Source organism: Monodelphis domestica, chromosome 3, assembly GCF_027887165.1.
Source record: "Monodelphis domestica isolate mMonDom1 chromosome 3, mMonDom1.pri, whole genome shotgun sequence".
NCBI classification, from domain to species: Eukaryota; Metazoa; Chordata; class Mammalia; order Didelphimorphia; family Didelphidae; genus Monodelphis; species Monodelphis domestica.
Window position 1 is genome coordinate 343076197 of NC_077229.1, and position 67325 is coordinate 343143521.

At 48.6% G+C, this 67325-nt stretch overlaps 13 protein-coding genes across 13 annotated transcripts in view; all 13 read left to right on the top strand.

Annotated features, from left to right (window-relative positions):
• The first annotated feature begins 2397 nt into the window (after positions 1-2397).
• On the top strand, positions 2398-4660 carry LOC130458453 (mRNA export factor GLE1-like). The gene has a single exon (XM_056824214.1). The coding sequence runs from the start codon at positions 2573-2575 to the stop codon at positions 4658-4660; it is 2088 nt and encodes a 695-aa protein (XP_056680192.1). The 5' UTR covers positions 2398-2572.
• Positions 4661-7995: 3335 nt separating this feature from the next.
• LOC130458104 (mRNA export factor GLE1-like) lies at positions 7996-10083 on the top strand. The gene has a single exon (XM_056821082.1). It carries the CDS (start codon positions 7996-7998, stop codon positions 10081-10083), a length of 2088 nt encoding a protein of 695 aa, XP_056677060.1.
• Positions 10084-13418: 3335 nt separating this feature from the next.
• LOC130458105 (mRNA export factor GLE1-like) lies at positions 13419-15506 on the top strand. The gene has a single exon (XM_056821083.1). The coding sequence runs from the start codon at positions 13419-13421 to the stop codon at positions 15504-15506; it is 2088 nt and encodes a 695-aa protein (XP_056677061.1).
• Positions 15507-18841: 3335 nt separating this feature from the next.
• Positions 18842-20929, top strand: LOC130458106 (mRNA export factor GLE1-like). The gene has a single exon (XM_056821084.1). The coding sequence runs from the start codon at positions 18842-18844 to the stop codon at positions 20927-20929; it is 2088 nt and encodes a 695-aa protein (XP_056677062.1).
• Positions 20930-24264: 3335 nt separating this feature from the next.
• On the top strand, positions 24265-26352 carry LOC130458107 (mRNA export factor GLE1-like). The gene has a single exon (XM_056821085.1). It carries the CDS (start codon positions 24265-24267, stop codon positions 26350-26352), a length of 2088 nt encoding a protein of 695 aa, XP_056677063.1.
• Positions 26353-28856: 2504 nt separating this feature from the next.
• LOC130458436 (mRNA export factor GLE1-like) lies at positions 28857-31775 on the top strand. Its single transcript, XM_056824192.1, has one exon. It carries the CDS (start codon positions 29688-29690, stop codon positions 31773-31775), a length of 2088 nt encoding a protein of 695 aa, XP_056680170.1. The 5' UTR covers positions 28857-29687.
• Positions 31776-34932: 3157 nt separating this feature from the next.
• Positions 34933-37195, top strand: LOC130458452 (mRNA export factor GLE1-like). Its single transcript, XM_056824213.1, has one exon. It carries the CDS (start codon positions 35108-35110, stop codon positions 37193-37195), a length of 2088 nt encoding a protein of 695 aa, XP_056680191.1. The 5' UTR covers positions 34933-35107.
• A 3335-nt stretch (positions 37196-40530) lies between these two features.
• On the top strand, positions 40531-42618 carry LOC130458108 (mRNA export factor GLE1-like). The gene has a single exon (XM_056821086.1). It carries the CDS (start codon positions 40531-40533, stop codon positions 42616-42618), a length of 2088 nt encoding a protein of 695 aa, XP_056677064.1.
• A 2504-nt stretch (positions 42619-45122) lies between these two features.
• On the top strand, positions 45123-49413 carry LOC130458431 (mRNA export factor GLE1-like). The gene has a single exon (XM_056824187.1). The coding sequence runs from the start codon at positions 45954-45956 to the stop codon at positions 48039-48041; it is 2088 nt and encodes a 695-aa protein (XP_056680165.1). The 5' UTR covers positions 45123-45953; the 3' UTR covers positions 48042-49413.
• A 1133-nt stretch (positions 49414-50546) lies between these two features.
• On the top strand, positions 50547-53465 carry LOC130458439 (mRNA export factor GLE1-like). Its single transcript, XM_056824196.1, has one exon. It carries the CDS (start codon positions 51378-51380, stop codon positions 53463-53465), a length of 2088 nt encoding a protein of 695 aa, XP_056680174.1. The 5' UTR covers positions 50547-51377.
• A 2504-nt stretch (positions 53466-55969) lies between these two features.
• On the top strand, positions 55970-58888 carry LOC130458437 (mRNA export factor GLE1-like). The gene has a single exon (XM_056824193.1). It carries the CDS (start codon positions 56801-56803, stop codon positions 58886-58888), a length of 2088 nt encoding a protein of 695 aa, XP_056680171.1. The 5' UTR covers positions 55970-56800.
• Positions 58889-61392: 2504 nt separating this feature from the next.
• On the top strand, positions 61393-65683 carry LOC130458432 (mRNA export factor GLE1-like). Its single transcript, XM_056824188.1, has one exon. The coding sequence runs from the start codon at positions 62224-62226 to the stop codon at positions 64309-64311; it is 2088 nt and encodes a 695-aa protein (XP_056680166.1). The 5' UTR covers positions 61393-62223; the 3' UTR covers positions 64312-65683.
• A 1132-nt stretch (positions 65684-66815) lies between these two features.
• LOC130458438 (mRNA export factor GLE1-like) overlaps positions 66816-67325 on the top strand; it is a 2919-nt gene continuing 2409 nt past the window's right edge. Inside the window, exon 1 of the mRNA XM_056824195.1 lies at positions 66816-67325. This exon is cut by the window's right edge and continues 2409 nt beyond it. The gene's annotated coding sequence lies outside the window, so the exon portion shown is untranslated.

Sequence of the window (67325 nt, forward strand, 5' to 3'; positions counted from 1 at the left end):
GTCTGGCTTCTGGTTGATTTGCTTCTCACAACTTTGTATTATATGTGGTTCAGAGAGAGTTTGTTCAATTAAAAAAAAATGCATGCTCCCTTCAGCAATGCATATATATCCCATCTAAAGATGCAGTTGAGTTGGATGAGCCAAATGGATGTTTAATAGTGGCGGTATTGGGAGCTTTTGCAGAGTATTAATTTCCTTAGGGCTTGCTTTGCTTTAATTGTCCACATCGTGGCCAAATCCCATTTAATTTTTGCAGTTAATCTAAGATTCAGAGGTCAGTGCTCTCGGTATTCAATGTCGAGGGAGTTTTAAGGAGCCACAAGTTGAGCACACATAGATGTTATGAATCTGCAGAATAACCAGAAGACACTGGTCTCCTATGTCCTTCAGGGAAATCCAGATCTTGAATTGTTGGGAGATTTTAGATTTGTTGTGAAGAAAAGAACCCTTCTCCTTTAACCTCAGTAGGTACATCTATATGCCTTGATGATGTGTATAATGTATATGTGTAATAGTTTTTTTTTTTTAATACGAATGTGATATGAAGTGATTCGTTCTCTGAATGATTGAATACACTTCTAAAACCATTAATAAAAGTTTTATTTCTAACTCGTGGTAGAGTGGATTCTTGTTTGGGTCTTCCTGAGAGCAATCATTCCCTACGCCTTTGGCTGTGTCTTTAGGGTCATAGCGTGGTGCCTATATGTAAGTGTGGTTATTGCAGGTGGCCAGAGTTCTCCTTCTCTGACACTGGAGTCCATCCACTGTGGGGTACCTGAGTGCTTTTTCCCTGGCAGGGCAGCGATAAGACTAACTGATTGCTAATAAAGTATCTTAGTTGATAAGTACGAGGTCACTTAGTCATCTTTAGACATGTCCAGCGGACTTGGACATGACAGTTGATCTAGAATTAAAAGGTACTTCTCAAGGCTCCCTTATCAAACCTCCCCGAGTCTCACACTCGTTTTTTTTTGTTTTTTTTTTTCTGTGTGCTCTTTTTGGCACTATTCAGCTTACGAATTGCCTATGTATTTGCCTAATGTCCCTTTCTCTGGACAAATCAAGGTGCATATACGTATTTCCTACGTCAATAAGTCCGTCCATAACCTGGGAAAGGGTCTCCATCAAGTTCTTGTCGGGTTCTTTCAAAGTTTCACCATTTTTCAGGTCCTTCTGAGCACGCTCTCTTGGCCTATCAAAAATGCTTCTCTGGCCTGGTGAAGTTTTGTATAATCTGGTTCTTCAGTTGGCCAATAGTGTCCTTTCCTACCTCTCTTCTCTTCTGATTAGCCAGAGAGATGACGTGTTTATTTGGTTTTTTTTTCCTCCTCTTTTTGTCAAAAATGTTTCTAAATCAATGTTCAACATCCACCCAAGTGGGGTCAAAAGTTCTGAATACTCCCTCCAATCCTCTTATCATTCATATTGGTTCTTCCTCAAACGATGGCAGATCTTCCTTGAATTGATCTAAATCTTCAAGGTTAAAAAGGTGTGTGGCATCTTACAGACACCGAGTTTCCATTGTCATTAAAAGTGGGTACTTCCCTTAATGGGAATGACCGATCCGAATCACCGGCTACTCCTGTTCCTGTTTCTAGGCTTCTTAATCCATTGTCAATGGGGTCGGTGGCAGAAAGAAAGGGGAGGGTTGGGGCCACTGAGAGGGAGGGTTTGGTGTTGTCCCATAGGCCCAGAAGGATCAGAGGTGGGAAGGGTATGGGAATGGAATTGGGCGGGGTGGGAAGGAGGGGCAGAGGAAGAAGGGTCATTAGCTGGGGGAAAGAATGCAAAGGGGTGAGGTGTGGAGGAATGAGTAGGGTGTGAACTTAAGTGTGAACTTAGGGTGGAGGGGCTAGGGTAGGATGCATGGGCAGGCCGTGTGAACTTAGATGTGAACTCAGTGAAAGGCCTTGGCCAAAATGGCCCCAACTTGTGAATCCTCTGAGCAGAGTTCACACCTCCAGAATCCCAGACAGCCAGGCAGGTGTGAACCCTCTTGATGAGTAGCCACCCCTCCAGAAGGGGAGCACTGGTTCCCACTGAAGCCCTGCCCTCTAAAACTGTGATTGGCCCCTGTGAAGAGGGGAGGGGACAAGAAAGCACCATAAAAAGCCAAGGATCCTGGGACTTGAGTCACTCTTGTGGAGCTACTCTCCTGACTGGAGAGAGAGGGAGCTGAGCTAGAGACTGAGGCTGGGAGCTCTGTTCCGACTTGGACTTTGACTCCTGGGCTACTTTTTAGTGGGGTGAGGGAAAGGCTGACTCCTCTCCTAGTTTCTGGAGAGAGCTCGCTTCCATCTTGGAGGAGTCCTCCTGATTAAATCTCTCACCCAGGAAGGCCAGTAGTGAGTAATCTCGGCCTGGATTGAGAGAGGAGAAATCACTTTTCTATCCCCTGTACATCTTCCTACTTTATTGTCTCCTCTCTCTTTGGTAAAGAAACTTCTGAGTTGAGATAGAATAGGCCACGGCGGCCGACTCGAGTGTCGGACTTGTGACCAGCCTTTCTTCTTGTGAGCTGCCGCCCGGCGCGGGCGTGGAAGCCGTGGTCGGGTCTGTGCGGGAAGCGGTGATGGCGTCAGAGGGCCGCTGCTGGGAGGCCCTGCAGGCCCCGAGGAGCTCCGACAGAGGACCCTTGTCCTACCCCAGCGACTGGCCGTTGAGGGGCCAGGAGACTTTGGAAGAACGCATGTCCATTCCTGAGTGGTCGACTTCCTCTGGATGCGTGGCGGACCACATCTTGCCTCCCTCTCAGCAGAATCGACTTCCCTCTGAGGATTCATCGCTCTCTTCTGCTCCTGACCAAGTACTGTCTGTTCCTCAGACCCCTGCCAGACATGCAAAGGTCTCCTCGCCAGTTTCCCTTGCAGCTCCAAGTGGAACTCGGCGTCAGGAGGATGAAGTCCATCAGGCAAAATCTGTGGTACTTCGCCCCTCGCGGGGAACGGAGGTGGAAGGATGCATTCGATTGTATGAGGAGGTACACAGGCTGAAGGGAACTAGAGGACTGAGGCAGAGGCAGGAAGAGCATGAGAGGAAGGCAAGGCTCCTCTCTGACATGGCCTCAGAGCAGCTGAAGCGGTTTGATGAACGAACGTCACGGAAACAGCACAAGGAGTATCAGGACCTTCGGGAAGGGATGGAGAAAAGTTTCCGAGAAACACAGGGTCAGCAGGAGCAGCTCCAAGAGGAACGTCGTCACAGAGCCCACATGCTCCACCCGAAGCTGCGTGAGGCTGAGCAGCAGCCATCGAGGCACACGGGGCAAGGACGGCTCAGGAAAGAAGAAGGCCAGGATCGCTGGCGGCGTCTCTATGCCCTCCAAGAGGAGGCACTGCAGCTCAACCAGCAGCTGGGTGCCAGTTATCGGCACAACGGCCTACCGAGACGGGATCTGTCTGCATTTGGAGGCAGGGGAGACCAGTTGTGTGCGCTTATTTCAGACATCATTCGGAGCACCAGTGAGAGAGGTTTTCCTGCCCCAGAAGATGAAGCCACCGCAGAACGGGCCCTGCAGGAAATGCGGCACGTGCTTACTGGTTTACAGCAGGAGATGGCCAAGGCTACTGAGGAAAAGAGGAGGCCAGATGAAGAGGAGTGCGAGGACAAACAGGGGCAATTGGAGCAGCGGCCGAGAGCCGAGAAGGAGACCCCAGATCCTGGTCAGTGTCCCGGAGGGAAACAGAGAGAAGGCCTCCACGTCAAAGCAGGAGACGGTACCATGCAGTGGTACCAGCAGCTACAGGATGCTGCCAATCAATGTGTCTTGGCTTTTGATGCATTAACCAATAGCAAAGATCAGGAGGCCAAGAAGATCAAAATGGACCTGCAGAAAGCTGCCACTATTCCTGTGAGCCAGATCTCTACAATAGCAGGCTCACAGCTGAAGGAGATCTTTGACAAGATCAACAATCTGCTCTTGGGGAAAGCTGTCCCCTGCGGTGGTCGGTCTGTGTCAGTGACAAACCACCAACAAGGCCTGGACTTTGTCCACTACAAGCTGGCAGAGAAATTCGTGAAACAAGGAGAAGAAGAAGTGGCTTCTCATCACGAAGCAGCATTCCCCATTGCTGCTGTGGCATCCGGAATCTGGGAACTCCATCCCAGAGTGGGGGAACTCATCCTTGCTCATCTTCACAAAAAATGCCCTTACTCCGTGCCTTTCTACCCAGCCTTCCAGGAGGGCATGGCCTCGGAAGAATATCAGAAGCTCCTTGGCTACCAAGTCAAGGATTCCAAAGTAGAACAACAAGATAGCTTTCTGAAGAGGATGTCTGGCATGATTCGTCTCTACGCTGCTATCATTCAACTCCGCTGGCCTTATGCAGAGAGACAAGGGGCTCATCCTCATGGCTTAAACCATGGCTGGCGCTGGCTGGCACAGCTCCTGAACATGGAGCCTCTGGCAGATGTGACCGCCACTCTTCTCTTTGACTTCTTAGAGGTATGTGGGAATGCGCTCATGAAACAGTACCAGCTTCAGTTCTGGAAGATGATGCTACTCATAAAGGAAGAATATTTTCCCCGAATTGAAGCCATCACCAGTTCAGGACAGATGGGGTCTTTGATACGTCTCAAACGGTTCCTGGAGAACTGTCTGCAGCACGGGGAGATCCCCGTCCCAAAGGGCTCCCTGCCGCCTTCTTTCTGGCTTTCCTGATGGTGGCTTAGGTGCTGCTTCCTTTCTTGGAGGAAAAGGAATCCAAGAACAGAAGACCGCAGAATTCGAGGGGAAATGGGCTCAGGTTTTGAAATCTGAACATGGAGTTGGGTTTTTTGTTTTTTTTTTTTTTAAATCTCATGGCCAGGCCCAGGTGGTTTTCACAGTTTGGACGTCTTCTCAAACTTCATCATGAATTACGGAAAGAAGTCTTCACCTCGCAGAAACAGGAGTCACCAAGACAATTGGCTTTCATGACCATGACAGGGAAAGGAACTGCACTTTGATTCTTCATGAAAGACATAGAGAACGGCTATTGGTCTGTAATTATGATGGTAACACTTCACATTGGTCATCATTTTACGGTTACAAAGTGCTTTCCCGTTATCTTGCTCCTTACCACAAACTCGTTCAGAGAGGTAGTGTAATTGCTACTCTTGTCCCTGATTGCCAGATGAGGACGCGGGCTCAGAAAGCTCGTGGCTTGCTCAGAGTTACTTTGCTCTTCAGTGATGAAGTTACGATGTGAACGTAAGTCTTCTAACCCCAAGTTCGGTGCCCTTCCTGCCACAGCACCTGTCTCCCTTTTCCTCCCCTTTGTCTGTATTTGTCTAGCGGTTTGGACATTAGCTTCAGAGCACAGCGAGCTCTTCATATTTAGCCAAATCCCTTGAAAAGGAGCAAAGCTTTGGAGAATGCTTTTGGTAATGATCATTGGTAAAACCGTCATAAGTGTATTCCAGAGCCTATTATGTTTAGAATCATGTCTGGCTTCTGGTTGATTTGCTTCTCACAACTTTGTATTATATGTGGTTCAGAGAGAGTTTGTTCAATTAAAAAAAAATGCATGCTCCCTTCAGCAATGCATATATATCCCATCTAAAGATGCAGTTGAGTTGGATGAGCCAAATGGATGTTTAATAGTGGCGGTATTGGGAGCTTTTGCAGAGTATTAATTTCCTTAGGGCTTGCTTTGCTTTAATTGTCCACATCGTGGCCAAATCCCATTTAATTTTTGCAGTTAATCTAAGATTCAGAGGTCAGTGCTCTCGGTATTCAATGTCGAGGGAGTTTTAAGGAGCCACAAGTTGAGCACACATAGATGTTATGAATCTGCAGAATAACCAGAAGACACTGGTCTCCTATGTCCTTCAGGGAAATCCAGATCTTGAATTGTTGGGAGATTTTAGATTTGTTGTGAAGAAAAGAACCCTTCTCCTTTAACCTCAGTAGGTACATCTATATGCCTTGATGATGTGTATAATGTATATGTGTAATAGTTTTTTTTTTTAATACGAATGTGATATGAAGTGATTCGTTCTCTGAATGATTGAATACACTTCTAAAACCATTAATAAAAGTTTTATTTCTAACTCGTGGTAGAGTGGATTCTTGTTTGGGTCTTCCTGAGAGCAATCATTCCCTACGCCTTTGGCTGTGTCTTTAGGGTCATAGCGTGGTGCCTATATGTAAGTGTGGTTATTGCAGGTGGCCAGAGTTCTCCTTCTCTGACACTGGAGTCCATCCACTGTGGGGTACCTGAGTGCTTTTTCCCTGGCAGGGCAGCGATAAGACTAACTGATTGCTAATAAAGTATCTTAGTTGATAAGTACGAGGTCACTTAGTCATCTTTAGACATGTCCAGCGGACTTGGACATGACAGTTGATCTAGAATTAAAAGGTACTTCTCAAGGCTCCCTTATCAAACCTCCCCGAGTCTCACACTCGTTTTTTTTGTTTTTTTTTTTCTGTGTGCTCTTTTTGGCACTATTCAGCTTACGAATTGCCTATGTATTTGCCTAATGTCCCTTTCTCTGGACAAATCAAGGTGCATATACGTATTTCCTACGTCAATAAGTCCGTCCATAACCTGGGAAAGGGTCTCCATCAAGTTCTTGTCGGGTTCTTTCAAAGTTTCACCATTTTTCAGGTCCTTCTGAGCACGCTCTCTTGGCCTATCAAAAATGCTTCTCTGGCCTGGTGAAGTTTTGTATAATCTGGTTCTTCAGTTGGCCAATAGTGTCCTTTCCTACCTCTCTTCTCTTCTGATTAGCCAGAGAGATGACGTGTTTATTTGGTTTTTTTTTCCTCCTCTTTTTGTCAAAAATGTTTCTAAATCAATGTTCAACATCCACCCAAGTGGGGTCCAAAGTTCTGAATACGCCCTCCAATCCTCTTATCATTCATATTGGTTCTTCCTCAAACGATGGCAGATCTTCCTTGAATTGATCTAAATCTTCAAGGTTAAAAAGGTGTGTGGCATCTTACAGACACCGAGTTTCCATTGTCATTAAAAGTGGGTACTTCCCTTAATGGGAATGACCGATCCGAATCACCGGCTACTCCTGTTCCTGTTTCTAGGCTTCTTAATCCATTGTCAATGGGGTCGGTGGCAGAAAGAAAGGGGAGGGTTGGGGCCACTGAGAGGGAGGGTTTGGTGTTGTCCCATAGGCCCAGAAGGATCAGAGGTGGGAAGGGTATGGGAATGGAATTGGGCGGGGTGGGAAGGAGGGGCAGAGGAAGAAGGGTCATTAGCTGGGGGAAAGAATGCAAAGGGGTGAGGTGTGGAGGAATGAGTAGGGTGTGAACTTAAGTGTGAACTTAGGGTGGAGGGGCTAGGGTAGGATGCATGGGCAGGCCGTGTGAACTTAGATGTGAACTCAGTGAAAGGCCTTGGCCAAAATGGCCCCAACTTGTGAATCCTCTGAGCAGAGTTCACACCTCCAGAATCCCAGACAGCCAGGCAGGTGTGAACCCTCTTGATGAGTAGCCACCCCTCCAGAAGGGGAGCACTGGTTCCCACTGAAGCCCTGCCCTCTAAAACTGTGATTGGCCCCTGTGAAGAGGGGAGGGGACAAGAAAGCACCATAAAAAGCCAAGGATCCTGGGACTTGAGTCACTCTTGTGGAGCTACTCTCCTGACTGGAGAGAGAGGGAGCTGAGCTAGAGACTGAGGCTGGGAGCTCTGTTCCGACTTGGACTTTGACTCCTGGGCTACTTTTTAGTGGGGTGAGGGAAAGGCTGACTCCTCTCCTAGTTTCTGGAGAGAGCTCGCTTCCATCTTGGAGGAGTCCTCCTGATTAAATCTCTCACCCAGGAAGGCCAGTAGTGAGTAATCTCGGCCTGGATTGAGAGAGGAGAAATCACTTTTCTATCCCCTGTACATCTTCCTACTTTATTGTCTCCTCTCTCTTTGGTAAAGAAACTTCTGAGTTGAGATAGAATAGGCCACGGCGGCCGACTCGAGTGTCGGACTTGTGACCAGCCTTTCTTCTTGTGAGCTGCCGCCCGGCGCGGGCGTGGAAGCCGTGGTCGGGTCTGTGCGGGAAGCGGTGATGGCGTCAGAGGGCCGCTGCTGGGAGGCCCTGCAGGCCCCGAGGAGCTCCGACAGAGGACCCTTGTCCTACCCCAGCGACTGGCCGTTGAGGGGCCAGGAGACTTTGGAAGAACGCATGTCCATTCCTGAGTGGTCGACTTCCTCTGGATGCGTGGCGGACCACATCTTGCCTCCCTCTCAGCAGAATCGACTTCCCTCTGAGGATTCATCGCTCTCTTCTGCTCCTGACCAAGTACTGTCTGTTCCTCAGACCCCTGCCAGACATGCAAAGGTCTCCTCGCCAGTTTCCCTTGCAGCTCCAAGTGGAACTCGGCGTCAGGAGGATGAACTCCATCAGGCAAAATCTGTGGTACTTCGCCCCTCGCGGGGAACGGAGGTGGAAGGATGCATTCGATTGTATGAGGAGGTACACAGGCTGAAGGGAACTAGAGGACTGAGGCAGAGGCAGGAAGAGCATGAGAGGAAGGCAAGGCTCCTCTCTGACATGGCCTCAGAGCAGCTGAAGCGGTTTGATGAACGAACGTCACGGAAACAGCACAAGGAGTATCAGGACCTTCGGGAAGGGATGGAGAAAAGTTTCCGAGAAACACAGGGTCAGCAGGAGCAGCTCCAAGAGGAACGTCGTCACAGAGCCCACATGCTCCACCCGAAGCTGCGTGAGGCTGAGCAGCAGCCATCGAGGCACACGGGGCAAGGACGGCTCAGGAAAGAAGAAGGCCAGGATCGCTGGCGGCGTCTCTATGCCCTCCAAGAGGAGGCACTGCAGCTCAACCAGCAGCTGGGTGCCAGTTATCGGCACAACGGCCTACCGAGACGGGATCTGTCTGCATTTGGAGGCAGGGGAGACCAGTTGTGTGCGCTTATTTCAGACATCATTCGGAGCACCAGTGAGAGAGGTTTTCCTGCCCCAGAAGATGAAGCCACCGCAGAACGGGCCCTGCAGGAAATGCGGCACGTGCTTACTGGTTTACAGCAGGAGATGGCCAAGGCTACTGAGGAAAAGAGGAGGCCAGATGAAGAGGAGTGCGAGGACAAACAGGGGCAATTGGAGCAGCGGCCGAGAGCCGAGAAGGAGACCCCAGATCCTGGTCAGTGTCCCGGAGGGAAACAGAGAGAAGGCCTCCACGTCAAAGCAGGAGACGGTACCATGCAGTGGTACCAGCAGCTACAGGATGCTGCCAATCAATGTGTCTTGGCTTTTGATGCATTAACCAATAGCAAAGATCAGGAGGCCAAGAAGATCAAAATGGACCTGCAGAAAGCTGCCACTATTCCTGTGAGCCAGATCTCTACAATAGCAGGCTCACAGCTGAAGGAGATCTTTGACAAGATCAACAATCTGCTCTTGGGGAAAGCTGTCCCCTGCGGTGGTCGGTCTGTGTCAGTGACAAACCACCAACAAGGCCTGGACTTTGTCCACTACAAGCTGGCAGAGAAATTCGTGAAACAAGGAGAAGAAGAAGTGGCTTCTCATCACGAAGCAGCATTCCCCATTGCTGCTGTGGCATCCGGAATCTGGGAACTCCATCCCAGAGTGGGGGAACTCATCCTTGCTCATCTTCACAAAAAATGCCCTTACTCCGTGCCTTTCTACCCAGCCTTCCAGGAGGGCATGGCCTCGGAAGAATATCAGAAGCTCCTTGGCTACCAAGTCAAGGATTCCAAAGTAGAACAACAAGATAGCTTTCTGAAGAGGATGTCTGGCATGATTCGTCTCTACGCTGCTATCATTCAACTCCGCTGGCCTTATGCAGAGAGACAAGGGGCTCATCCTCATGGCTTAAACCATGGCTGGCGCTGGCTGGCACAGCTCCTGAACATGGAGCCTCTGGCAGATGTGACCGCCACTCTTCTCTTTGACTTCTTAGAGGTATGTGGGAATGCGCTCATGAAACAGTACCAGCTTCAGTTCTGGAAGATGATGCTACTCATAAAGGAAGAATATTTTCCCCGAATTGAAGCCATCACCAGTTCAGGACAGATGGGGTCTTTGATACGTCTCAAACGGTTCCTGGAGAACTGTCTGCAGCACGGGGAGATCCCCGTCCCAAAGGGCTCCCTGCCGCCTTCTTTCTGGCTTTCCTGATGGTGGCTTAGGTGCTGCTTCCTTTCTTGGAGGAAAAGGAATCCAAGAACAGAAGACCGCAGAATTCGAGGGGAAATGGGCTCAGGTTTTGAAATCTGAACATGGAGTTGGGTTTTTTGTTTTTTTTTTTTTTAAATCTCATGGCCAGGCCCAGGTGGTTTTCACAGTTTGGACGTCTTCTCAAACTTCATCATGAATTACGGAAAGAAGTCTTCACCTCGCAGAAACAGGAGTCACCAAGACAATTGGCTTTCATGACCATGACAGGGAAAGGAACTGCACTTTGATTCTTCATGAAAGACATAGAGAACGGCTATTGGTCTGTAATTATGATGGTAACACTTCACATTGGTCATCATTTTACGGTTACAAAGTGCTTTCCCGTTATCTTGCTCCTTACCACAAACTCGTTCAGAGAGGTAGTGTAATTCCTACTCTTGTCCCTGATTGCCAGATGAGGACGCGGGCTCAGAAAGCTCGTGGCTTGCTCAGAGTTACTTTGCTCTTCAGTGATGAAGTTACGATGTGAACGTAAGTCTTCTAACGCCAAGTTCGGTGCCCTTCCTGCCACAGCACCTGTCTCCCTTTTCCTCCCCTTTGTCTGTATTTGTCTAGCGGTTTGGACATTAGCTTCAGAGCACAGCGAGCTCTTCATATTTAGCCAAATCCCTTGAAAAGGAGCAAAGCTTTGGAGAATGCTTTTGGTAATGATCATTGGTAAAACCGTCATAAGTGTATTCCAGAGCCTATTATGTTTAGAATCATGTCTGGCTTCTGGTTGATTTGCTTCTCACAACTTTGTATTATATGTGGTTCAGAGAGAGTTTGTTCAATTAAAAAAAAATGCATGCTCCCTTCAGCAATGCATATATATCCCATCTAAAGATGCAGTTGAGTTGGATGAGCCAAATGGATGTTTAATAGTGGCGGTATTGGGAGCTTTTGCAGAGTATTAATTTCCTTAGGGCTTGCTTTGCTTTAATTGTCCACATCGTGGCCAAATCCCATTTAATTTTTGCAGTTAATCTAAGATTCAGAGGTCAGTGCTCTCGGTATTCAATGTCGAGGGAGTTTTAAGGAGCCACAAGTTGAGCACACATAGATGTTATGAATCTGCAGAATAACCAGAAGACACTGGTCTCCTATGTCCTTCAGGGAAATCCAGATCTTGAATTGTTGGGAGATTTTAGATTTGTTGTGAAGAAAAGAACCCTTCTCCTTTAACCTCAGTAGGTACATCTATATGCCTTGATGATGTGTATAATGTATATGTGTAATAGTTTTTTTTTTTAATACGAATGTGATATGAAGTGATTCGTTCTCTGAATGATTGAATACACTTCTAAAACCATTAATAAAAGTTTTATTTCTAACTCGTGGTAGAGTGGATTCTTGTTTGGGTCTTCCTGAGAGCAATCATTCCCTACGCCTTTGGCTATGTCTTTAGGGTCATAGCGTGGTGCCTATATGTAAGTGTGGTTGTTGCAGGTGGCCAGAGTTCTCCTTCTCTGACACTGGAGTCCATCCACTGTGGGGTACCTGAGTGTTTTTTCCCTGGCAGGGCAGCGATAAGACTAACTGATTGCTAATAAAGTATCTTAGTTGATAAGTACGAGGTCACTTAGTCATCTTTAGACATGTCCAGCGGACTTGGACATGACAGTTGATCTAGAATTAAAAGGTACTTCTCAAGGCTCCCTTATCAAACCTCCCCGAGTCTCACACTCGTTTTTTTTGTTTTTTTTTTTCTGTGTGCTCTTTTTGGCACTATTCAGCTTACGAATTGCCTATGTATTTGCCTAATGTCCCTTTCTCTGGACAAATCAAGGTGCATATACGTATTTCCTACGTCAATAAGTCCGTCCATAACCTGGGAAAGGGTCTCCATCAAGTTCTTGTCGGGTTCTTTCAAAGTTTCACCATTTTTCAGGTCCTTCTGAGCACGCTCTCTTGGCCTATCAAAAATGCTTCTCTGGCCTGGTGAAGTTTTGTATAATCTGGTTCTTCAGTTGGCCAATAGTGTCCTTTCCTACCTCTCTTCTCTTCTGATTAGCCAGAGAGATGACGTGTTTATTTGGTTTTTTTTCCCTCCTCTTTTTGTCAAAAATGTTTCTAAATCAATGTTCAACATCCACCCAAGTGGGGTCCAAAGTTCTGAATACGCCCTCCAATCCTCTTATCATTCATATTGGTTCTTCCTCAAACGATGGCAGATCTTCCTTGAATTGATCTAAATCTTCAAGGTTAAAAAGGTGTGTGGCATCTTACAGACACCGAGTTTCCATTGTCATTAAAAGTGGGTACTTCCCTTAATGGGAATGACCGATCCGAATCACCGGCTACTCCTGTTCCTGTTTCTAGGCTTCTTAATCCATTGTCAATGGGGTCGGTGGCAGAAAGAAAGGGGAGGGTTGGGGCCACTGAGAGGGAGGGTTTGGTGTTGTCCCATAGGCCCAGAAGGATCAGAGGTGGGAAGGGTATGGGAATGGAATTGGGCGGGGTGGGAAGGAGGGGCAGAGGAAGAAGGGTCATTAGCTGGGGGAAAGAATGCAAAGGGGTGAGGTGTGGAGGAATGAGTAGGGTGTGAACTTAAGTGTGAACTTAGGGTGGAGGGGCTAGGGTAGGATGCATGGGCAGGCCGTGTGAACTTAGATGTGAACTCAGTGAAAGGCCTTGGCCAAAATGGCCCCAACTTGTGAATCCTCTGAGCAGAGTTCACACCTCCAGAATCCCAGACAGCCAGGCAGGTGTGAACCCTCTTGATGAGTAGCCACCCCTCCAGAAGGGGAGCACTGGTTCCCACTGAAGCCCTGCCCTCTAAAACTGTGATTGGCCCCTGTGAAGAGGGGAGGGGACAAGAAAGCACCATAAAAAGCCAAGGATCCTGGGACTTGAGTCACTCTTGTGGAGCTACTCTCCTGACTGGAGAGAGAGGGAGCTGAGCTAGAGACTGAGGCTGGGAGCTCTGTTCCGACTTGGACTTTGACTCCTGGGCTACTTTTTAGTGGGGTGAGGGAAAGGCTGACTCCTCTCCTAGTTTCTGGAGAGAGCTCGCTTCCATCTTGGAGGAGTCCTCCTGATTAAATCTCTCACCCAGGAAGGCCAGTAGTGAGTAATCTCGGCCTGGATTGAGAGAGGAGAAATCACTTTTCTATCCCCTGTACATCTTCCTACTTTATTGTCTCCTCTCTCTTTGGTAAAGAAACTTCTGAGTTGAGATAGAATAGGCCACGGCGGCCGACTCGAGTGTCGGACTTGTGACCAGCCTTTCTTCTTGTGAGCTGCCGCCCGGCGCGGGCGTGGAAGCCGTGGTCGGGTCTGTGCGGGAAGCGGTGATGGCGTCAGAGGGCCGCTGCTGGGAGGCCCTGCAGGCCCCGAGGAGCTCCGACAGAGGACCCTTGTCCTACCCCAGCGACTGGCCGTTGAGGGGCCAGGAGACTTTGGAAGAACGCATGTCCATTCCTGAGTGGTCGACTTCCTCTGGATGCGTGGCGGACCACATCTTGCCTCCCTCTCAGCAGAATCGACTTCCCTCTGAGGATTCATCGCTCTCTTCTGCTCCTGACCAAGTACTGTCTGTTCCTCAGACCCCTGCCAGACATGCAAAGGTCTCCTCGCCAGTTTCCCTTGCAGCTCCAAGTGGAACTCGGCGTCAGGAGGATGAACTCCATCAGGCAAAATCTGTGGTACTTCGCCCCTCGCGGGGAACGGAGGTGGAAGGATGCATTCGATTGTATGAGGAGGTACACAGGCTGAAGGGAACTAGAGGACTGAGGCAGAGGCAGGAAGAGCATGAGAGGAAGGCAAGGCTCCTCTCTGACATGGCCTCAGAGCAGCTGAAGCGGTTTGATGAACGAACGTCACGGAAACAGCACAAGGAGTATCAGGACCTTCGGGAAGGGATGGAGAAAAGTTTCCGAGAAACACAGGGTCAGCAGGAGCAGCTCCAAGAGGAACGTCGTCACAGAGCCCACATGCTCCACCCGAAGCTGCGTGAGGCTGAGCAGCAGCCATCGAGGCACACGGGGCAAGGACGGCTCAGGAAAGAAGAAGGCCAGGATCGCTGGCGGCGTCTCTATGCCCTCCAAGAGGAGGCACTGCAGCTCAACCAGCAGCTGGGTGCCAGTTATCGGCACAACGGCCTACCGAGACGGGATCTGTCTGCATTTGGAGGCAGGGGAGACCAGTTGTGTGCGCTTATTTCAGACATCATTCGGAGCACCAGTGAGAGAGGTTTTCCTGCCCCAGAAGATGAAGCCACCGCAGAACGGGCCCTGCAGGAAATGCGGCACGTGCTTACTGGTTTACAGCAGGAGATGGCCAAGGCTACTGAGGAAAAGAGGAGGCCAGATGAAGAGGAGTGCGAGGACAAACAGGGGCAATTGGAGCAGCGGCCGAGAGCCGAGAAGGAGACCCCAGATCCTGGTCAGTGTCCCGGAGGGAAACAGAGAGAAGGCCTCCACGTCAAAGCAGGAGACGGTACCATGCAGTGGTACCAGCAGCTACAGGATGCTGCCAATCAATGTGTCTTGGCTTTTGATGCATTAACCAATAGCAAAGATCAGGAGGCCAAGAAGATCAAAATGGACCTGCAGAAAGCTGCCACTATTCCTGTGAGCCAGATCTCTACAATAGCAGGCTCACAGCTGAAGGAGATCTTTGACAAGATCAACAATCTGCTCTTGGGGAAAGCTGTCCCCTGCGGTGGTCGGTCTGTGTCAGTGACAAACCACCAACAAGGCCTGGACTTTGTCCACTACAAGCTGGCAGAGAAATTCGTGAAACAAGGAGAAGAAGAAGTGGCTTCTCATCACGAAGCAGCATTCCCCATTGCTGCTGTGGCATCCGGAATCTGGGAACTCCATCCCAGAGTGGGGGAACTCATCCTTGCTCATCTTCACAAAAAATGCCCTTACTCCGTGCCTTTCTACCCAGCCTTCCAGGAGGGCATGGCCTCGGAAGAATATCAGAAGCTCCTTGGCTACCAAGTCAAGGATTCCAAAGTAGAACAACAAGATAGCTTTCTGAAGAGGATGTCTGGCATGATTCGTCTCTACGCTGCTATCATTCAACTCCGCTGGCCTTATGCAGAGAGACAAGGGGCTCATCCTCATGGCTTAAACCATGGCTGGCGCTGGCTGGCACAGCTCCTGAACATGGAGCCTCTGGCAGATGTGACCGCCACTCTTCTCTTTGACTTCTTAGAGGTATGTGGGAATGCGCTCATGAAACAGTACCAGCTTCAGTTCTGGAAGATGATGCTACTCATAAAGGAAGAATATTTTCCCCGAATTGAAGCCATCACCAGTTCAGGACAGATGGGGTCTTTGATACGTCTCAAACGGTTCCTGGAGAACTGTCTGCAGCACGGGGAGATCCCCGTCCCAAAGGGCTCCCTGCCGCCTTCTTTCTGGCTTTCCTGATGGTGGCTTAGGTGCTGCTTCCTTTCTTGGAGGAAAAGGAATCCAAGAACAGAAGACCGCAGAATTCGAGGGGAAATGGGCTCAGGTTTTGAAATCTGAACATGGAGTTGGGTTTTTTGTTTTTTTTTTTTTTAAATCTCATGGCCAGGCCCAGGTGGTTTTCACAGTTTGGACGTCTTCTCAAACTTCATCATGAATTACGGAAAGAAGTCTTCACCTCGCAGAAACAGGAGTCACCAAGACAATTGGCTTTCATGACCATGACAGGGAAAGGAACTGCACTTTGATTCTTCATGAAAGACATAGAGAACGGCTATTGGTCTGTAATTATGATGGTAACACTTCACATTGGTCATCATTTTACGGTTACAAAGTGCTTTCCCGTTATCTTGCTCCTTACCACAAACTCGTTCAGAGAGGTAGTGTAATTCCTACTCTTGTCCCTGATTGCCAGATGAGGACGCGGGCTCAGAAAGCTCGTGGCTTGCTCAGAGTTACTTTGCTCTTCAGTGATGAAGTTACGATGTGAACGTAAGTCTTCTAACGCCAAGTTCGGTGCCCTTCCTGCCACAGCACCTGTCTCCCTTTTCCTCCCCTTTGTCTGTATTTGTCTAGCGGTTTGGACATTAGCTTCAGAGCACAGCGAGCTCTTCATATTTAGCCAAATCCCTTGAAAAGGAGCAAAGCTTTGGAGAATGCTTTTGGTAATGATCATTGGTAAAACCGTCATAAGTGTATTCCAGAGCCTATTATGTTTAGAATCATGTCTGGCTTCTGGTTGATTTGCTTCTCACAACTTTGTATTATATGTGGTTCAGAGAGAGTTTGTTCAATTAAAAAAAAATGCATGCTCCCTTCAGCAATGCATATATATCCCATCTAAAGATGCAGTTGAGTTGGATGAGCCAAATGGATGTTTAATAGTGGCGGTATTGGGAGCTTTTGCAGAGTATTAATTTCCTTAGGGCTTGCTTTGCTTTAATTGTCCACATCGTGGCCAAATCCCATTTAATTTTTGCAGTTAATCTAAGATTCAGAGGTCAGTGCTCTCGGTATTCAATGTCGAGGGAGTTTTAAGGAGCCACAAGTTGAGCACACATAGATGTTATGAATCTGCAGAATAACCAGAAGACACTGGTCTCCTATGTCCTTCAGGGAAATCCAGATCTTGAATTGTTGGGAGATTTTAGATTTGTTGTGAAGAAAAGAACCCTTCTCCTTTAACCTCAGTAGGTACATCTATATGCCTTGATGATGTGTATAATGTATATGTGTAATAGTTTTTTTTTTTAATACGAATGTGATATGAAGTGATTCGTTCTCTGAATGATTGAATACACTTCTAAAACCATTAATAAAAGTTTTATTTCTAACTCGTGGTAGAGTGGATTCTTGTTTGGGTCTTCCTGAGAGCAATCATTCCCTACGCCTTTGGCTATGTCTTTAGGGTCATAGCGTGGTGCCTATATGTAAGTGTGGTTGTTGCAGGTGGCCAGAGTTCTCCTTCTCTGACACTGGAGTCCATCCACTGTGGGGTACCTGAGTGTTTTTTCCCTGGCAGGGCAGCGATAAGACTAACTGATTGCTAATAAAGTATCTTAGTTGATAAGTACGAGGTCACTTAGTCATCTTTAGACATGTCCAGCGGACTTGGACATGACAGTTGATCTAGAATTAAAAGGTACTTCTCAAGGCTCCCTTATCAAACCTCCCCGAGTCTCACACTCGTTTTTTTTGTTTTTTTTTTTCTGTGTGCTCTTTTTGGCACTATTCAGCTTACGAATTGCCTATGTATTTGCCTAATGTCCCTTTCTCTGGACAAATCAAGGTGCATATACGTATTTCCTACGTCAATAAGTCCGTCCATAACCTGGGAAAGGGTCTCCATCAAGTTCTTGTCGGGTTCTTTCAAAGTTTCACCATTTTTCAGGTCCTTCTGAGCACGCTCTCTTGGCCTATCAAAAATGCTTCTCTGGCCTGGTGAAGTTTTGTATAATCTGGTTCTTCAGTTGGCCAATAGTGTCCTTTCCTACCTCTCTTCTCTTCTGATTAGCCAGAGAGATGACGTGTTTATTTGGGTTTTTTTCCCTCCTCTTTTTGTCAAAAATGTTTCTAAATCAATGTTCAACATCCACCCAAGTGGGGTCCAAAGTTCTGAATACGCCCTCCAATCCTCTTATCATTCATATTGGTTCTTCCTCAAACGATGGCAGATCTTCCTTGAATTGATCTAAATCTTCAAGGTTAAAAAGGTGTGTGGCATCTTACAGACACCGAGTTTCCATTGTCATTAAAAGTGGGTACTTCCCTTAATGGGAATGACCGATCCGAATCACCGGCTACTCCTGTTCCTGTTTCTAGGCTTCTTAATCCATTGTCAATGGGGTCGGTGGCAGAAAGAAAGGGGAGGGTTGGGGCCACTGAGAGGGAGGGTTTGGTGTTGTCCCATAGGCCCAGAAGGATCAGAGGTGGGAAGGGTATGGGAATGGAATTGGGCGGGGTGGGAAGGAGGGGCAGAGGAAGAAGGGTCATTAGCTGGGGGAAAGAATGCAAAGGGGTGAGGTGTGGAGGAATGAGTAGGGTGTGAACTTAAGTGTGAACTTAGGGTGGAGGGGCTAGGGTAGGATGCATGGGCAGGCCGTGTGAACTTAGATGTGAACTCAGTGAAAGGCCTTGGCCAAAATGGCCCCAACTTGTGAATCCTCTGAGCAGAGTTCACACCTCCAGAATCCCAGACAGCCAGGCAGGTGTGAACCCTCTTGATGAGTAGCCACCCCTCCAGAAGGGGAGCACTGGTTCCCACTGAAGCCCTGCCCTCTAAAACTGTGATTGGCCCCTGTGAAGAGGGGAGGGGACAAGAAAGCACCATAAAAAGCCAAGGATCCTGGGACTTGAGTCACTCTTGTGGAGCTACTCTCCTGACTGGAGAGAGAGGGAGCTGAGCTAGAGACTGAGGCTGGGAGCTCTGTTCCGACTTGGACTTTGACTCCTGGGCTACTTTTTAGTGGGGTGAGGGAAAGGCTGACTCCTCTCCTAGTTTCTGGAGAGAGCTCGCTTCCATCTTGGAGGAGTCCTCCTGATTAAATCTCTCACCCAGGAAGGCCAGTAGTGAGTAATCTCGGCCTGGATTGAGAGAGGAGAAATCACTTTTCTATCCCCTGTACATCTTCCTACTTTATTGTCTCCTCTCTCTTTGGTAAAGAAACTTCTGAGTTGAGATAGAATAGGCCACGGCGGCCGACTCGAGTGTCGGACTTGTGACCAGCCTTTCTTCTTGTGAGCTGCCGCCCGGCGCGGGCGTGGAAGCCGTGGTCGGGTCTGTGCGGGAAGCGGTGATGGCGTCAGAGGGCCGCTGCTGGGAGGCCCTGCAGGCCCCGAGGAGCTCCGACAGAGGACCCTTGTCCTACCCCAGCGACTGGCCGTTGAGGGGCCAGGAGACTTTGGAAGAACGCATGTCCATTCCTGAGTGGTCGACTTCCTCTGGATGCGTGGCGGACCACATCTTGCCTCCCTCTCAGCAGAATCGACTTCCCTCTGAGGATTCATCGCTCTCTTCTGCTCCTGACCAAGTACTGTCTGTTCCTCAGACCCCTGCCAGACATGCAAAGGTCTCCTCGCCAGTTTCCCTTGCAGCTCCAAGTGGAACTCGGCGTCAGGAGGATGAACTCCATCAGGCAAAATCTGTGGTACTTCGCCCCTCGCGGGGAACGGAGGTGGAAGGATGCATTCGATTGTATGAGGAGGTACACAGGCTGAAGGGAACTAGAGGACTGAGGCAGAGGCAGGAAGAGCATGAGAGGAAGGCAAGGCTCCTCTCTGACATGGCCTCAGAGCAGCTGAAGCGGTTTGATGAACGAACGTCACGGAAACAGCACAAGGAGTATCAGGACCTTCGGGAAGGGATGGAGAAAAGTTTCCGAGAAACACAGGGTCAGCAGGAGCAGCTCCAAGAGGAACGTCGTCACAGAGCCCACATGCTCCACCCGAAGCTGCGTGAGGCTGAGCAGCAGCCATCGAGGCACACGGGGCAAGGACGGCTCAGGAAAGAAGAAGGCCAGGATCGCTGGCGGCGTCTCTATGCCCTCCAAGAGGAGGCACTGCAGCTCAACCAGCAGCTGGGTGCCAGTTATCGGCACAACGGCCTACCGAGACGGGATCTGTCTGCATTTGGAGGCAGGGGAGACCAGTTGTGTGCGCTTATTTCAGACATCATTCGGAGCACCAGTGAGAGAGGTTTTCCTGCCCCAGAAGATGAAGCCACCGCAGAACGGGCCCTGCAGGAAATGCGGCACGTGCTTACTGGTTTACAGCAGGAGATGGCCAAGGCTACTGAGGAAAAGAGGAGGCCAGATGAAGAGGAGTGCGAGGACAAACAGGGGCAATTGGAGCAGCGGCCGAGAGCCGAGAAGGAGACCCCAGATCCTGGTCAGTGTCCCGGAGGGAAACAGAGAGAAGGCCTCCACGTCAAAGCAGGAGACGGTACCATGCAGTGGTACCAGCAGCTACAGGATGCTGCCAATCAATGTGTCTTGGCTTTTGATGCATTAACCAATAGCAAAGATCAGGAGGCCAAGAAGATCAAAATGGACCTGCAGAAAGCTGCCACTATTCCTGTGAGCCAGATCTCTACAATAGCAGGCTCACAGCTGAAGGAGATCTTTGACAAGATCAACAATCTGCTCTTGGGGAAAGCTGTCCCCTGCGGTGGTCGGTCTGTGTCAGTGACAAACCACCAACAAGGCCTGGACTTTGTCCACTACAAGCTGGCAGAGAAATTCGTGAAACAAGGAGAAGAAGAAGTGGCTTCTCATCACGAAGCAGCATTCCCCATTGCTGCTGTGGCATCCGGAATCTGGGAACTCCATCCCAGAGTGGGGGAACTCATCCTTGCTCATCTTCACAAAAAATGCCCTTACTCCGTGCCTTTCTACCCAGCCTTCCAGGAGGGCATGGCCTCGGAAGAATATCAGAAGCTCCTTGGCTACCAAGTCAAGGATTCCAAAGTAGAACAACAAGATAGCTTTCTGAAGAGGATGTCTGGCATGATTCGTCTCTACGCTGCTATCATTCAACTCCGCTGGCCTTATGCAGAGAGACAAGGGGCTCATCCTCATGGCTTAAACCATGGCTGGCGCTGGCTGGCACAGCTCCTGAACATGGAGCCTCTGGCAGATGTGACCGCCACTCTTCTCTTTGACTTCTTAGAGGTATGTGGGAATGCGCTCATGAAACAGTACCAGCTTCAGTTCTGGAAGATGATGCTACTCATAAAGGAAGAATATTTTCCCCGAATTGAAGCCATCACCAGTTCAGGACAGATGGGGTCTTTGATACGTCTCAAACGGTTCCTGGAGAACTGTCTGCAGCACGGGGAGATCCCCGTCCCAAAGGGCTCCCTGCCGCCTTCTTTCTGGCTTTCCTGATGGTGGCTTAGGTGCTGCTTCCTTTCTTGGAGGAAAAGGAATCCAAGAACAGAAGACCGCAGAATTCGAGGGGAAATGGGCTCAGGTTTTGAAATCTGAACATGGAGTTGGGTTTTTTGTTTTTTTTTTTTTTAAATCTCATGGCCAGGCCCAGGTGGTTTTCACAGTTTGGACGTCTTCTCAAACTTCATCATGAATTACGGAAAGAAGTCTTCACCTCGCAGAAACAGGAGTCACCAAGACAATTGGCTTTCATGACCATGACAGGGAAAGGAACTGCACTTTGATTCTTCATGAAAGACATAGAGAACGGCTATTGGTCTGTAATTATGATGGTAACACTTCACATTGGTCATCATTTTACGGTTACAAAGTGCTTTCCCGTTATCTTGCTCCTTACCACAAACTCGTTCAGAGAGGTAGTGTAATTCCTACTCTTGTCCCTGATTGCCAGATGAGGACGCGGGCTCAGAAAGCTCGTGGCTTGCTCAGAGTTACTTTGCTCTTCAGTGATGAAGTTACGATGTGAACGTAAGTCTTCTAACGCCAAGTTCGGTGCCCTTCCTGCCACAGCACCTGTCTCCCTTTTCCTCCCCTTTGTCTGTATTTGTCTAGCGGTTTGGACATTAGCTTCAGAGCACAGCGAGCTCTTCATATTTAGCCAAATCCCTTGAAAAGGAGCAAAGCTTTGGAGAATGCTTTTGGTAATGATCATTGGTAAAACCGTCATAAGTGTATTCCAGAGCCTATTATGTTTAGAATCATGTCTGGCTTCTGGTTGATTTGCTTCTCACAACTTTGTATTATATGTGGTTCAGAGAGAGTTTGTTCAATTAAAAAAAAATGCATGCTCCCTTCAGCAATGCATATATATCCCATCTAAAGATGCAGTTGAGTTGGATGAGCCAAATGGATGTTTAATAGTGGCGGTATTGGGAGCTTTTGCAGAGTATTAATTTCCTTAGGGCTTGCTTTGCTTTAATTGTCCACATCGTGGCCAAATCCCATTTAATTTTTGCAGTTAATCTAAGATTCAGAGGTCAGTGCTCTCGGTATTCAATGTCGAGGGAGTTTTAAGGAGCCACAAGTTGAGCACACATAGATGTTATGAATCTGCAGAATAACCAGAAGACACTGGTCTCCTATGTCCTTCAGGGAAATCCAGATCTTGAATTGTTGGGAGATTTTAGATTTGTTGTGAAGAAAAGAACCCTTCTCCTTTAACCTCAGTAGGTACATCTATATGCCTTGATGATGTGTATAATGTATATGTGTAATAGTTTTTTTTTTTAATACGAATGTGATATGAAGTGATTCGTTCTCTGAATGATTGAATACACTTCTAAAACCATTAATAAAAGTTTTATTTCTAACTCGTGGTAGAGTGGATTCTTGTTTGGGTCTTCCTGAGAGCAATCATTCCCTACGCCTTTGGCTATGTCTTTAGGGTCATAGCGTGGTGCCTATATGTAAGTGTGGTTGTTGCAGGTGGCCAGAGTTCTCCTTCTCTGACACTGGAGTCCATCCACTGTGGGGTACCTGAGTGTTTTTTCCCTGGCAGGGCAGCGATAAGACTAACTGATTGCTAATAAAGTATCTTAGTTGATAAGTACGAGGTCACTTAGTCATCTTTAGACATGTCCAGCGGACTTGGACATGACAGTTGATCTAGAATTAAAAGGTACTTCTCAAGGCTCCCTTATCAAACCTCCCCGAGTCTCACACTCGTTTTTTTTGTTTTTTTTTTTCTGTGTGCTCTTTTTGGCACTATTCAGCTTACGAATTGCCTATGTATTTGCCTAATGTCCCTTTCTCTGGACAAATCAAGGTGCATATACGTATTTCCTACGTCAATAAGTCCGTCCATAACCTGGGAAAGGGTCTCCATCAAGTTCTTGTCGGGTTCTTTCAAAGTTTCACCATTTTTCAGGTCCTTCTGAGCACGCTCTCTTGGCCTATCAAAAATGCTTCTCTGGCCTGGTGAAGTTTTGTATAATCTGGTTCTTCAGTTGGCCAATAGTGTCCTTTCCTACCTCTCTTCTCTTCTGATTAGCCAGAGAGATGACGTGTTTATTTGGTTTTTTTTCCCTCCTCTTTTTGTCAAAAATGTTTCTAAATCAATGTTCAACATCCACCCAAGTGGGGTCCAAAGTTCTGAATACGCCCTCCAATCCTCTTATCATTCATATTGGTTCTTCCTCAAACGATGGCAGATCTTCCTTGAATTGATCTAAATCTTCAAGGTTAAAAAGGTGTGTGGCATCTTACAGACACCGAGTTTCCATTGTCATTAAAAGTGGGTACTTCCCTTAATGGGAATGACCGATCCGAATCACGGGCTACTCCTGTTCCTGTTTCCAGGCTTCTTAATCCATTGTCAATGGGGTCGGTGGCAGAAAGAAAGGGGAGGGTTGGGGCCACTGAGAGGGAGGGTTTGGTGTTGTCCCAAAGGCCCAGAAGGATCAGAGGTGGGAAGGGTATGGGAATGGAATTGGGCGGGGTGGGAAGGAGGGGCAGAGGAAGAAGGGTCATTAGCTGGGGGAAAGAATGCAAAGGGGTGAGGTGTGGAGGAATGAGTAGGGTGTGAACTTAAGTGTGAACTTAGGGTGGAGGGGCTAGGGTAGGATGCATGGGCAGGCCGTGTGAACTTAGATGTGAAGTCAGTGAAAGGCCTTGGCCAAAATGGCCCAAACTTGTGAATCCTCTGAGCAGAGTTCACACCTCCAGAATCCCAGACAGCCAGGAAGGTGTGAACCCTCTTGATGAGTAGCCACCCCTCCAGAAGGGGAGCACTGGTTCCCACTGAAGCCCTGCCCTCTAAAACTGTGATTGGCCCCTGTGAAGAGGGGAGGGGACAAGAAAGCACCATAAAAAGCCAAGGATCCTGGGACTTGAGTCACTCTTGTGGAGCTACTCTCCTGACTGGAGAGAGAGGGAGCTGAGCTAGAGACTGAGGCTGGGAGCTCTGTTCCGACTTGGACTTTGACTCCTGGGCTACTTTTTAGTGGGGTGAGGGAAAGGCTGACTCCTCTCCTAGTTTCTGGAGAGAGCTCGCTTCCATCTTGGAGGAGTCCTCCTGATTAAATCTCTCACCCAGGAAGGCCAGTAGTGAGTAATCTCGGCCTGGATTGAGAGAGGAGAAATCACTTTTCTATCCCCTGTACATTTTCCTACTTTATTGTCTCCTCTCTCTTTGGTAAAGAAACTTCTGAGTTGAGATAGAATAGGCCACGGCGGCCGACTCGAGTGTCGGACTTGTGACCAGCCTTTCTTCTTGTGAGCTGCCGCCCGGCGCGGGCGTGGAAGCCGTGGTCGGGTCTGTGCGGGAAGCGGTGATGGCGTCAGAGGGCCGCTGCTGGGAGGCCCTGCAGGCCCCGAGGAGCTCCGACAGAGGACCCTTGTCCTACCACCGCGACTGGCCGTTGAGGGGCCAGGAGACTTTGGAAGAACGCATGTCCATTCCTGAGTGGTCGACTTCCTCTGGATGCGTGGCGGACCACATCTTGCCTCCCTCTCAGCAGAATCGACTTCCCTCTGAGGATTCATCGCTCTCTTCTGCTCCTGACCAAGTACTGTCTGTTCCTCAGACCCCTGCCAGACATGCAAAGGTCTCCTCGCCAGTTTCCCTTGCAGCTCCAAGTGGAACTCGGCGTCAGGAGGATGAACTCCATCAGGCAAAATCTGTGGTACTTCGCCCCTCGCGGGGAACGGAGGTGGAAGGATGCATTCGATTGTATGAGGAGGTACACAGGCTGAAGGGAACTAGAGGACTGAGGCAGAGGCAGGAAGAGCATGAGAGGAAGGCAAGGCTCCTCTCTGAGATGGCCTCAGAGCAGCTGAAGCGGTTTGATGAACGGACGTCACGGAAACAGCACAAGGAGTATCAGGACCTTCGGGAAGGGATGGAGAAAAGTTTCCGAGAAACACAGGGTCAGCAGGAGCAGCTCCAAGAGGAACGTCGTCACAGAGCCCACATGCTCCACCCGAAGCTGCGTGAGGCTGAGCAGCAGCCATCGAGGCACACGGGGCAAGGACGGCTCAGGAAAGAAGAAGGCCAGGATCGCTGGCGGCGTCTCTATGCCCTCCAAGAGGAGGCACTGCAGCTCAACCAGCAGCTGGGTGCCAGTTATCGGCACAACGGCCTACCGAGACGGGATCTGTCTGCATTTGGAGGCAGGGGAGACCAGTTGTGTGCGCTTATTTCAGACATCATTCGGAGCGCCAGTGAGAGAGGTTTTCCTGCCCCAGAAGATGAAGCCACCGCAGAACGGGCCCTGCAGGAAATGCGGCACGTGCTTACTGGTTTACAGCAGGAGATGGCCAAGGCTACTGAGGAAAAGAGGAGGCCAGATGAAGAGGAGTGCGAGGACAAACAGGGGCAATTGGAGCAGCGGCCGAGAGCCGAGAAGGAGACCCCAGATCCTGGTCAGTGTCCCGGAGGGAAACAGAGAGAAGGCCTCCACGTCAAAGCAGGAGACGGTACCATGCAGTGGTACCAGCAGCTACAGGATGCTGCCAATCAATGTGTCTTGGCTTTTGATGCATTAACCAATAGCAAAGATCAGGAGGCCAAGAAGATCAAAATGGACCTGCAGAAAGCTGCCACTATTCCTGTGAGCCAGATCTCTACAATAGCAGGCTCACAGCTGAAGGAGATCTTTGACAAGATCAACAATCTGCTCTTGGGGAAAGCTGTCCCCTGCGGTGGTCTGTCTGTGTCAGTGACAAACCACCAACAAGGCCTGGACTTTGTCCACTACAAGCTGGCAGAGAAATTCGTGAAACAAGGAGAAGAAGAAGTGGCTTCTCATCACGAAGCAGCATTCCCCATTGCTGCTGTGGCATCCGGAATCTGGGAACTCCATCCCAGAGTGGGGGAACTCATCCTTGCTCATCTTCACAAAAAATGCCCTTACTCCGTGCCTTTCTACCCAGCCTTCCAGGAGGGCATGGCCTCGGAAGAATATCAGAAGCTCCTTGGCTACCAAGTCAAGGATTCCAAAGTAGAACAACAAGATAGATTTCTGAAGAGGATGTCTGGCATGATTCGTCTCTACGCTGCTATCATTCAACTCCGCTGGCCTTATGCAGAGAGACAAGGGGCTCATCCTCATGGCTTAAACCATGGCTGGCGCTGGCTGGCACAGCTCCTGAACATGGAGCCTCTGGCAGATGTGACCGCCACTCTTCTCTTTGACTTCTTAGAGGTATGTGGGAATGCGCTCATGAAACAGTACCAGCTTCAGTTCTGGAAGATGATGCTACTCATAAAGGAAGAATATTTTCCCCGAATTGAAGCCATCACCAGTTCAGGACAGATGGGGTCTTTGATACGTCTCGAACGGTTCCTGGAGAACTGTCTGCAGCAAGGGGAGATCCCCGTCCCAAAGGGCTCCCTGCCGCCTTCTTTCTGGCTTTCCTGATGGTGGCTTAGGTGCTGCTTCCTTTCTTGGAGGAAAAGGAATACAAGAACAGAAGACAGCAGAATTCGAGGGGAAATGGGCTCAGGTTTTGAAATCTGAACATGGAGTTGGGTTTTTTGTTTTCTTTTTTTTTAAATCTCATGGCCAGGCCCAGGTGGTTTTCACAGTTTGGACGTCTTCTCAAACTTCATCATGAATTACGGAAAGAAGTCTTCACCTCGCAGAAACAGGAGTCACCAAGACAATTGGCTTTCACGACCATGACAGGGAAAGGAACTGCACTTTGATTCTTCATGAAAGACATAAAGAACGGCTATTGGTCTGTAATTATGATGGTAACACTTCACATTGGTCATCATTTTACTGTTACAAAGTGCTTTCCCGTTATCTTGCTCCTTACCACAAACTCGTTCAGAGAGGTAGTGTAATTCCTACTCTTGTCCCTGATTGCCAGATGAGGACGCGGGCTCAGAAAGCTCGTGGCTTGCTCAGAGTTACTTTGCTCTTCAGTGATGAAGTTACGATGTGAACGTAAGTCTTCTAACCCCAAGTTCGGTGCCCTTCCTGCCACAGCACCTGTCTCCCTTTTCCTCCCCTTTGTCTGTATTTGTCTAGCGGTTTGGACATTAGCTTCAGAGCACAGCGAGCTCTTCATATTTAGCCAAATCCCTTGAAAAGGAGCAAAGCTTTGGAGAATGCTTTTGGTAATGATCATTGGTAAAACCGTCATAAGTGTATTCCAGAGCCTATTATGTTTAGAATCATGTCTGGCTTCTGGTTGATTTGCTTCTCACAACTTTGTATTATATGTGGTTCAGAGAGAGTTTGTTCAATTAAAAAAAAATGCATGGTCCCTTCAGCAATGCATATATATCCCATCTAAAGATGCAGTTGAGTTGGATGAGCCAAATGGATGTTTAAAAGTGGCGGTATTGGGAGCTTTTGCAGAGTATTAATTTCCTTAGGGCTTGCTTTGCTTTAATTGTCCACATCGTGGCCAAATCCCATTTAATTTTTGCAGTTAATCTAAGATTCAGAGGTCAGTGCTCTCGGTATTCAATGTCGAGGGAGTTTTAAGGAGCCACAAGTTGAGCACACATAGATGTTATGAATCTGCAGAATAACCAGAAGACACTGGTCTCCTATGTCCTTCAGGGAAATCCAGATCTTGAATTGTTGGGAGATTTTAGATTTGTTGTGAAGAAAAGAACCCTTCTCCTTTAATCTCAGTAGGTACATCTATATGCCTTGATGATGTGTATAATGTATATGTGTAATAGTTTTTTTTTTTAATACGAATGTGATATGAAGTGATTCGTTCTCTGAATGATTGAATACACTTCTAAAACCATTAATAAAAGTTTTATTTCTAACTCGTGGTAGAGTGGATTCTTGTTTGGGTCTTCATGAGAGCAATCATTCCCTACGCCTTTGGCTATGTCTTTAGGGTCATAGCGTGGTGCCTATATGTAAGTGTGGTTGTTGCAGGTGGCCAGAGTTCTCCTTCTCTGACACTGGAGTCCATCCACTGTGGGGTACCTGAGTGCTTTTTCCCTGGCAGGGCAGCGATAAGACTAACTGATTGCTAATAAAGTATCTTAGTTGATAAGTACGAGGTCACTTAGTCATCTTTAGACATGTCCAGCGGACTTGGACATGACAGTTGATCTAGAATTAAAAGGTACTTCTCAAGGCTCCCTTATCAAACCTCCCCGAGTCTCACACTCGTTTTTTTTTGTTTTTTTTTGTCTCTGTGCTCTTTTTGGCACTATTCAGCTTACGAATTGCCTATGTATTTGCCTAATGTCCCTTTCTCTGGACAAATCAAGGTGCATATACGTATTTCCTACGTCAATAAGTCCGTCCATAACCTGGGAAAGGGTCTCCATCAAGTTCTTGTCGGGTTCTTTCAAAGTTTCACCATTTTTCAGGTCCTTCTGAGCACGCTCTCTTGGCCTATCAAAAATGCTTCTCTGGCCTGGTGAAGTTTTGTATAATCTGGTTCTTCAGTTGGCCAATAGTGTCCTTTCCTACCTCTCTTCTCTTCTGATTAGCCAGAGAGATGACGTGTTTATTTGGTTTTTTTTCCTCCTCTTTTTGTCAAAAATGTTTCTAAATCAATGTCCAACATCCACCCAAGTGGGGTCAAAAGTTCTGAATACGCCCTCCAATCCTCTTATCATTCATATTGGTTCTTCCTCAAACGATGGCAGATCGTCCTTGAATTGATCTAAATCTTCAAGGTTAAAAAGGTGTGTGGCATCTTACAGACACCGAGTTTCCATTGTCATTAAAAGTGGGTACTTCCCTTAATGGGAATGACCGATCCGAATCACGGGCTACTCCTGTTCCTGTTTCCAGGCTTCTTAATCCATTGTCAATGGGGTCGGTGGCAGAAAGAAAGGGGAGGGTTGGGGCCACTGAGAGGGACGGTTTGGTGTTGTCCCAAAGGCCCAGAAGGATCAGAGGTGGGAAGGGTATGGGAATGGAATTGGGCGGGGTGGGAAGGAGGGGCAGAGGAAGAAGGGTCATTAGCTGGGGGAAAGAATGCAAAGGGGTGAGGTGTGGAGGAATGAGTAGGGTGTGAACTTAAGTGTGAACTTAGGGTGGAGGGGCTAGGGTAGGATGCATGGGCAGGCCGTGTGAACTTAGATGTGAAGTCAGTGAAAGGCCTTGGCCAAAATGGCCCAAACTTGTGAATCCTCTGAGCAGAGTTCACACCTCCAGAATCCCAGACAGCCAGGAAGGTGTGAACCCTCTTGATGAGTAGCCACCCCTCCAGAAGGGGAGCACTGGTTCCCACTGAAGCCCTGCCCTCTAAAACTGTGATTGGCCCCTGTGAAGAGGGGAGGGGACAAGAAAGCACCATAAAAAGCCAAGGATCCTGGGACTTGAGTCACTCTTGTGGAGCTACTCTCCTGACTGGAGAGAGAGGGAGCTGAGCTAGAGACTGAGGCTGGGAGCTCTGTTCCGACTTGGACTTTGACTCCTGGGCTACTTTTTAGTGGGGTGAGGGAAAGGCTGACTCCTCTCCTAGTTTCTGGAGAGAGCTCGCTTCCATCTTGGAGGAGTCCTCCTGATTAAATCTCTCACCCAGGAAGGCCAGTAGTGAGTAATCTCGGCCTGGATTGAGAGAGGAGAAATCACTTTTCTATCCCCTGTACATTTTCCTACTTTATTGTCTCCTCTCTCTTTGGTAAAGAAACTTCTGAGTTGAGATAGAATAGGCCACGGCGGCCGACTCGAGTGTCGGACTTGTGACCAGCCTTTCTTCTTGTGAGCTGCCGCCCGGCGCGGGCGTGGAAGCCGTGGTCGGGTCTGTGCGGGAAGCGGTGATGGCGTCAGAGGGCCGCTGCTGGGAGGCCCTGCAGGCCCCGAGGAGCTCCGACAGAGGACCCTTGTCCTACCACCGCGACTGGCCGTTGAGGGGCCAGGAGACTTTGGAAGAACGCATGTCCATTCCTGAGTGGTCGACTTCCTCTGGATGCGTGGCGGACCACATCTTGCCTCCCTCTCAGCAGAATCGACTTCCCTCTGAGGATTCATCGCTCTCTTCTGCTCCTGACCAAGTACTGTCTGTTCCTCAGACCCCTGCCAGACATGCAAAGGTCTCCTCGCCAGTTTCCCTTGCAGCTCCAAGTGGAACTCGGCGTCAGGAGGATGAACTCCATCAGGCAAAATCTGTGGTACTTCGCCCCTCGCGGGGAACGGAGGTGGAAGGATGCATTCGATTGTATGAGGAGGTACACAGGCTGAAGGGAACTAGAGGACTGAGGCAGAGGCAGGAAGAGCATGAGAGGAAGGCAAGGCTCCTCTCTGAGATGGCCTCAGAGCAGCTGAAGCGGTTTGATGAACGGACGTCACGGAAACAGCACAAGGAGTATCAGGACCTTCGGGAAGGGATGGAGAAAAGTTTCCGAGAAACACAGGGTCAGCAGGAGCAGCTCCAAGAGGAACATCGTCACAGAGCCCACATGCTCCACCCGAAGCTGCGTGAGGCTGAGCAGCAGCCATCGAGGCACACGGGGCAAGGACGGCTCAGGAAAGAAGAAGGCCAGGATCGCTGGCGGCGTCTCTATGCCCTCCAAGAGGAGGCACTGCAGCTCAACCAGCAGCTGGGTGCCAGTTATCGGCACAACGGCCTACCGAGACGGGATCTGTCTGCATTTGGAGGCAGGGGAGACCAGTTGTGTGCGCTTATTTCAGACATCATTCGGAGCGCCAGTGAGAGAGGTTTTCCTGCCCCAGAAGATGAAGCCACCGCAGAACGGGCCCTGCAGGAAATGCGGCACGTGCTTACTGGTTTACAGCAGGAGATGGCCAAGGCTACTGAGGAAAAGAGGAGGCCAGATGAAGAGGAGTGCGAGGACAAACAGGGGCAATTGGAGCAGCGGCCGAGAGCCGAGAAGGAGACCCCAGATCCTGGTCAGTGTCCCGGAGGGAAACAGAGAGAAGGCCTCCACGTCAAAGCAGGAGACGGTACCATGCAGTGGTACCAGCAGCTACAGGATGCTGCCAATCAATGTGTCTTGGCTTTTGATGCATTAACCAATAGCAAAGATCAGGAGGCCAAGAAGATCAAAATGGACCTGCAGAAAGCTGCCACTATTCCTGTGAGCCAGATCTCTACAATAGCAGGCTCACAGCTGAAGGAGATCTTTGACAAGATCAACAATCTGCTCTTGGGGAAAGCTGTCCCCTGCGGTGGTCGGTCTGTGTCAGTGACAAACCACCAACAAGGCCTGGACTTTGTCCACTACAAGCTGGCAGAGAAATTCGTGAAACAAGGAGAAGAAGAAGTGGCTTCTCATCACGAAGCAGCATTCCCCATTGCTGCTGTGGCATCCGGAATCTGGGAACTCCATCCCAGAGTGGGGGAACTCATCCTTGCTCATCTTCACAAAAAATGCCCTTACTCCGTGCCTTTCTACCCAGCCTTCCAGGAGGGCATGGCCTCGGAAGAATATCAGAAGCTCCTTGGCTACCAAGTCAAGGATTCCAAAGTAGAACAACAAGATAGCTTTCTGAAGAGGATGTCTGGCATGATTCGTCTCTACGCTGCTATCATTCAACTCCGCTGGCCTTATGCAGAGAGACAAGGGGCTCATCCTCATGGCTTAAACCATGGCTGGCGCTGGCTGGCACAGCTCCTGAACATGGAGCCTCTGGCAGATGTGACCGCCACTCTTCTCTTTGACTTCTTAGAGGTATGTGGGAATGCGCTCATGAAACAGTACCAGCTTCAGTTCTGGAAGATGATGCTACTCATAAAGGAAGAATATTTTCCCCGAATTGAAGCCATCACCAGTTCAGGACAGATGGGGTCTTTGATACGTCTCGAACGGTTCCTGGAGAACTGTCTGCAGCAAGGGGAGATCCCCGTCCCAAAGGGCTCCCTGCCACCTTCTTTCTGGCTTTCCTGATGGTGGCTTAGGTGCTGCTTCCTTTCTTGGAGGAAAAGGAATCCAAGAACAGAAGACAGCAGAATTCGAGGGGAAATGGGCTCAGGTTTTGAAATCTGAACATGGAGTTGGTTTTTTTGTTTTTTTTTTTAAATCTCATGGCCAGGCCCAGGTGGTTTTCACAGTTTGGACGTCTTCTCAAACTTCATCATGAATTACGGAAAGAAGTCTTCACCTCGCAGAAACAGGAGTCACCAAGACAATTGGCTTTCACGACCATGACAGGGAAAGGTACTGCACTTTGATTCTTCATGAAAGACATAGAGAACGGCTATTGGTCTGTAATTATGATGGTAACACTTCACATTGGTCATCATTTTACGGTTACAAAGTGCTTTCCCGTTATCTTGCTCCTTACCACAAACTCGTTCAGAGAGGTAGTGTAATTCCTACTCTTGTCCCTGATTGCCAGATGAGGACGCGGGCTCAGAAAGCTCGTGGCTTGCTCAGAGTTACTTTGCTCTTCAGTGATGAAGTTACGATGTGAACGTAAGTCTTCTAACCCCAAGTTCGGTGCCCTTCCTGCCACAGCACCTGTCTCCCTTTTCCTCCCCTTTGTCTGTATTTGTCTAGCGGTTTGGACATTAGCTTCAGAGCACAGCGAGCTCTTCATATTTAGCCAAATCCCTTGAAAAGGAGCAAAGCTTTGGAGAATGCTTTTGGTAATGATCATTGGTAAAACCGTCATAAGTGTATTCCAGAGCCTATTATGTTTAGAATCATGTCTGGCTTCTGGTTGATTTGCTTCTCACAACTTTGTATTATATGTGGTTCAGAGAGAGTTTGTTCAATTAAAAAAAAATGCATGGTCCCTTCAGCAATGCATATATATCCCATCTAAAGATGCAGTTGAGTTGGATGAGCCAAATGGATGTTTAAAAGTGGCGGTATTGGGAGCTTTTGCAGAGTATTAATTTCCTTAGGGCTTGCTTTGCTTTAATTTGCCACATCGTGGCCAAATCCCATTTAATTTTTGCAGTTAATCTAAGATTCAGAGGTCAGTGCTCTCGGTATTCAATGTCGAGGGAGTTTTAAGGAGCCACAAGTTGAGCACACATAGATGTTATGAATCTGCAGAATAACCAGAAGACACTGGTCTCCTATGTCCTTCAGGGAAATCCAGATCTTGAATTGTTGGGAGATTTTAGATTTGTTGTGAAGAAAAGAACCCTTCTCCTTTAACCTCAGTAGGTACATCTATATGCCTTGATGATGTGTATAATGTATATGTGTAATAGTTTTTTTTTTTAATACGAATGTGATATGAAGTGATTCGTTCTCTGAATGATTGAATACACTTCTAAAACCATTAATAAAAGTTTTATTTCTAACTCGTGGTAGAGTGGATTCTTGTTTGGGTCTTCCTGAGAGCAATCATTCCCTACGCCTTTGGCTATGTCTTTAGGGTCATAGCGTGGTGCCTATATGTAAGTGTGGTTGTTGCAGGTGGCCAGAGTTCTCCTTCTCTGACACTGGAGTCCATCCACTGTGGGGTACCTGAGTGTTTTTTCCCTGGCAGGGCAGCGATAAGACTAACTGATTGCTAATAAAGTATCTTAGTTGATAAGTACGAGGTCACTTAGTCATCTTTAGACATGTCCAGCGGACTTGGACATGACAGTTGATCTAGAATTAAAAGGTACTTCTCAAGGCTCCCTTATCAAACCTCCCCGAGTCTCACACTCGTTTTTTTTGTTTTTTTTTTTCTGTGTGCTCTTTTTGGCACTATTCAGCTTACGAATTGCCTATGTATTTGCCTAATGTCCCTTTCTCTGGACAAATCAAGGTGCATATACGTATTTCCTACGTCAATAAGTCCGTCCATAACCTGGGAAAGGGTCTCCATCAAGTTCTTGTCGGGTTCTTTCAAAGTTTCACCATTTTTCAGGTCCTTCTGAGCACGCTCTCTTGGCCTATCAAAAATGCTTCTCTGGCCTGGTGAAGTTTTGTATAATCTGGTTCTTCAGTTGGCCAATAGTGTCCTTTCCTACCTCTCTTCTCTTCTGATTAGCCAGAGAGATGACGTGTTTATTTGGTTTTTTTTCCCTCCTCTTTTTGTCAAAAATGTTTCTAAATCAATGTTCAACATCCACCCAAGTGGGGTCCAAAGTTCTGAATACGCCCTCCAATCCTCTTATCATTCATATTGGTTCTTCCTCAAACGATGGCAGATCTTCCTTGAATTGATCTAAATCTTCAAGGTTAAAAAGGTGTGTGGCATCTTACAGACACCGAGTTTCCATTGTCATTAAAAGTGGGTACTTCCCTTAATGGGAATGACCGATCCGAATCACCGGCTACTCCTGTTCCTGTTTCTAGGCTTCTTAATCCATTGTCAATGGGGTCGGTGGCAGAAAGAAAGGGGAGGGTTGGGGCCACTGAGAGGGAGGGTTTGGTGTTGTCCCATAGGCCCAGAAGGATCAGAGGTGGGAAGGGTATGGGAATGGAATTGGGCGGGGTGGGAAGGAGGGGCAGAGGAAGAAGGGTCATTAGCTGGGGGAAAGAATGCAAAGGGGTGAGGTGTGGAGGAATGAGTAGGGTGTGAACTTAAGTGTGAACTTAGGGTGGAGGGGCTAGGGTAGGATGCATGGGCAGGCCGTGTGAACTTAGATGTGAACTCAGTGAAAGGCCTTGGCCAAAATGGCCCCAACTTGTGAATCCTCTGAGCAGAGTTCACACCTCCAGAATCCCAGACAGCCAGGCAGGTGTGAACCCTCTTGATGAGTAGCCACCCCTCCAGAAGGGGAGCACTGGTTCCCACTGAAGCCCTGCCCTCTAAAACTGTGATTGGCCCCTGTGAAGAGGGGAGGGGACAAGAAAGCACCATAAAAAGCCAAGGATCCTGGGACTTGAGTCACTCTTGTGGAGCTACTCTCCTGACTGGAGAGAGAGGGAGCTGAGCTAGAGACTGAGGCTGGGAGCTCTGTTCCGACTTGGACTTTGACTCCTGGGCTACTTTTTAGTGGGGTGAGGGAAAGGCTGACTCCTCTCCTAGTTTCTGGAGAGAGCTCGCTTCCATCTTGGAGGAGTCCTCCTGATTAAATCTCTCACCCAGGAAGGCCAGTAGTGAGTAATCTCGGCCTGGATTGAGAGAGGAGAAATCACTTTTCTATCCCCTGTACATCTTCCTACTTTATTGTCTCCTCTCTCTTTGGTAAAGAAACTTCTGAGTTGAGATAGAATAGGCCACGGCGGCCGACTCGAGTGTCGGACTTGTGACCAGCCTTTCTTCTTGTGAGCTGCCGCCCGGCGCGGGCGTGGAAGCCGTGGTCGGGTCTGTGCGGGAAGCGGTGATGGCGTCAGAGGGCCGCTGCTGGGAGGCCCTGCAGGCCCCGAGGAGCTCCGACAGAGGACCCTTGTCCTACCCCAGCGACTGGCCGTTGAGGGGCCAGGAGACTTTGGAAGAACGCATGTCCATTCCTGAGTGGTCGACTTCCTCTGGATGCGTGGCGGACCACATCTTGCCTCCCTCTCAGCAGAATCGACTTCCCTCTGAGGATTCATCGCTCTCTTCTGCTCCTGACCAAGTACTGTCTGTTCCTCAGACCCCTGCCAGACATGCAAAGGTCTCCTCGCCAGTTTCCCTTGCAGCTCCAAGTGGAACTCGGCGTCAGGAGGATGAAGTCCATCAGGCAAAATCTGTGGTACTTCGCCCCTCGCGGGGAACGGAGGTGGAAGGATGCATTCGATTGTATGAGGAGGTACACAGGCTGAAGGGAACTAGAGGACTGAGGCAGAGGCAGGAAGAGCATGAGAGGAAGGCAAGGCTCCTCTCTGAGATGGCCTCAGAGCAGCTGAAGCGGTTTGATGAACGGACGTCACGGAAACAGCACAAGGAGTATCAGGACCTTCGGGAAGGGATGGAGAAAAGTTTCCGAGAAACACAGGGTCAGCAGGAGCAGCTCCAAGAGGAACGTCGTCACAGAGCCCACATGCTCCACCCGAAGCTGCGTGAGGCTGAGCAGCAGCCATCGAGGCACACGGGGCAAGGACGGCTCAGGAAAGAAGAAGGCCAGGATCGCTGGCGGCGTCTCTATGCCCTCCAAGAGGAGGCACTGCAGCTCAACCAGCAGCTGGGTGCCAGTTATCGGCACAACGGCCTACCGAGACGGGATCTGTCTGCATTTGGAGGCAGGGGAGACCAGTTGTGTGCGCTTATTTCAGACATCATTCGGAGCACCAGTGAGAGAGGTTTTCCTGCCCCAGAAGATGAAGCCACCGCAGAACGGGCCCTGCAGGAAATGCGGCACGTGCTTACTGGTTTACATCAGGAGATGGCCAAGGCTACTGAGGAAAAGAGGAGGCCAGATGAAGAGGAGTGCGAGGACAAACAGGGGCAATTGGAGCAGCGGCCGAGAGCCGAGAAGGAGACCCCAGATCCTGGTCAGTGTCCCGGAGGGAAACAGAGAGAAGGCCTCCACGTCAAAGCAGGAGACGGTACCATGCAGTGGTACCAGCAGCTACAGGATGCTGCCAATCAATGTGTCTTGGCTTTTGATGCATTAACCAATAGCAAAGATCAGGAGGCCAAGAAGATCAAAATGGACCTGCAGAAAGCTGCCACTATTCCTGTGAGCCAGATCTCTACAATAGCAGGCTCACAGCTGAAGGAGATCTTTGACAAGATCAACAATCTGCTCTTGGGGAAAGCTGTCCCCTGCGGTGGTCGGTCTGTGTCAGTGACAAACCACCAACAAGGCCTGGACTTTGTCCACTACAAGCTGGCAGAGAAATTCGTGAAACAAGGAGAAGAAGAAGTGGCTTCTCATCACGAAGCAGCATTCCCCATTGCTGCTGTGGCATCCGGAATCTGGGAACTCCATCCCAGAGTGGGGGAACTCATCCTTGCTCATCTTCACAAAAAATGCCCTTACTCCGTGCCTTTCTACCCAGCCTTCCAGGAGGGCATGGCCTCGGAAGAATATCAGAAGCTCCTTGGCTACCAAGTCAAGGATTCCAAAGTAGAACAACAAGATAGCTTTCTGAAGAGGATGTCTGGCATGATTCGTCTCTACGCTGCTATCATTCAACTCCGCTGGCCTTATGCAGAGAGACAAGGGGCTCATCCTCATGGCTTAAACCATGGCTGGCGCTGGCTGGCACAGCTCCTGAACATGGAGCCTCTGGCAGATGTGACCGCCACTCTTCTCTTTGACTTCTTAGAGGTATGTGGGAATGCGCTCATGAAACAGTACCAGCTTCAGTTCTGGAAGATGATGCTACTCATAAAGGAAGAATATTTTCCCCGAATTGAAGCCATCACCAGTTCAGGACAGATGGGGTCTTTGATACGTCTCAAACGGTTCCTGGAGAACTGTCTGCAGCACGGGGAGATCCCCGTCCCAAAGGGCTCCCTGCCGCCTTCTTTCTGGCTTTCCTGATGGTGGCTTAGGTGCTGCTTCCTTTCTTGGAGGAAAAGGAATCCAAGAACAGAAGACCGCAGAATTCGAGGGGAAATGGGCTCAGGTTTTGAAATCTGAACATGGAGTTGGGTTTTTTGTTTTTTTTTTTTTTAAATCTCATGGCCAGGCCCAGGTGGTTTTCACAGTTTGGACGTCTTCTCAAACTTCATCATGAATTACGGAAAGAAGTCTTCACCTCGCAGAAACAGGAGTCACCAAGACAATTGGCTTTCATGACCATGACAGGGAAAGGAACTGCACTTTGATTCTTCATGAAAGACATAGAGAACGGCTATTGGTCTGTAATTATGATGGTAACACTTCACATTGGTCATCATTTTACGGTTACAAAGTGCTTTCCCGTTATCTTGCTCCTTACCACAAACTCGTTCAGAGAGGTAGTGTAATTCCTACTCTTGTCCCTGATTGCCAGATGAGGACGCGGGCTCAGAAAGCTCGTGGCTTGCTCAGAGTTACTTTGCTCTTCAGTGATGAAGTTACGATGTGAACGTAAGTCTTCTAACGCCAAGTTCGGTGCCCTTCCTGCCACAGCACCTGTCTCCCTTTTCCTCCCCTTTGTCTGTATTTGTCTAGCGGTTTGGACATTAGCTTCAGAGCACAGCGAGCTCTTCATATTTAGCCAAATCCCTTGAAAAGGAGCAAAGCTTTGGAGAATGCTTTTGGTAATGATCATTGGTAAAACCGTCATAAGTGTATTCCAGAGCCTATTATGTTTAGAATCATGTCTGGCTTCTGGTTGATTTGCTTCTCACAACTTTGTATTATATGTGGTTCAGAGAGAGTTTGTTCAATTAAAAAAAAATGCATGCTCCCTTCAGCAATGCATATATATCCCATCTAAAGATGCAGTTGAGTTGGATGAGCCAAATGGATGTTTAAAAGTGGCGGTATTGGGAGCTTTTGCAGAGTATTAATTTCCTTAGGGCTTGCTTTGCTTTAATTGTCCACATCGTGGCCAAATCCCATTTAATTTTTGCAGTTAATCTAAGATTCAGAGGTCAGTGCTCTCGGTATTCAATGTCGAGGGAGTTTTAAGGAGCCACAAGTTGAGCACACATAGATGTTATGAATCTGCAGAATAACCAGAAGACACTGGTCTCCTATGTCCTTCAGGGAAATCCAGATCTTGAATTGTTGGGAGATTTTAGATTTGTTGTGAAGAAAAGAACCCTTCTCCTTTAACCTCAGTAGGTACATCTATATGCCTTGATGATGTGTATAATGTATATGTGTAATAGTTTTTTTTTTAAATACGAATGTGATATGAAGTGATTCGTTCTCTGAATGATTGAATACACTTCTAAAACCATTAATAAAAGTTTTATTTCTAACTCGTGGTAGAGTGGATTCTTGTTTGGGTCTTCCTGAGAGCAATCATTCCCTACGCCTTTGGCTATGTCTTTAGGGTCATAGCGTGGTGCCTATATGTAAGTGTGGTTGTTGCAGGTGGCCAGAGTTCTCCTTCTCTGACACTGGAGTCCATCCACTGTGGGGTACCTGAGTGTTTTTTCCCTGGCAGGGCAGCGATAAGACTAACTGATTGCTAATAAAGTATCTTAGTTGATAAGTACGAGGTCACTTAGTCATCTTTAGACATGTCCAGCGGACTTGGACATGACAGTTGATCTAGAATTAAAAGGTACTTCTCAAGGCTCCCTTATCAAACCTCCCCGAGTCTCACACTCGTTTTTTTTGTTTTTTTTTTTCTGTGTGCTCTTTTTGGCACTATTCAGCTTACGAATTGCCTATGTATTTGCCTAATGTCCCTTTCTCTGGACAAATCAAGGTGCATATACGTATTTCCTACGTCAATAAGTCCGTCCATAACCTGGGAAAGGGTCTCCATCAAGTTCTTGTCGGGTTCTTTCAAAGTTTCACCATTTTTCAGGTCCTTCTGAGCACGCTCTCTTGGCCTATCAAAAATGCTTCTCTGGCCTGGTGAAGTTTTGTATAATCTGGTTCTTCAGTTGGCCAATAGTGTCCTTTCCTACCTCTCTTCTCTTCTGATTAGCCAGAGAGATGACGTGTTTATTTGGTTTTTTTTCCCTCCTCTTTTTGTCAAAAATGTTTCTAAATCAATGTTCAACATCCACCCAAGTGGGGTCCAAAGTTCTGAATACGCCCTCCAATCCTCTTATCATTCATATTGGTTCTTCCTCAAACGATGGCAGATCTTCCTTGAATTGATCTAAATCTTCAAGGTTAAAAAGGTGTGTGGCATCTTACAGACACCGAGTTTCCATTGTCATTAAAAGTGGGTACTTCCCTTAATGGGAATGACCGATCCGAATCACGGGCTACTCCTGTTCCTGTTTCCAGGCTTCTTAATCCATTGTCAATGGGGTCGGTGGCAGAAAGAAAGGGGAGGGTTGGGGCCACTGAGAGGGAGGGTTTGGTGTTGTCCCAAAGGCCCAGAAGGATCAGAGGTGGGAAGGGTATGGGAATGGAATTGGGCGGGGTGGGAAGGAGGGGCAGAGGAAGAAGGGTCATTAGCTGGGGGAAAGAATGCAAAGGGGTGAGGTGTGGAGGAATGAGTAGGGTGTGAACTTAAGTGTGAACTTAGGGTGGAGGGGCTAGGGTAGGATGCATGGGCAGGCCGTGTGAACTTAGATGTGAAGTCAGTGAAAGGCCTTGGCCAAAATGGCCCAAACTTGTGAATCCTCTGAGCAGAGTTCACACCTCCAGAATCCCAGACAGCCAGGAAGGTGTGAACCCTCTTGATGAGTAGCCACCCCTCCAGAAGGGGAGCACTGGTTCCCACTGAAGCCCTGCCCTCTAAAACTGTGATTGGCCCCTGTGAAGAGGGGAGGGGACAAGAAAGCACCATAAAAAGCCAAGGATCCTGGGACTTGAGTCACTCTTGTGGAGCTACTCTCCTGACTGGAGAGAGAGGGAGCTGAGCTAGAGACTGAGGCTGGGAGCTCTGTTCCGACTTGGACTTTGACTCCTGGGCTACTTTTTAGTGGGGTGAGGGAAAGGCTGACTCCTCTCCTAGTTTCTGGAGAGAGCTCGCTTCCATCTTGGAGGAGTCCTCCTGATTAAATCTCTCACCCAGGAAGGCCAGTAGTGAGTAATCTCGGCCTGGATTGAGAGAGGAGAAATCACTTTTCTATCCCCTGTACATTTTCCTACTTTATTGTCTCCTCTCTCTTTGGTAAAGAAACTTCTGAGTTGAGATAGAATAGGCCACGGCGGCCGACTCGAGTGTCGGACTTGTGACCAGCCTTTCTTCTTGTGAGCTGCCGCCCGGCGCGGGCGTGGAAGCCGTGGTCGGGTCTGTGCGGGAAGCGGTGATGGCGTCAGAGGGCCGCTGCTGGGAGGCCCTGCAGGCCCCGAGGAGCTCCGACAGAGGACCCTTGTCCTACCACCGCGACTGGCCGTTGAGGGGCCAGGAGACTTTGGAAGAACGCATGTCCATTCCTGAGTGGTCGACTTCCTCTGGATGCGTGGCGGACCACATCTTGCCTCCCTCTCAGCAGAATCGACTTCCCTCTGAGGATTCATCGCTCTCTTCTGCTCCTGACCAAGTACTGTCTGTTCCTCAGACCCCTGCCAGACATGCAAAGGTCTCCTCGCCAGTTTCCCTTGCAGCTCCAAGTGGAACTCGGCGTCAGGAGGATGAACTCCATCAGGCAAAATCTGTGGTACTTCGCCCCTCGCGGGGAACGGAGGTGGAAGGATGCATTCGATTGTATGAGGAGGTACACAGGCTGAAGGGAACTAGAGGACTGAGGCAGAGGCAGGAAGAGCATGAGAGGAAGGCAAGGCTCCTCTCTGAGATGGCCTCAGAGCAGCTGAAGCGGTTTGATGAACGGACGTCACGGAAACAGCACAAGGAGTATCAGGACCTTCGGGAAGGGATGGAGAAAAGTTTCCGAGAAACACAGGGTCAGCAGGAGCAGCTCCAAGAGGAACGTCGTCACAGAGCCCACATGCTCCACCCGAAGCTGCGTGAGGCTGAGCAGCAGCCATCGAGGCACACGGGGCAAGGACGGCTCAGGAAAGAAGAAGGCCAGGATCGCTGGCGGCGTCTCTATGCCCTCCAAGAGGAGGCACTGCAGCTCAACCAGCAGCTGGGTGCCAGTTATCGGCACAACGGCCTACCGAGACGGGATCTGTCTGCATTTGGAGGCAGGGGAGACCAGTTGTGTGCGCTTATTTCAGACATCATTCGGAGCGCCAGTGAGAGAGGTTTTCCTGCCCCAGAAGATGAAGCCACCGCAGAACGGGCCCTGCAGGAAATGCGGCACGTGCTTACTGGTTTACAGCAGGAGATGGCCAAGGCTACTGAGGAAAAGAGGAGGCCAGATGAAGAGGAGTGCGAGGACAAACAGGGGCAATTGGAGCAGCGGCCGAGAGCCGAGAAGGAGACCCCAGATCCTGGTCAGTGTCCCGGAGGGAAACAGAGAGAAGGCCTCCACGTCAAAGCAGGAGACGGTACCATGCAGTGGTACCAGCAGCTACAGGATGCTGCCAATCAATGTGTCTTGGCTTTTGATGCATTAACCAATAGCAAAGATCAGGAGGCCAAGAAGATCAAAATGGACCTGCAGAAAGCTGCCACTATTCCTGTGAGCCAGATCTCTACAATAGCAGGCTCACAGCTGAAGGAGATCTTTGACAAGATCAACAATCTGCTCTTGGGGAAAGCTGTCCCCTGCGGTGGTCTGTCTGTGTCAGTGACAAACCACCAACAAGGCCTGGACTTTGTCCACTACAAGCTGGCAGAGAAATTCGTGAAACAAGGAGAAGAAGAAGTGGCTTCTCATCACGAAGCAGCATTCCCCATTGCTGCTGTGGCATCCGGAATCTGGGAACTCCATCCCAGAGTGGGGGAACTCATCCTTGCTCATCTTCACAAAAAATGCCCTTACTCCGTGCCTTTCTACCCAGCCTTCCAGGAGGGCATGGCCTCGGAAGAATATCAGAAGCTCCTTGGCTACCAAGTCAAGGATTCCAAAGTAGAACAACAAGATAGATTTCTGAAGAGGATGTCTGGCATGATTCGTCTCTACGCTGCTATCATTCAACTCCGCTGGCCTTATGCAGAGAGACAAGGGGCTCATCCTCATGGCTTAAACCATGGCTGGCGCTGGCTGGCACAGCTCCTGAACATGGAGCCTCTGGCAGATGTGACCGCCACTCTTCTCTTTGACTTCTTAGAGGTATGTGGGAATGCGCTCATGAAACAGTACCAGCTTCAGTTCTGGAAGATGATGCTACTCATAAAGGAAGAATATTTTCCCCGAATTGAAGCCATCACCAGTTCAGGACAGATGGGGTCTTTGATACGTCTCGAACGGTTCCTGGAGAACTGTCTGCAGCAAGGGGAGATCCCCGTCCCAAAGGGCTCCCTGCCGCCTTCTTTCTGGCTTTCCTGATGGTGGCTTAGGTGCTGCTTCCTTTCTTGGAGGAAAAGGAATCCAAGAACAGAAGACAGCAGAATTCGAGGGGAAATGGGCTCAGGTTTTGAAATCTGAACATGGAGTTGGGTTTTTTGTTTTCTTTTTTTTTAAATCTCATGGCCAGGCCCAGGTGGTTTTCACAGTTTGGACGTCTTCTCAAACTTCATCATGAATTACGGAAAGAAGTCTTCACCTCGCAGAAACAGGAGTCACCAAGACAATTGGCTTTCACGACCATGACAGGGAAAGGAACTGCACTTTGATTCTTCATGAAAGACATAAAGAACGGCTATTGGTCTGTAATTATGATGGTAACACTTCACATTGGTCATCATTTTACTGTTACAAAGTGCTTTCCCGTTATCTTGCTCCTTACCACAAACTCGTTCAGAGAGGTAGTGTAATTCCTACTCTTGTCCCTGATTGCCAGATGAGGACGCGGGCTCAGAAAGCTCGTGGCTTGCTCAGAGTTACTTTGCTCTTCAGTGATGAAGTTACGATGTGAACGTAAGTCTTCTAACCCCAAGTTCGGTGCCCTTCCTGCCACAGCACCTGTCTCCCTTTTCCTCCCCTTTGTCTGTATTTGTCTAGCGGTTTGGACATTAGCTTCAGAGCACAGCGAGCTCTTCATATTTAGCCAAATCCCTTGAAAAGGAGCAAAGCTTTGGAGAATGCTTTTGGTAATGATCATTGGTAAAACCGTCATAAGTGTATTCCAGAGCCTATTATGTTTAGAATCATGTCTGGCTTCTGGTTGATTTGCTTCTCACAACTTTGTATTATATGTGGTTCAGAGAGAGTTTGTTCAATTAAAAAAAAATGCATGGTCCCTTCAGCAATGCATATATATCCCATCTAAAGATGCAGTTGAGTTGGATGAGCCAAATGGATGTTTAAAAGTGGCGGTATTGGGAGCTTTTGCAGAGTATTAATTTCCTTAGGGCTTGCTTTGCTTTAATTGTCCACATCGTGGCCAAATCCCATTTAATTTTTGCAGTTAATCTAAGATTCAGAGGTCAGTGCTCTCGGTATTCAATGTCGAGGGAGTTTTAAGGAGCCACAAGTTGAGCACACATAGATGTTATGAATCTGCAGAATAACCAGAAGACACTGGTCTCCTATGTCCTTCAGGGAAATCCAGATCTTGAATTGTTGGGAGATTTTAGATTTGTTGTGAAGAAAAGAACCCTTCTCCTTTAATCTCAGTAGGTACATCTATATGCCTTGATGATGTGTATAATGTATATGTGTAATAGTTTTTTTTTTTAATACGAATGTGATATGAAGTGATTCGTTCTCTGAATGATTGAATACACTTCTAAAACCATTAATAAAAGTTTTATTTCTAACTCGTGGTAGAGTGGATTCTTGTTTGGGTCTTCATGAGAGCAATCATTCCCTACGCCTTTGGCTATGTCTTTAGGGTCATAGCGTGGTGCCTATATGTAAGTGTGGTTGTTGCAGGTGGCCAGAGTTCTCCTTCTCTGACACTGGAGTCCATCCACTGTGGGGTACCTGAGTGCTTTTTCCCTGGCAGGGCAGCGATAAGACTAACTGATTGCTAATAAAGTATCTTAGTTGATAAGTACGAGGTCACTTAGTCATCTTTAGACATGTCCAGCGGACTTGGACATGACAGTTGATCTAGAATTAAAAGGTACTTCTCAAGGCTCCCTTATCAAACCTCCCCGAGTCTCACACTCGTTTTTTTTTGTTTTTTTTTGTCTCTGTGCTCTTTTTGGCACTATTCAGCTTACGAATTGCCTATGTATTTGCCTAATGTCCCTTTCTCTGGACAAATCAAGGTGCATATACGTATTTCCTACGTCAATAAGTCCGTCCATAACCTGGGAAAGGGTCTCCATCAAGTTCTTGTCGGGTTCTTTCAAAGTTTCACCATTTTTCAGGTCCTTCTGAGCACGCTCTCTTGGCCTATCAAAAATGCTTCTCTGGCCTGGTGAAGTTTTGTATAATCTGGTTCTTCAGTTGGCCAATAGTGTCCTTTCCTACCTCTCTTCTCTTCTGATTAGCCAGAGAGATGACGTGTTTATTTGGTTTTTTTTCCTCCTCTTTTTGTCAAAAATGTTTCTAAATCAATGTCCAACATCCACCCAAGTGGGGTCAAAAGTTCTGAATACGCCCTCCAATCCTCTTATCATTCATATTGGTTCTTCCTCAAACGATGGCAGATCGTCCTTGAATTGATCTAAATCTTCAAGGTTAAAAAGGTGTGTGGCATCTTACAGACACCGAGTTTCCATTGTCATTAAAAGTGGGTACTTCCCTTAATGGGAATGACCGATCCGAATCACGGGCTACTCCTGTTCCTGTTTCCAGGCTTCTTAATCCATTGTCAATGGGGTCGGTGGGAGAAAGAAAGGGGAGGGTTGGGGCCACTGAGAGGGACGGTTTGGTGTTGTCCCAAAGGCCCAGAAGGATCAGAGGTGGGAAGGGTATGGGAATGGAATTGGGCGGGGTGGGAAGGAGGGGCAGAGGAAGAAGGGTCATTAGCTGGGGGAAAGAATGCAAAGGGGTGAGGTGTGGAGGAATGAGTAGGGTGTGAACTTAAGTGTGAACTTAGGGTGGAGGGGCTAGGGTAGGATGCATGGGCAGGCCGTGTGAACTTAGATGTGAAGTCAGTGAAAGGCCTTGGCCAAAATGGCCCAAACTTGTGAATCCTCTGAGCAGAGTTCACACCTCCAGAATCCCAGACAGCCAGGAAGGTGTGAACCCTCTTGATGAGTAGCCACCCCTCCAGAAGGGGAGCACTGGTTCCCACTGAAGCCCTGCCCTCTAAAACTGTGATTGGCCCCTGTGAAGAGGGGAGGGGACAAGAAAGCACCATAAAAAGCCAAGGATCCTGGGACTTGAGTCACTCTTGTGGAGCTACTCTCCTGACTGGAGAGAGAGGGAGCTGAGCTAGAGACTGAGGCTGGGAGCTCTGTTCCGACTTGGACTTTGACTCCTGGGCTACTTTTTAGTGGGGTGAGGGAAAGGCTGACTCCTCTCCTAGTTTCTGGAGAGAGCTCGCTTCCATCTTGGAGGAGTCCTCCTGATTAAATCTCTCACCCAGGAAGGCCAGTAGTGAGTAATCTCGGCCTGGATTGAGAGAGGAGAAATCACTTTTCTATCCCCTGTACATTTTCCTACTTTATTGTCTCCTCTCTCTTTGGTAAAGAAACTTCTGAGTTGAGATAGAATAGGCCACGGCGGCCGACTCGAGTGTCGGACTTGTGACCAGCCTTTCTTCTTGTGAGCTGCCGCCCGGCGCGGGCGTGGAAGCCGTGGTCGGGTCTGTGCGGGAAGCGGTGATGGCGTCAGAGGGCCGCTGCTGGGAGGCCCTGCAGGCCCCGAGGAGCTCCGACAGAGGACCCTTGTCCTACCACCGCGACTGGCCTTTGAGGGGCCAGGAGACTTTGGAAGAACGCATGTCCATTCCTGAGTGGTCGACTTCCTCTGGATGCGTGGCGGACCACATCTTGCCTCCCTCTCAGCAGAATCGACTTCCCTCTGAGGATTCATCGCTCTCTTCTGCTCCTGACCAAGTACTGTCTGTTCCTCAGACCCCTGCCAGACATGCAAAGGTCTCCTCGCCAGTTTCCCTTGCAGCTCCAAGTGGAACTCGGCGTCAGGAGGATGAACTCCATCAGGCAAAATCTGTGGTACTTCGCCCCTCGCGGGGAACGGAGGTGGAAGGATGCATTCGATTGTATGAGGAGGTACACAGGCTGAAGGGAACTAGAGGACTGAGGCAGAGGCAGGAAGAGCATGAGAGGAAGGCAAGGCTCCTCTCTGAGATGGCCTCAGAGCAGCTGAAGCGGTTTGATGAACGGACGTCACGGAAACAGCACAAGGAGTATCAGGACCTTCGGGAAGGGATGGAGAAAAGTTTCCGAGAAACACAGGGTCAGCAGGAGCAGCTCCAAGAGGAACATCGTCACAGAGCCCACATGCTCCACCCGAAGCTGCGTGAGGCTGAGCAGCAGCCATCGAGGCACACGGGGCAAGGACGGCTCAGGAAAGAAGAAGGCCAGGATCGCTGGCGGCGTCTCTATGCCCTCCAAGAGGAGGCACTGCAGCTCAACCAGCAGCTGGGTGCCAGTTATCGGCACAACGGCCTACCGAGACGGGATCTGTCTGCATTTGGAGGCAGGGGAGACCAGTTGTGTGCGCTTATTTCAGACATCATTCGGAGCGCCAGTGAGAGAGGTTTTCCTGCCCCAGAAGATGAAGCCACCGCAGAACGGGCCCTGCAGGAAATGCGGCACGTGCTTACTGGTTTACAGCAGGAGATGGCCAAGGCTACTGAGGAAAAGAGGAGGCCAGATGAAGAGGAGTGCGAGGACAAACAGGGGCAATTGGAGCAGCGGCCGAGAGCCGAGAAGGAGACCCCAGATCCTGGTCAGTGTCCCGGAGGGAAACAGAGAGAAGGCCTCCACGTCAAAGCAGGAGACGGTACCATGCAGTGGTACCAGCAGCTACAGGATGCTGCCAATCAATGTGTCTTGGCTTTTGATGCATTAACCAATAGCAAAGATCAGGAGGCCAAGAAGATCAAAATGGACCTGCAGAAAGCTGCCACTATTCCTGTGAGCCAGATCTCTACAATAGCAGGCTCACAGCTGAAGGAGATCTTTGACAAGATCAACAATCTGCTCTTGGGGAAAGCTGTCCCCTGCGGTGGTCGGTCTGTGTCAGTGACAAACCACCAACAAGGCCTGGACTTTGTCCACTACAAGCTGGCAGAGAAATTCGTGAAACAAGGAGAAGAAGAAGTGGCTTCTCATCACGAAGCAGCATTCCCCATTGCTGCTGTGGCATCCGGAATCTGGGAACTCCATCCCAGAGTGGGGGAACTCATCCTTGCTCATCTTCACAAAAAATGCCCTTACTCCGTGCCTTTCTACCCAGCCTTCCAGGAGGGCATGGCCTCGGAAGAATATCAGAAGCTCCTTGGCTACCAAGTCAAGGATTCCAAAGTAGAACAACAAGATAGCTTTCTGAAGAGGATGTCTGGCATGATTCGTCTCTACGCTGCTATCATTCAACTCCGCTGGCCTTATGCAGAGAGACAAGGGGCTCATCCTCATGGCTTAAACCATGGCTGGCGCTGGCTGGCACAGCTCCTGAACATGGAGCCTCTGGCAGATGTGACCGCCACTCTTCTCTTTGACTTCTTAGAGGTATGTGGGAATGCGCTCATGAAACAGTACCAGCTTCAGTTCTGGAAGATGATGCTACTCATAAAGGAAGAATATTTTCCCCGAATTGAAGCCATCACCAGTTCAGGACAGATGGGGTCTTTGATACGTCTCGAACGGTTCCTGGAGAACTGTCTGCAGCAAGGGGAGATCCCCGTCCCAAAGGGCTCCCTGCCGCCTTCTTTCTGGCTTTCCTGATGGTGGCTTAGGTGCTGCTTCCTTTCTTGGAGGAAAAGGAATCCAAGAACAGAAGACAGCAGAATTCGAGGGGAAATGGGCTCAGGTTTTGAAATCTGAACATGGAGTTGGGTTTTTTGTTTTCTTTTTTTTTAAATCTCATGGCCAGGCCCAGGTGGTTTTCACAGTTTGGACGTCTTCTCAAACTTCATCATGAATTACGGAAAGAAGTCTTCACCTCGCAGAAACAGGAGTCACCAAGACAATTGGCTTTCACGACCATGACAGGGAAAGGAACTGCACTTTGATTCTTCATGAAAGACATAAAGAACGGCTATTGGTCTGTAATTATGATGGTAACACTTCACATTGGTCATCATTTTACTGTTACAAAGTGCTTTCCCGTTATCTTGCTCCTTACCACAAACTCGTTCAGAGAGGTAGTGTAATTCCTACTCTTGTCCCTGATTGCCAGATGAGGACGCGGGCTCAGAAAGCTCGTGGCTTGCTCAGAGTTACTTTGCTCTTCAGTGATGAAGTTACGATGTGAACGTAAGTCTTCTAACCCCAAGTTCGGTGCCCTTCCTGCCACAGCACCTGTCTCCCTTTTCCTCCCCTTTGTCTGTATTTGTCTAGCGGTTTGGACATTAGCTTCAGAGCACAGCGAGCTCTTCATATTTAGCCAAATCCCTTGAAAAGGAGCAAAGCTTTGGAGAATGCTTTTGGTAATGATCATTGGTAAAACCGTCATAAGTGTATTCCAGAGCCTATTATGTTTAGAATCATGTCTGGCTTCTGGTTGATTTGCTTCTCACAACTTTGTATTATATGTGGTTCAGAGAGAGTTTGTTCAATTAAAAAAAAATGCATGGTCCCTTCAGCAATGCATATATATCCCATCTAAAGATGCAGTTGAGTTGGATGAGCCAAATGGATGTTTAAAAGTGGCGGTATTGGGAGCTTTTGCAGAGTATTAATTTCCTTAGGGCTTGCTTTGCTTTAATTGTCCACATCGTGGCCAAATCCCATTTAATTTTTGCAGTTAATCTAAGATTCAGAGGTCAGTGCTCTCGGTATTCAATGTCGAGGGAGTTTTAAGGAGCCACAAGTTGAGCACACATAGATGTTATGAATCTGCAGAATAACCAGAAGACACTGGTCTCCTATGTCCTTCAGGGAAATCCAGATCTTGAATTGTTGGGAGATTTTAGATTTGTTGTGAAGAAAAGAACCCTTCTCCTTTAACCTCAGTAGGTACATCTATATGCCTTGATGATGTGTATAATGTATATGTGTAATAGTTTTTTTTTTAATACGAATGTGATATGAAGTGATTCGTTCTCTGAATGATTGAATACACTTCTAAAACCATTAATAAAAGTTTTATTTCTAACTCGTGGTAGAGTGGATTCTTGTTTGGGTCTTCATGAGAGCAATCATTCCCTACGCCTTTGGCTATGTCTTTAGGGTCATAGCGTGGTGCCTATATGTAAGTGTGGTTGTTGCAGGTGGCCAGAGTTCTCCTTCTCTGACACTGGAGTCCATCCACTGTGGGGTACCTGAGTGCTTTTTCCCTGGCAGGGCAGCGATAAGACTAACTGATTGCTAATAAAGTATCTTAGTTGATAAGTACGAGGTCACTTAGTCATCTTTAGACATGTCCAGCGGACTTGGACATGACAGTTGATCTAGAATTAAAAGGTACTTCTCAAGGCTCCCTTATCAAACCTCCCCGAGTCTCACACTCGTTTTTTTTTTTGTTTTTTTTGTCTCTGTGCTCTTTTTGGCACTATTCAGCTTACGAATTGCCTATGTATTTGCCTAATGTCCCTTTCTCTGGACAAATCAAGGTGCATATACGTATTTCCTACGTCAATAAGTCCGTCCATAACCTGGGAAAGGGTCTCCATCAAGTTCTTGTCGGGTTCTTTCAAAGTTTCACCATTTTTCAGGTCCTTCTGAGCACGCTCTCTTGGCCTATCAAAAATGCTTCTCTGGCCTGGTGAAGTTTTGTATAATCTGGTTCTTCAGTTGGCCAATAGTGTCCTTTCCTACCTCTCTTCTCTTCTGATTAGCCAGAGAGATGACGTGTTTATTTGGTTTTTTTTCCCTCCTCTTTTTGTCAAAAATGTTTCTAAATCAATGTCCAACATCCACCCAAGTGGGGTCAAAAGTTCTGAATACGCCCTCCAATCCTCTTATCATTCATATTGGTTCTTCCTCAAACGATGGCAGATCTTCCTTGAATTGATCTAAATCTTCAAGGTTAAAAAGGTGTGTGGCATCTTACAGACACCGAGTTTCCATTGTCATTAAAAGTGGGTACTTCCCTTAATGGGAATGACCGATCCGAATCACGGGCTACTCCTGTTCCTGTTTCCAGGCTTCTTAATCCATTGTCAATGGGGTCGGTGGGAGAAAGAAAGGGGAGGGTTGGGGCCACTGAGAGGGAGGGTTTGGTGTTGTCCCATAGGCCCAGAAGGATCAGAGGTGGGAAGGGTATGGGAATGGAATTGGGCGGGGTGGGAAGGAGGGGCAGAGGAAGAAGGGTCATTAGCTGGGGGAAAGAATGCAAAGGGGTGAGGTGTGGAGGAATGAGTAGGGTGTGAACTTAAGTGTGAACTTAGGGTGGAGGGGCTAGGGTAGGATGCATGGGCAGGCCGTGTGAACTTAGATGTGAAGTCAGTGAAAGGCCTTGGCCAAAATGGCCCAAACTTGTGAATCCTCTGAGCAGAGTTCACACCTCCAGAATCCCAGACAGCCAGGAAGGTGTGAACCCTCTTGATGAGTAGCCACCCCTCCAGAAGGGGAGCACTGGTTCCCACTGAAGCCCTGCCCTCTAAAACTGTGATTGGCCCCTGTGAAGAGGGGAGGGGACAAGAAAGCACCATAAAAAGCCAAGGATCCTGGGACTTGAGTCACTCTTGTGGAGCTACTCTCCTGACTGGAGAGAGAGGGAGCTGAGCTAGAGACTGAGGCTGGGAGCTCTGTTCCGACTTGGACTTTGACTCCTGGGCTACTTTTTAGTGGGGTGAGGGAAAGGCTGACTCCTCTCCTAGTTTCTGGAGAGAGCTCGCTTCCATCTTGGAGGAGTCCTCCTGATTAAATCTCTCACCCAGGAAGGCCAGTAGTGAGTAATCTCGGCCTGGATTGAGAGAGGAGAAATCACTTTTCTATCCCCTGTACATTTTCCTACTTTATTGTCTCCTCTCTCTTTGGTAAAGAAACTTCTGAGTTGAGATAGAATAGGCCACGGCGGCCGACTCGAGTGTCGGACTTGTGACCAGCCTTTCTTCTTGTGAGCTGCCGCCCGGCGCGGGCGTGGAAGCCGTGGTCGGGTCTGTGCGGGAAGCGGTGATGGCGTCAGAGGGCCGCTGCTGGGAGGCCCTGCAGGCCCCGAGGAGCTCCGACAGAGGACCCTTGTCCTACCACCGCAACTGGCCGTTGAGGGGCCAGGAGACTTTGGAAGAACGCATGTCCATTCCTGAGTGGTCGACTTCCTCTGGATGCGTGGCGGACCACATCTTGCCTCCCTCTCAGCAGAATCGACTTCCCTCTGAGGATTCATCGCTCTCTTCTGCTCCTGACCAAGTACTGTCTGTTCCTCAGACCCCTGCCAGACATGCAAAGGTCTCCTCGCCAGTTTCCCTTGCAGCTCCAAGTGGAACTCGGCGTCAGGAGGATGAACTCCATCAGGCAAAATCTGTGGTACTTCGCCCCTCGCGGGGAACGGAGGTGGAAGGATGCATTCGATTGTATGAGGAGGTACACAGGCTGAAGGGAACTAGAGGACTGAGGCAGAGGCAGGAAGAGCATGAGAGGAAGGCAAGGCTCCTCTCTGAGATGGCCTCAGAGCAGCTGAAGCGGTTTGATGAACGGACGTCACGGAAACAGCACAAGGAGTATCAGGACCTTCGGGAAGGGATGGAGAAAAGTTTACGAGAAACACAGGGTCAGCAGGAGCAGCTCCAAGAGGAACATCGTCACAGAGCCCACATGCTCCACCCGAAGCTGCGTGAGGCTGAGCAGCAGCCATCGAGGCACACGGGGCAAGGACGGCTCAGGAAAGAAGAAGGCCAGGATCGCTGGCGGCGTCTCTATGCCCTCCAAGAGGAGGCACTGCAGCTCAACCAGCAGCTGGGTGCCAGTTATCGGCACAACGGCCTACCGAGACGGGATCTGTCTGCATTTGGAGGCAGGGGAGACCAGTTGTGTGCGCTTATTTCAGACATCATTCGGAGCGCCAGTGAGAGAGGTTTTCCTGCCCCAGAAGATGAAGCCACCGCAGAACGGGCCCTGCAGGAAATGCGGCACGTGCTTACTGGTTTACATCAGGAGATGGCCAAGGCTACTGAGGAAAAGAGGAGGCCAGATGAAGAGGAGCGCGAGGACAAACAGGGGCAATTGGAGCAGCGGCCGAGAGCCGAGAAGGAGACCCCAGATCCTGGTCAGTGTCCCGGAGGGAAACAGAGAGAAGGCCTCCACGTCAAAGCAGGAGACGGTACCATGCAGTGGTACCAGCAGCTACAGGATGCTGCCAATCAATGTGTCTTGGCTTTTGATGCATTAACCAATAGCAAAGATCAGGAGGCCAAGAAGATCAAAATGGACCTGCAGAAAGCTGCCACTATTCCTGTGAGCCAGATCTCTACAATAGCAGGCTCACAGCTGAAGGAGATCTTTGACAAGATCAACAATCTGCTCTTGGGGAAAGCTGTCCCCTGCGGTGGTCGGTCTGTGTCAGTGACAAACCACCAACAAGGCCTGGACTTTGTCCACTACAAGCTGGCAGAGAAATTCGTGAAACAAGGAGAAGAAGAAGTGGCTTCTCATCACGAAGCAGCATTCCCCATTGCTGCTGTGGCATCCGGAATCTGGGAACTCCATCCCAGAGTGGGGGAACTCATCCTTGCTCATCTTCACAAAAAATGCCCTTACTCCGTGCCTTTCTACCCAGCCTTCCAGGAGGGCATGGCCTCGGAAGAATATCAGAAGCTCCTTGGCTACCAAGTCAAGGATTCCAAAGTAGAACAACAAGATAGCTTTCTGAAGAGGATGTCTGGCATGATTCGTCTCTACGCTGCTATCATTCAACTCCGCTGGCCTTATGCAGAGAGACAAGGGGCTCATCCTCATGGCTTAAACCATGGCTGGCGCTGGCTGGCACAGCTCCTGAACATGGAGCCTCTGGCAGATGTGACCGCCACTCTTCTCTTTGACTTCTTAGAGGTATGTGGGAATGCGCTCATGAAACAGTACCAGCTTCAGTTCTGGAAGATGATGCTACTCATAAAGGAAGAATATTTTCCCCGAATTGAAGCCATCACCAGTTCAGGACAGATGGGGTCTTTGATACGTCTCGAACGGTTCCTGGAGAACTGTCTGCAGCAAGGGGAGATCCCCGTCCCAAAGGGCTCCCTGCCGCCTTCTTTCTGGCTTTCCTGATGGTGGCTTAGGTGCTGCTTCCTTTCTTGGAGGAAAAGGAATCCAAGAACAGAAGACAGCAGAATTCGAGGGGAAATGGGCTCAGGTTTTGAAATCTGAACATGGAGTTGGGTTTTTTGTTTTCTTTTTTTTTAAATCTCATGGCCAGGCCCAGGTGGTTTTCACAGTTTGGACGTCTTCTCAAACTTCATCATGAATTACGGAAAGAAGTCTTCACCTCGCAGAAACAGGAGTCACCAAGACAATTGGCTTTCACGACCATGACAGGGAAAGGAACTGCACTTTGATTCTTCATGAAAGACATAAAGAACGGCTATTGGTCTGTAATTATGATGGTAACACTTCACATTGGTCATCATTTTACGGTTACAAAGTGCTTTCCCGTTATCTTGCTCCTTACCACAAACTCGTTCAGAGAGGTAGTGTAATTCCTACTCTTGTCCCTGATTGCCAGATGAGGACGCGGGCTCAGAAAGCTCGTGGCTTGCTCAGAGTTACTTTGCTCTTCAGTGATGAAGTTACGATGTGAACGTAAGTCTTCTAACCCCAAGTTCGGTGCCCTTCCTGCCACAGCACCTGTCTCCCTTTTCCTCCCCTTTGTCTGTATTTGTCTAGCGGTTTGGACATTAGCTTCAGAGCACAGCGAGCTCTTCATATTTAGCCAAATCCCTTGAAAAGGAGCAAAGCTTTGGAGAATGCTTTTGGTAATGATCATTGGTAAAACCGTCATAAGTGTATTCCAGAGCCTATTATGTTTAGAATCATGTCTGGCTTCTGGTTGATTTGCTTCTCACAACTTTGTATTATATGTGGTTCAGAGAGAGTTTGTTCAATTAAAAAAAAATGCATGGTCCCTTCAGCAATGCATATATATCCCATCTAAAGATGCAGTTGAGTTGGATGAGCCAAATGGATGTTTAAAAGTGGCGGTATTGGGAGCTTTTGCAGAGTATTAATTTCCTTAGGGCTTGCTTTGCTTTAATTGTCCACATCGTGGCCAAATCCCATTTAATTTTTGCAGTTAATCTAAGATTCAGAGGTCAGTGCTCTCGGTATTCAATGTCGAGGGAGTTTTAAGGAGCCACAAGTTGAGCACACATAGATGTTATGAATCTGCAGAATAACCAGAAGACACTGGTCTCCTATGTCCTTCAGGGAAATCCAGATCTTGAATTGTTGGGAGATTTTAGATTTGTTGTGAAGAAAAGAACCCTTCTCCTTTAACCTCAGTAGGTACATCTATATGCCTTGATGATGTGTATAATGTATATGTGTAATAGTTTTTTTTTTAATACGAATGTGATATGAAGTGATTCGTTCTCTGAATGATTGAATACACTTCTAAAACCATTAATAAAAGTTTTATTTCTAACTCGTGGTAGAGTGGATTCTTGTTTGGGTCTTCATGAGAGCAATCATTCCCTACGCCTTTGGCTATGTCTTTAGGGTCATAGCGTGGTGCCTATATGTAAGTGTGGTTGTTGCAGGTGGCCAGAGTTCTCCTTCTCTGACACTGGAGTCCATCCACTGTGGGGTACCTGAGTGCTTTTTCCCTGGCAGGGCAGCGATAAGACTAACTGATTGCTAATAAAGTATCTTAGTTGATAAGTACGAGGTCACTTAGTCATCTTTAGACATGTCCAGCGGACTTGGACATGACAGTTGATCTAGAATTAAAAGGTACTTCTCAAGGCTCCCTTATCAAACCTCCCCGAGTCTCACACTCGTTTTTTTTTTGTTTTTTTTGTCTCTGTGCTCTTTTTGGCACTATTCAGCTTACGAATTGCCTATGTATTTGCCTAATGTCCCTTTCTCTGGACAAATCAAGGTGCATATACGTATTTCCTACGTCAATAAGTCCGTCCATAACCTGGGAAAGGGTCTCCATCAAGTTCTTGTCGGGTTCTTTCAAAGTTTCACCATTTTTCAGGTCCTTCTGAGCACGCTCTCTTGGCCTATCAAAAATGCTTCTCTGGCCTGGTGAAGTTTTGTATAATCTGGTTCTTCAGTTGGCCAATAGTGTCCTTTCCTACCTCTCTTCTCTTCTGATTAGCCAGAGAGATGACGTGTTTATTTGGTTTTTTTTCCCTCCTCTTTTTGTCAAAAATGTTTCTAAATCAATGTCCAACATCCACCCAAGTGGGGTCAAAAGTTCTGAATACGCCCTCCAATCCTCTTATCATTCATATTGGTTCTTCCTCAAACGATGGCAGATCTTCCTTGAATTGATCTAAATCTTCAAGGTTAAAAAGGTGTGTGGCATCTTACAGACACCGAGTTTCCATTGTCATTAAAAGTGGGTACTTCCCTTAATGGGAATGACCGATCCGAATCACGGGCTACTCCTGTTCCTGTTTCCAGGCTTCTTAATCCATTGTCAATGGGGTCGGTGGGAGAAAGAAAGGGGAGGGTTGGGGCCACTGAGAGGGAGGGTTTGGTGTTGTCCCATAGGCCCAGAAGGATCAGAGGTGGGAAGGGTATGGGAATGGAATTGGGCGGGGTGGGAAGGAGGGGCAGAGGAAGAAGGGTCATTAGCTGGGGGAAAGAATGCAAAGGGGTGAGGTGTGGAGGAATGAGTAGGGTGTGAACTTAAGTGTGAACTTAGGGTGGAGGGGCTAGGGTAGGATGCATGGGCAGGCCGTGTGAACTTAGATGTGAAGTCAGTGAAAGGCCTTGGCCAAAATGGCCCAAACTTGTGAATCCTCTGAGCAGAGTTCACACCTCCAGAATCCCAGACAGCCAGGAAGGTGTGAACCCTCTTGATGAGTAGCCACCCCTCCAGAAGGGGAGCACTGGTTCCCACTGAAGCCCTGCCCTCTAAAACTGTGATTGGCCCCTGTGAAGAGGGGAGGGGACAAGAAAGCACCATAAAAAGCCAAGGATCCTGGGACTTGAGTCACTCTTGTGGAGCTACTCTCCTGACTGGAGAGAGAGGGAGCTGAGCTAGAGACTGAGGCTGGGAGCTCTGTTCCGACTTGGACTTTGACTCCTGGGCTACTTTTTAGTGGGGTGAGGGAAAGGCTGACTCCTCTCCTAGTTTCTGGAGAGAGCTCGCTTCCATCTTGGAGGAGTCCTCCTGATTAAATCTCTCACCCAGGAAGGCCAGTAGTGAGTAATCTCGGCCTGGATTGAGAGAGGAGAAATCACTTTTCTATCCCCTGTACATTTTCCTACTTTATTGTCTCCTCTCTCTTTGGTAAAGAAACTTCTGAGTTGAGATAGAATAGGCCACGGCGGCCGACTCGAGTGTCGGACTTGTGACCAGCCTTTCTTCTTGTGAGCTGCCGCCCGGCGCGGGCGTGGAAGCCGTGGTCGGGTCTGTGCGGGAAGCGGTGATGGCGTCAGAGGGCCGCTGCTGGGAGGCCCTGCAGGCCCCGAGGAGCTCCGACAGAGGACCCTTGTCCTACCACCGCGACTGGCCTTTGAGGGGCCAGGAGACTTTGGAAGAACGCATGTCCATTCCTGAGTGGTCGACTTCCTCTGGATGCGTGGCGGACCACATCTTGCCTCCCTCTCAGCAGAATCGACTTCCCTCTGAGGATTCATCGCTCTCTTCTGCTCCTGACCAAGTACTGTCTGTTCCTCAGACCCCTGCCAGACATGCAAAGGTCTCCTCGCCAGTTTCCCTTGCAGCTCCAAGTGGAACTCGGCGTCAGGAGGATGAACTCCATCAGGCAAAATCTGTGGTACTTCGCCCCTCGCGGGGAACGGAGGTGGAAGGATGCATTCGATTGTATGAGGAGGTACACAGGCTGAAGGGAACTAGAGGACTGAGGCAGAGGCAGGAAGAGCATGAGAGGAAGGCAAGGCTCCTCTCTGAGATGGCCTCAGAGCAGCTGAAGCGGTTTGATGAACGGACGTCACGGAAACAGCACAAGGAGTATCAGGACCTTCGGGAAGGGATGGAGAAAAGTTTCCGAGAAACACAGGGTCAGCAGGAGCAGCTCCAAGAGGAACATCGTCACAGAGCCCACATGCTCCACCCGAAGCTGCGTGAGGCTGAGCAGCAGCCATCGAGGCACACGGGGCAAGGACGGCTCAGGAAAGAAGAAGGCCAGGATCGCTGGCGGCGTCTCTATGCCCTCCAAGAGGAGGCACTGCAGCTCAACCAGCAGCTGGGTGCCAGTTATCGGCACAACGGCCTACCGAGACGGGATCTGTCTGCATTTGGAGGCAGGGGAGACCAGTTGTGTGCGCTTATTTCAGACATCATTCGGAGCGCCAGTGAGAGAGGTTTTCCTGCCCCAGAAGATGAAGCCACCGCAGAACGGGCCCTGCAGGAAATGCGGCACGTGCTTACTGGTTTACAGCAGGAGATGGCCAAGGCTACTGAGGAAAAGAGGAGGCCAGATGAAGAGGAGCGCGAGGACAAACAGGGGCAATTGGAGCAGCGGCCGAGAGCCGAGAAGGAGACCCCAGATCCTGGTCAGTGTCCCGGAGGGAAACAGAGAGAAGGCCTCCACGTCAAAGCAGGAGACGGTACCATGCAGTGGTACCAGCAGCTACAGGATGCTGCCAATCAATGTGTCTTGGCTTTTGATGCATTAACCAATAGCAAAGATCAGGAGGCCAAGAAGATCAAAATGGACCTGCAGAAAGCTGCCACTATTCCTGTGAGCCAGATCTCTACAATAGCAGGCTCACAGCTGAAGGAGATCTTTGACAAGATCAACAATCTGCTCTTGGGGAAAGCTGTCCCCTGCGGTGGTCGGTCTGTGTCAGTGACAAACCACCAACAAGGCCTGGACTTTGTCCACTACAAGCTGGCAGAGAAATTCGTGAAACAAGGAGAAGAAGAAGTGGCTTCTCATCACGAAGCAGCATTCCCCATTGCTGCTGTGGCATCCGGAATCTGGGAACTCCATCCCAGAGTGGGGGAACTCATCCTTGCTCATCTTCACAAAAAATGCCCTTACTCCGTGCCTTTCTACCCAGCCTTCCAGGAGGGCATGGCCTCGGAAGAATATCAGAAGCTCCTTGGCTACCAAGTCAAGGATTCCAAAGTAGAACAACAAGATAGCTTTCTGAAGAGGATGTCTGGCATGATTCGTCTCTACGCTGCTATCATTCAACTCCGCTGGCCTTATGCAGAGAGACAAGGGGCTCATCCTCATGGCTTAAACCATGGCTGGCGCTGGCTGGCACAGCTCCTGAACATGGAGCCTCTGGCAGATGTGACCGCCACTCTTCTCTTTGACTTCTTAGAGGTATGTGGGAATGCGCTCATGAAACAGTACCAGCTTCAGTTCTGGAAGATGATGCTACTCATAAAGGAAGAATATTTTCCCCGAATTGAAGCCATCACCAGTTCAGGACAGATGGGGTCTTTGATACGTCTCGAACGGTTCCTGGAGAACTGTCTGCAGCAAGGGGAGATCCCCGTCCCAAAGGGCTCCCTGCCGCCTTCTTTCTGGCTTTCCTGATGGTGGCTTAGGTGCTGCTTCCTTTCTTGGAGGAAAAGGAATCCAAGAACAGAAGACAGCAGAATTCGAGGGGAAATGGGCTCAGGTTTTGAAATCTGAACATGGAGTTGGGTTTTTTGTTTTCTTTTTTTTTAAATCTCATGGCCAGGCCCAGGTGGTTTTCACAGTTTGGACGTCTTCTCAAACTTCATCATGAATTACGGAAAGAAGTCTTCACCTCGCAGAAACAGGAGTCACCAAGACAATTGGCTTTCACGACCATGACAGGGAAAGGAACTGCACTTTGATTCTTCATGAAAGACATAAAGAACGGCTATTGGTCTGTAATTATGATGGTAACACTTCACATTGGTCATCATTTTACTGTTACAAAGTGCTTTCCCGTTATCTTGCTCCTTACCACAAACTCGTTCAGAGAGGTAGTGTAATTCCTACTCTTGTCCCTGATTGCCAGATGAGGACGCGGGCTCAGAAAGCTCGTGGCTTGCTCAGAGTTACTTTGCTCTTCAGTGATGAAGTTACGATGTGAACGTAAGTCTTCTAACCCCAAGTTCGGTGCCCTTCCTGCCACAGCACCTGTCTCCCTTTTCCTCCCCTTTGTCTGTATTTGTCTAGCGGTTTGGACATTAGCTTCAGAGCACAGCGAGCTCTTCATATTTAGCCAAATCCCTTGAAAAGGAGCAAAGCTTTGGAGAATGCTTTTGGTAATGATCATTGGTAAAACCGTCATAAGTGTATTCCAGAGCCTATTATGTTTAGAATCATGTCTGGCTTCTGGTTGATTTGCTTCTCACAACTTTGTATTATATGTGGTTCAGAGAGAGTTTGTTCAATTAAAAAAAAATGCATGGTCCCTTCAGCAATGCATATATATCCCATCTAAAGATGCAGTTGAGTTGGATGAGCCAAATGGATGTTTAAAAGTGGCGGTATTGGGAGCTTTTGCAGAGTATTAATTTCCTTAGGGCTTGCTTTGCTTTAATTGTCCACATCGTGGCCAAATCCCATTTAATTTTTGCAGTTAATCTAAGATTCAGAGGTCAGTGCTCTCGGTATTCAATGTCGAGGGAGTTTTAAGGAGCCACAAGTTGAGCACACATAGATGTTATGAATCTGCAGAATAACCAGAAGACACTGGTCTCCTATGTCCTTCAGGGAAATCCAGATCTTGAATTGTTGGGAGATTTTAGATTTGTTGTGAAGAAAAGAACCCTTCTCCTTTAACCTCAGTAGGTACATCTATATGCCTTGATGATGTGTATAATGTATATGTGTAATAGTTTTTTTTTTAATACGAATGTGATATGAAGTGATTCGTTCTCTGAATGATTGAATACACTTCTAAAACCATTAATAAAAGTTTTATTTCTAACTCGTGGTAGAGTGGATTCTTGTTTGGGTCTTCATGAGAGCAATCATTCCCTACGCCTTTGGCTATGTCTTTAGGGTCATAGCGTGGTGCCTATATGTAAGTGTGGTTGTTGCAGGTGGCCAGAGTTCTCCTTCTCTGACACTGGAGTCCATCCACTGTGGGGTACCTGAGTGCTTTTTCCCTGGCAGGGCAGCGATAAGACTAACTGATTGCTAATAAAGTATCTTAGTTGATAAGTACGAGGTCACTTAGTCATCTTTAGACATGTCCAGCGGACTTGGACATGACAGTTGATCTAGAATTAAAAGGTACTTCTCAAGGCTCCCTTATCAAACCTCCCCGAGTCTCACACTCGTTTTTTTTTTGTTTTTTTTGTCTCTGTGCTCTTTTTGGCACTATTCAGCTTACGAATTGCCTATGTATTTGCCTAATGTCCCTTTCTCTGGACAAATCAAGGTGCATATACGTATTTCCTACGTCAATAAGTCCGTCCATAACCTGGGAAAGGGTCTCCATCAAGTTCTTGTCGGGTTCTTTCAAAGTTTCACCATTTTTCAGGTCCTTCTGAGCACGCTCTCTTGGCCTATCAAAAATGCTTCTCTGGCCTGGTGAAGTTTTGTATAATCTGGTTCTTCAGTTGGCCAATAGTGTCCTTTCCTACCTCTCTTCTCTTCTGATTAGCCAGAGAGATGACGTGTTTATTTGGTTTTTTTTCCCTCCTCTTTTTGTCAAAAATGTTTCTAAATCAATGTTCAACATCCACCCAAGTGGGGTCAAAAGTTCTGAATACGCCCTCCAATCCTCTTATCATTCATATTGGTTCTTCCTCAAACGATGGCAGATCGTCCTTGAATTGATCTAAATCTTCAAGGTTAAAAAGGTGTGTGGCATCTTACAGACACCAAGTTTCCATTGTCATTAAAAGTGGGTACTTCCCTTAATGGGAATGACCGATCCGAATCACGGGCTACTCCTGTTCCTGTTTCCAGGCTTCTTAATCCATTGTCAATGGGGTCGGTGGGAGAAAGAAAGGGGAGGGTTGGGGCCACTGAGAGGGAGGGTTTGGTGTTGTCCCATAGGCCCAGAAGGATCAGAGGTGGGAAGGGTATGGGAATGGAATTGGGCGGGGTGGGAAGGAGGGGCAGAGGAAGAAGGGTCATTAGCTGGGGGAAAGAATGCAAAGGGGTGAGGTGTGGAGGAATGAGTAGGGTGTGAACTTAAGTGTGAACTTAGGGTGGAGGGGCTAGGGTAGGATGCATGGGCAGGCCGTGTGAACTTAGATGTGAAGTCAGTGAAAGGCCTTGGCCAAAATGGCCCAAACTTGTGAATCCTCTGAGCAGAGTTCACACCTCCAGAATCCCAGACAGCCAGGAAGGTGTGAACCCTCTTGATGAGTAGCCACCCCTCCAGAAGGGGAGCACTGGTTCCCACTGAAGCCCTGCCCTCTAAAACTGTGATTGGCCCCTGTGAAGAGGGGAGGGGACAAGAAAGCACCATAAAAAGCCAAGGATCCTGGGACTTGAGTCACTCTTGTGGAGCTACTCTCCTGACTGGAGAGAGAGGGAGCTGAGCTAGAGACTGAGGCTGGGAGCTCTGTTCCGACTTGGACTTTGACTCCTGGGCTACTTTTTAGTGGGGTGAGGGAAAGGCTGACTCCTCTCCTAGTTTCTGGAGAGAGCTCGCTTCCATCTTGGAGGAGTCCTCCTGATTAAATCTCTCACCCAGGAAGGCCAGTAGTGAGTAATCTCGGCCTGGATTGAGAGAGGAGAAATCACTTTTCTATCCCCTGTACATTTTCCTACTTTATTGCCTCCTCTCTCTTTGGTAAAGAAACTTCTGAGTTGAGATAGAATAGGCCACGGCGGCCGACTCGAGTGTCGGACTTGTGACCAGCCTTTCTTCTTGTGAGCTGCCGCCCGGCGCGGGCGTGGAAGCCGTGGTCGGGTCTGTGCGGGAAGCGGTGATGGCGTCAGAGGGCCGCTGCTGGGAGGCCCTGCAGGCCCCGAGGAGCTCCGACAGAGGACCCTTGTCCTACCACCGCGACTGGCCGTTGAGGGGCCAGGAGACTTTGGAAGAACGCATGTCCATTCCTGAGTGGTCGACTTCCTCTGGATGCGTGGCGGACCACATCTTGCCTCCCTCTCAGCAGAATCGACTTCCCTCTGAGGATTCATCGCTCTCTTCTGCTCCTGACCAAGTACTGTCTGTTCCTCAGACCCCTGCCAGACATGCAAAGGTCTCCTCGCCAGTTTCCCTTGCAGCTCCAAGTGGAACTCGGCGTCAGGAGGATGAACTCCATCAGGCAAAATCTGTGGTACTTCGCCCCTCGCGGGGAACGGAGGTGGAAGGATGCATTCGATTGTATGAGGAGGTACACAGGCTGAAGGGAACTAGAGGACTGAGGCAGAGGCAGGAAGAGCATGAGAGGAAGGCAAGGCTCCTCTCTGAGATGGCCTCAGAGCAGCTGAAGCGGTTTGATGAACGGACGTCACGGAAACAGCACAAGGAGTATCAGGACCTTCGGGAAGGGATGGAGAAAAGTTTCCGAGAAACACAGGGTCAGCAGGAGCAGCTCCAAGAGGAACATCGTCACAGAGCCCACATGCTCCACCCGAAGCTGCGTGAGGCTGAGCAGCAGCCATCGAGGCACACGGGGCAAGGACGGCTCAGGAAAGAAGAAGGCCAGGATCGCTGGCGGCGTCTCTATGCCCTCCAAGAGGAGGCACTGCAGCTCAACCAGCAGCTGGGTGCCAGTTATCGGCACAACGGCCTACCGAGACGGGATCTGTCTGCATTTGGAGGCAGGGGAGACCAGTTGTGTGCGCTTATTTCAGACATCATTCGGAGCGCCAGTGAGAGAGGTTTTCCTGCCCCAGAAGATGAAGCCACCGCAGAACGGGCCCTGCAGGAAATGCGGCACGTGCTTACTGGTTTACAGCAGGAGATGGCCAAGGCTACTGAGGAAAAGAGGAGGCCAGATGAAGAGGAGTGCGAGGACAAACAGGGGCAATTGGAGCAGCGGCCGAGAGCCGAGAAGGAGACCCCAGATCCTGGTCAGTGTCCCGGAGGGAAACAGAGAGAAGGCCTCCACGTCAAAGCAGGAGACGGTACCATGCAGTGGTACCAGCAGCTACAGGATGCTGCCAATCAATGTGTCTTGGCTTTTGATGCATTAACCAATAGCAAAGATCAGGAGGCCAAGAAGATCAAAATGGACCTGCAGAAAGCTGCCACTATTCCTGTGAGCCAGATCTCTACAATAGCAGGCTCACAGCTGAAGGAGATCTTTGACAAGATCAACAATCTGCTCTTGGGGAAAGCTGTCCCCTGCGGTGGTCGGTCTGTGTCAGTGACAAACCACCAACAAGGCCTGGACTTTGTCCACTACAAGCTGGCAGAGAAATTCGTGAAACAAGGAGAAGAAGAAGTGGCTTCTCATCACGAAGCAGCATTCCCCATTGCTGCTGTGGCATCCGGAATCTGGGAACTCCATCCCAGAGTGGGGGAACTCATCCTTGCTCATCTTCACAAAAAATGCCCTTACTCCGTGCCTTTCTACCCAGCCTTCCAGGAGGGCATGGCCTCGGAAGAATATCAGAAGCTCCTTGGCTACCAAGTCAAGGATTCCAAAGTAGAACAACAAGATAGCTTTCTGAAGAGGATGTCTGGCATGATTCGTCTCTACGCTGCTATCATTCAACTCCGCTGGCCTTATGCAGAGAGACAAGGGGCTCATCCTCATGGCTTAAACCATGGCTGGCGCTGGCTGGCACAGCTCCTGAACATGGAGCCTCTGGCAGATGTGACCGCCACTCTTCTCTTTGACTTCTTAGAGGTATGTGGGAATGTGCTCATGAAACAGTACCAGCTTCAGTTCTGGAAGATGATGCTACTCATAAAGGAAGAATATTTTCCCCGAATTGAAGCCATCACCAGTTCAGGACAGATGGGGTCTTTGATACGTCTCGAACGGTTCCTGGAGAACTGTCTGCAGCAAGGGGAGATCCCCGTCCCAAAGGGCTCCCTGCCGCCTTCTTTCTGGCTTTCCTGATGGTGGCTTAGGTGCTGCTTCCTTTCTTGGAGGAAAAGGAATCCAAGAACAGAAGACAGCAGAATTCGAGGGGAAATGGGCTCAGGTTTTGAAATCTGAACATGGAGTTGGGTTTTTTGTTTTCTTTTTTTTTAAATCTCATGGCCAGGCCCAGGTGGTTTTCACAGTTTGGACGTCTTCTCAAACTTCATCATGAATTACGGAAAGAAGTCTTCACCTCGCAGAAACAGGAGTCACCAAGACAATTGGCTTTCACGACCATGACAGGGAAAGGAACTGCACTTTGATTCTTCATGAAAGACATAAAGAACGGCTATTGGTCTGTAATTATGATGGTAACACTTCACATTGGTCATCATTTTACGGTTACAAAGTGCTTTCCCGTTATCTTGCTCCTTACCACAAACTCGTTCAGAGAGGTAGTGTAATTCCTACTCTTGTCCCTGATTGCCAGATGAGGACGCGGGCTCAGAAAGCTCGTGGCTTGCTCAGAGTTACTTTGCTCTTCAGTGATGAAGTTACGATGTGAACGTAAGTCTTCTAACCCCAAGTTCGGTGCCCTTCCTGCCACAGCACCTGTCTCCCTTTTCCTCCCCTTTGTCTGTATTTGTCTAGCGGTTTGGACATTAGCTTCAGAGCACAGCGAGCTCTTCATATTTAGCCAAATCCCTTGAAAAGGAGCAAAGCTTTGGAGAATGCTTTTGGTAATGATCATTGGTAAAACCGTCATAAGTGTATTCCAGAGCCTATTATGTTTAGAATCATGTCTGGCTTCTGGTTGATTTGCTTCTCACAACTTTGTATTATATGTGGTTCAGAGAGAGTTTGTTCAATTAAAAAAAAATGCATGGTCCCTTCAGCAATGCATATATATCCCATCTAAAGATGCAGTTGAGTTGGATGAGCCAAATGGATGTTTAAAAGTGGCGGTATTGGGAGCTTTTGCAGAGTATTAATTTCCTTAGGGCTTGCTTTGCTTTAATTGTCCACATCGTGGCCAAATCCCATTTAATTTTTGCAGTTAATCTAAGATTCAGAGGTCAGTGCTCTCGGTATTCAATGTCGAGGGAGTTTTAAGGAGCCACAAGTTGAGCACACATAGATGTTATGAATCTGCAGAATAACCAGAAGACACTGGTCTCCTATGTCCTTCAGGGAAATCCAGATCTTGAATTGTTGGGAGATTTTAGATTTGTTGTGAAGAAAAGAACCCTTCTCCTTTAACCTCAGTAGGTACATCTATATGCCTTGATGATGTGTATAATGTATATGTGTAATAGTTTTTTTTTTAATACGAATGTGATATGAAGTGATTCGTTCTCTGAATGATTGAATACACTTCTAAAACCATTAATAAAAGTTTTATTTCTAACTCGTGGTAGAGTGGATTCTTGTTTGGGTCTTCATGAGAGCAATCATTCCCTACGCCTTTGGCTATGTCTTTAGGGTCATAGCGTGGTGCCTATATGTAAGTGTGGTTGTTGCAGGTGGCCAGAGTTCTCCTTCTCTGACACTGGAGTCCATCCACTGTGGGGTACCTGAGTGCTTTTTCCCTGGCAGGGCAGCGATAAGACTAACTGATTGCTAATAAAGTATCTTAGTTGATAAGTACGAGGTCACTTAGTCATCTTTAGACATGTCCAGCGGACTTGGACATGACAGTTGATCTAGAATTAAAAGGTACTTCTCAAGGCTCCCTTATCAAACCTCCCCGAGTCTCACACTCGTTTTTTTTTTGTTTTTTTTGTCTCTGTGCTCTTTTTGGCACTATTCAGCTTACGAATTGCCTATGTATTTGCCTAATGTCCCTTTCTCTGGACAAATCAAGGTGCATATACGTATTTCCTACGTCAATAAGTCCGTCCATAACCTGGGAAAGGGTCTCCATCAAGTTCTTGTCGGGTTCTTTCAAAGTTTCACCATTTTTCAGGTCCTTCTGAGCACGCTCTCTTGGCCTATCAAAAATGCTTCTCTGGCCTGGTGAAGTTTTGTATAATCTGGTTCTTCAGTTGGCCAATAGTGTCCTTTCCTACCTCTCTTCTCTTCTGATTAGCCAGAGAGATGACGTGTTTATTTGGTTTTTTTTCCCTCCTCTTTTTGTCAAAAATGTTTCTAAATCAATGTCCAACATCCACCCAAGTGGGGTCAAAAGTTCTGAATACGCCCTCCAATCCTCTTATCATTCATATTGGTTCTTCCTCAAACGATGGCAGATCTTCCTTGAATTGATCTAAATCTTCAAGGTTAAAAAGGTGTGTGGCATCTTACAGACACCGAGTTTCCATTGTCATTAAAAGTGGGTACTTCCCTTAATGGGAATGACCGATCCGAATCACGGGCTACTCCTGTTCCTGTTTCCAGGCTTCTTAATCCATTGTCAATGGGGTCGGTGGGAGAAAGAAAGGGGAGGGTTGGGGCCACTGAGAGGGAGGGTTTGGTGTTGTCCCATAGGCCCAGAAGGATCAGAGGTGGGAAGGGTATGGGAATGGAATTGGGCGGGGTGGGAAGGAGGGGCAGAGGAAGAAGGGTCATTAGCTGGGGGAAAGAATGCAAAGGGGTGAGGTGTGGAGGAATGAGTAGGGTGTGAACTTAAGTGTGAACTTAGGGTGGAGGGGCTAGGGTAGGATGCATGGGCAGGCCGTGTGAACTTAGATGTGAAGTCAGTGAAAGGCCTTGGCCAAAATGGCCCAAACTTGTGAATCCTCTGAGCAGAGTTCACACCTCCAGAATCCCAGACAGCCAGGAAGGTGTGAACCCTCTTGATGAGTAGCCACCCCTCCAGAAGGGGAGCACTGGTTCCCACTGAAGCCCTGCCCTCTAAAACTGTGATTGGCCCCTGTGAAGAGGGGAGGGGACAAGAAAGCACCATAAAAAGCCAAGGATCCTGGGACTTGAGTCACTCTTGTGGAGCTACTCTCCTGACTGGAGAGAGAGGGAGCTGAGCTAGAGACTGAGGCTGGGAGCTCTGTTCCGACTTGGACTTTGACTCCTGGGCTACTTTTTAGTGGGGTGAG

What these genes read in the sequence shown, in the direction of transcription:
- LOC130458453 (XM_056824214.1), top strand. Translation starts at nt 2,573, where the DNA reads ATGGCGTCAGAGGGCCGCTGCTGGGAGGCCCTGCAGGCCCCGAGGAGC.
- LOC130458104 (XM_056821082.1), top strand. Translation starts at nt 7,996, where the DNA reads ATGGCGTCAGAGGGCCGCTGCTGGGAGGCCCTGCAGGCCCCGAGGAGC.
- LOC130458105 (XM_056821083.1), top strand. Translation starts at nt 13,419, where the DNA reads ATGGCGTCAGAGGGCCGCTGCTGGGAGGCCCTGCAGGCCCCGAGGAGC.
- LOC130458106 (XM_056821084.1), top strand. Translation starts at nt 18,842, where the DNA reads ATGGCGTCAGAGGGCCGCTGCTGGGAGGCCCTGCAGGCCCCGAGGAGC.
- LOC130458107 (XM_056821085.1), top strand. Translation starts at nt 24,265, where the DNA reads ATGGCGTCAGAGGGCCGCTGCTGGGAGGCCCTGCAGGCCCCGAGGAGC.
- LOC130458436 (XM_056824192.1), top strand. Translation starts at nt 29,688, where the DNA reads ATGGCGTCAGAGGGCCGCTGCTGGGAGGCCCTGCAGGCCCCGAGGAGC.
- LOC130458452 (XM_056824213.1), top strand. Translation starts at nt 35,108, where the DNA reads ATGGCGTCAGAGGGCCGCTGCTGGGAGGCCCTGCAGGCCCCGAGGAGC.
- LOC130458108 (XM_056821086.1), top strand. Translation starts at nt 40,531, where the DNA reads ATGGCGTCAGAGGGCCGCTGCTGGGAGGCCCTGCAGGCCCCGAGGAGC.
- LOC130458431 (XM_056824187.1), top strand. Translation starts at nt 45,954, where the DNA reads ATGGCGTCAGAGGGCCGCTGCTGGGAGGCCCTGCAGGCCCCGAGGAGC.
- LOC130458439 (XM_056824196.1), top strand. Translation starts at nt 51,378, where the DNA reads ATGGCGTCAGAGGGCCGCTGCTGGGAGGCCCTGCAGGCCCCGAGGAGC.
- LOC130458437 (XM_056824193.1), top strand. Translation starts at nt 56,801, where the DNA reads ATGGCGTCAGAGGGCCGCTGCTGGGAGGCCCTGCAGGCCCCGAGGAGC.
- LOC130458432 (XM_056824188.1), top strand. Translation starts at nt 62,224, where the DNA reads ATGGCGTCAGAGGGCCGCTGCTGGGAGGCCCTGCAGGCCCCGAGGAGC.